Here is a 72,089-nt window from a genome sequence, read left to right on the forward strand (position 1 = left end):
TCGTATGCATGTGATGACCAGTAGGTAGTACAACATGAGTATCGGTACAATTCATCCACATGAAGCAGCTATGCATGAAATAGTGTGCAAAATGGCTAAGCAGTGATGGCTAGAGAACAAATTTAAAGATGTAGAGGCGCATATCACTAGGTGTAAGATTGCTACTGCATACAGGAAAATTAAAGAGACCTTTGGAGAAAAGGAACCACTTGCATGAATATTAAGAGCTTTGATGGAAACCCAGTTCTAAGCAAAGAAGAGAAAGCTGAAAGGTGGAAGGAGTTTATAGAGGGTCTATACAAGGGCGACGTACTTGAAGACAATATTCTGGAAATGGAAAAGAATGCAGATGAAGACGAAATGGGAGATACAATACTGCGTGAAGAGTTTGACAGAGCACTGAAAGACCTGAATCGAAACAAGGCCCCGGGAGTAGACAACATTCCATTAGAACTACTGACGGCCTTGGGAGAGCCAGTCCTGACAAAACTCTACCATCTGGTGAGCAAGATGTATGAGACAGGCGAAATACCCTCAGACTTCAAGAAGAATATAATAATTCCAATCCCAAAGAAAGCAAGAGTTGACAGATGTGAAAATTACCGAACTATCAGTTTAATAAGTCACAGCTGCAAAATACTAACGCAAATGCTTTACAGACGAATGGAAAAACTGGTAAAAGCCGACCTCGGGGAAGAACCGTTTGAATTCCGTAGAAATGTTGGAACACGTGAGGCAATACTGACCTTAAGACTTACCTTAGAAGAAAGATTAAGTGAAGGCAAACCTACGTTTCTAGCATTTGTAGACTTAGAGAAAGCTTTCGACAATGTTGACTGGAATACTCTCTTTCAAATTCTAAAGGTGGCAGGGGTAAAATACAGGGAGCGAAAGGCTATTTACAATTTGTACAGAAACCAGATGGCAGATATAAGAGTCGAGGGGCATGAAAGGGAAGCAGTGATTGGGAAGGGAGTGAGACAGGGTTGTAGCCTATCCCCGATGTTATTCAATCTGTATATTGAGCAATCAGTAAAGGAAACAAAAGAAAAAAATCGGAGTAGGAATTAAAATCCATGGAGAAGAAATAGAAAGTTTGAGGTTCAAAAAATGGTTCAAATGGCTCTGAGCACTCTGGGACTTAACAGCGTAGGCCATCAGTCCCCTAGAACTTAGAAATAATTAAACCTAACTAACCTAAGGACATCACACACATCCATGCCCGAGGCAGGATTCGAACCTGCGACCGTAGCGGTCGCGCGGTTCCAGACTGAAACTCCTAGAACTGCTCGGCCACTCCGGGCGGCGTTTGAGGTTCACCGATGACATTGTTATTCTATCAGAGACAGCAAAGGACCTGTAAGAGCAGCTGAATGAAATGGACAGTTTCTTGATAGGAGGATATAAGATGAACATCAACAAAATCAAAACGAGAATAATGGAATAAAGTTGATTTAAATCGGGTGACGCTGCAGGAATTAGATTAGTAAATGAGACACTTGAAGTAGTTAATGAGTTTCGCTATTTGGGGAGCAAAATAACTGATGATGGTCGAAGTAGAGAGGATATAAAAGTAGACTGGCAATGGAAAGGAAGCGTTTCTGTAGAAGAAAAATTTGTTAACATCGATTTTAGATTTAAGTGTCAGGAAGTCGTTTCTGAAAGTATTTGTATGGAGTGTAGCCATGTATGGAAGTAAAACATGGACGATAAATACTTTGGACAAGAAGAGAATAGAAGCTTTCGAAATGTGGTGCTACAGAATAATGCTGAAGATTAGATGGGTGGATCACACAACCAACAAGGAGGTACTGAATAGAAGAGAAAAGAAATTTGTGGCACAACTTGACTAGAAGAAGGGATAGGTTGGTAGGGCTTATTCTGAGGCATCAAGGGATCGCCAATTTACGATTGGAGGGCAACGTGGAGGGTAAAAATCGTAGAGGGAGACCAAGAGATGAATACACTAAGCAGATTCAGAAGGTTGTAGGTTGCAGTAGGTACTGGGAGATGAAGAAGCTTGCACGGGATAGAATAGCATAGGTGCACAGGTTTGCGTCCTTCCCTCAGAGGCCCTCTTCAGTTTCCCCCCCCCCCCCTCCTGTCGGCTCCTCCCATCCCTCCCTTCTTCCCTCCTCCTCCTCTCCTTCTGCCCTCTCTTCTGCCCTCATCCCTCGTCTGTATGCCCCTGACAGATCCTCTCTGTTTCATCCTTGTCAACAGTGTCCTGTGTCAGTATTGTGTTGGGTGCTGCTCTCCTGTGCATCAAGAACTGTAACTTTAATTGTGTGCTTCACTTGTAATAGTGTTATTGTCAGTGATTGTTATGTGCTACGCCGTCTGTCAACACTTTTATGATCCAGTGTGTGGTTTTGTTTTGTGTGTGCTCATTTTTTACAGTATTTATCAGCCTTTCACAGTTGCCCAATTTTTGTCTGTTCTCCGTACTGTTTCCTCCTTTTTTATGTATAGGTACACCATATTTTCTCCTTTCTGTTCTTTCAAATGTCTTCCTTTGTATAATTTATTTTTTTCAGCTGAAGAGCAGCGCATATGCTGCTGCCAGCCCACCCCACATGGGGCATTAAAATATAATTTTAAAAAAATAGAACTAGTGAACCAAACAGATATGTAAGATAACTGTATGGGTTTACTGTTGTAGGATTGCCGAATCCAATGATGCACACTATACCACCTGTAACAAGTACTATTTTATTACTCGGTAGCAAACATACACAGTTATACATTCTTGATTCTCTGTCCACGTGTTTACTCTTTTGCACGCGACCACAGACTACTGCAAAGAGCATGCCAAAAACAAATATATTATACGTGACTTGGTCGATAATCGCCACATTAGCCCCCCCCCCCTCTCCCCGTAGATTGTGGAGCACAAAACATAAATATTGGAGCATACAGGTGAAGGAAACATCCAGGGGGGAAAGAGAGGGTGTTTAAACCGAAACCATACCTTATATTACATTAGTAACTGAAGTCTCCGAGCGAGTGAGGGGGCGGATGGTCCTGCCTGACCGGGTGAATCCTCGTACAGCAGTTCAGGGATCATGGGAGGGGACAGTGGGTTGTGAGGAGCCAGGGTAGCGGACCTGAATTCCTGTTGCAGTGCGTAGTACCTTTACCATTGATGGGTCAGTCACGACAGGCAAGGGGACAGACTGGAGAAGATGAATGTGGGTTAAGTTGTCATCGGGGGAACTGGCTCGTTCGTAGAAGATACACACGCTATCCGACCGCATAACAAAAAACACTTTAGACCTGCAAATAAAATTTGTTTGACATTCGGTAGCACTTCCATATACGGGTTGACAGAATCTCCACAAGAGTCGTTGTTGGCGACATCACACATTCCAAGGCTGGCCCCTGATACATCACTGAATCCTAGCAGGAGAGAGGTGGTGGGCTGCGTGTAGGAGGGGAAGTCATCACACACATAACTCTGCATGGGAATGACACACGCACCTGTAGCACTGTCACATGACTGGGAGTGGGTAATGTCACGAGTGCGGGAATGGGCTCACTCATCCGCAGACTGTCGGTAGATGCCTTGTGCGAGGCAGATGTAGCAGGGAGTCGGGGCTGTCTGGGTGGGGTATCGGGCAGTTCTCCCAGAGACCACGCCGGTTTGAGGCGGCTGACAGGTACCATTTGATGTGTGCCATTAATGAGCACTTCGAACATGTCGGTACGCCATTATATAACTCTGTGTGGGCTGAGTATGGAGGTCTGAGGGCCAGTCGGGTGTTGTCATCCTACACCACGACGTGAGTGCAAGATGCCAAGTCCTTATGCAGACATACGGGAAGGAGTGAGTGCGGTCAAGGAGGAGGTACACGAATGTTAAGCGATTAGCTCCTTGACGTGCCCGATGAATGTCGAGTTGCAGATTTGTTCTGGAGGAAGTGAAGGCTCAACTAGCTCTGCTGGGAGTGTGAGGTGTTCTTTGTACAGTACTTCTGCCAGGAATGCGCCAAGATCGTATTTGTATGCGGCCCGAATGCCTAACTTTACCCCGGTAAGGCATCAGCCCACTCACCACTGTGGCACATCAGGGAAGCTTTAAGTGTTCGGTGCCAGGAATTGTCACAAGGGGTCACAATTCTGGTGACTGCATCATCAAAAAATTCGCACTGTTTTGATAAGTAGTTACATTTACATCAGATTTCATTACATTTATGAGAAACTTATTAAAACATTGAGCTATCTGAGCAGGGTTTCTAATAATACCGCTTTGATAAGTAGTCACATTTACATCAGGTTTTGTTACATTGATGAGAAACTTAGTAAAACACAGCGATCTGAGTGGGGTTTGTAATAATATCATTGTTTTGTTCAATTTTTAAATTTCCTGGTGGTTAACTGTTGTACCTAATTTGATTTAATAACAGACCATACTGCTGTAGTCTTATTCATATTTTCTAAACTGAACTTATTATTTGACATTCTTTTGGCAGATTTATAACGTCTCACATAGTTAACAAATTCAGGGATTTTATAGTGTTTCATTTCTTTATGTAGTTCTCGTTTTTGAGTACAAGATACCTTTGAGTTTGGAGTAATTCTTTTTAGTTTACTTTTAACTTTTTGGTGCCAGATCCTAGGTGGGAATGATTCATTAAATACTTCTACACAACTTCTTAGAAAATTATCAAAGTTCTCAATACTTGACACACAATTATTTATGGGCCATTTCACTGCATCTATCTTGTCACAGAATAGGTTCAAGTTATTTTTACTAAACTCTTTTCATGAGACCTTTCTTAAGATCTGGTTTACTGTTTTCCTGGCAACGGAATGAACAATGCAGAATGGTCAGAAAATTTTAATCTAAACAGGACTTGATTTCACAGTCGAACACATAATTTGTTAAGATGTTGTCTATACAAGTAGCAGAATTGGCATTTCTCTAGTGAATTCAAAAAAATTAGTTTAAAACCAGAGTTCTGAATTATGTCAACAAACTGTTTTGAGCCACTGTCTTCACTTATCACATTTACATTACAATCAGCTGCTATTATGATAATTTTCATCCTAACTTTCTTAAATTTATCAGTAAGACACTGGAATTTGGACAACAAAGTTTTAGTTACTGCACTTCCCAGAATCCTGTAAATTGAAGTGACTATTTTGTTCATGTCTTCTAGTTCAACACAACTACTTTCAAAGGAGCACTCCTAATGTAAACAATCAAAATCTGTTTGTATTTCATATGTTATGCAGGTATCGAGAAGTATGCAGTCAAAAGCAGAGGAAATTCATCATTAGGAACTGTTGCCTTATCTCATCATGCCTCTAACATTTTGGGTCAAGTAATTTTAAGAGTCTGAAAAAATGCCATGCCAAGTAGCTGTGTCAGGTGTGCTGAATTTGCTGGAAGAAATATAAATCTTATGTTGTCATCTTGACACATCTCAACTGATTTTTAGACAGGCGCAACAATAAATTGTCCCCAGTGAGAAGTTTCTTCACTTCCAGCTTTATCAGACATGGGACAGCAACTGTAAGGACCTAATCTGCGAAGCAGAACACAGCTAACCAGCCAGACTTCATCTGATTGTATCTTGCATCTTTTGGCCTACCTTTAGTCCGGCCTTGATATAAATGCAAAGCGTTATACACAACATAAGGGGATGGTATTGTGCTCTCTGCAGCAACTGGAAACATCATGGGGGTCAATACCTTTCTGGAGTCCATGACCCTTTTAGGATATTTAGTTCCCCTACATGTGATTGCATTTCATTTTCCTCAACTGCCTGTAAGGTCCGTCTCATCATAATTTATTATATTAGACAGCAGCAAATTCTCTATTTTGTTTGACAGTTCATCAGAGTAACTGTTGACGGTTTCTGGTGTCACCCTCTGTCAGGCACCTAAGTGTGATTAGCAGAGTTCCCATGTAGATGTAGAGGGACACTGGCTCTGGAGTGTTTTATGTTTTGGCACATTTGCTCTGTCAATTGATCTTTGTATCGTCTCATAAATGATTCCAAAAAATCATGACTGGGATATTATGGTTAAACCTTTTCACTTGAACCCCTTTTTGAGCAGAAAGTCCTTTAGTAGAAGTCGTAAAACTGTAGAGTCTATAGGATAGCCCCATTTGCTGCATATTTTCAATCTATCAACAGACAGCTTCCCTTCTTCAAAAGACAGAACAGTTTTCCCATCCTGATGTTTAATGTTGGGGATACCTTTTTGGAATCTGTGCAATTCACTATAATGAATCCCACGTTTTTCAGCTACTTTCTGCAGGCTAACACCAGATTCGATGTTAGAGAGGGCATTTTTTATATGATCAGGACAGTATTTCTTGTAACCGCCCCCAGTGCTGTGTTTGTATTTCCATGACATACTTGAACAGCAGCTCTGAAACAAGAAGAATATGTTAGTTATTCATATAACATAAGTAGAGAATGGATAATAGTTTTTTATACAGCATTAGCATGGCATACTAGATTTCTTTTTAATCTTGCTATAATCAGATGAATACAAACACCTAAATTGTTATGTTTCTATTCACTGCACAAACTTTAAAAACCAAATGTAAAAAATATAATTCTCAGGAGCTGATTCGTTTAATGTAAAACAGAACCCAATCTTTACTGTTTTATACAGATGTTATAAGTAGTATTTACAATGCCATTAACTATCACACATATAATACATATTTACTTTCCAGAGAAGTTCAAAGTAGGTAGGAAAACATCTTGAAAACTTTCGAGAAAGACAGTAGGATAAATTCAATGTACAGTGCTGCCAAACAAACAAAACATAATTTCCTTGTTGGTTTAAAGTGTTGCTGACCCAAAATCAATGGTAATTAAAAATAATGTCAAATACAAACTTACAGTTTTCAGAGTAATTATGTATATGAAGTTTGGTCTGTATTCACCCCCATTGTTTCTATTCACTCCATTTTACATTATATAAGGGGAGAACAGTTACTTAATAGCCAATAATAACAAAAATAAACACAAATACCTAATGAAAAAGAATCCTGAGCCCTTAGAAATTTTTAATTTGAAGGAATGGTTTTACAAGAAATTGGAAAGTGCACTTTTGAGTTTTTCGTGTTATTGCCGTCTAATGCACATGTTTGGATTCACGTCGTTCTATCCCACATGTGTCATGTAATTGGACAACGTAAACCGGTATGCACTTCCAAACACATGTGTTTGGTGTGCTGTGGTGCAGGTATGTGCCTCTGTGTAATACGGGCTTTCCTGTTTATATGTTATTGCATGACAGTACGAATACAGTGTTACTGAGTGCATGGCTTATGGTATTGAGTTGCTGTACCACTTTGCATAGCTGGAGAGTTTTTGTGGAGACGCGACAATAAAACCTGATGGCAAACTTGAGAACTATATTTAAAATTATTATGATATGCCTTGAAAATGTAAGTCTGATGTAGCGCATAGATCAAAGAAAGGTCAAGTTATTGACGCCACCAGAATGCAACAAACCTTGGAGCAATCTCAGATCTGCCCGACCTTGTAGGCAGAACATAATGCTGTCTTTAGACCTACAGAGACGGTGGAATAGACAGAAGCCAATTGCTGTTTTGATGCTGAGCATCATGCATCTCTTCTAGCTTTTGAGACCCTTGAATGTTCACAAAGACAGCAATATTTAAAGGCTGTGGGACAGACACAGAAGTTATGCCTTTACATTTCGAACATGGAAGGAAATCAGTGAGGCTACATTTAATTATGATCCATTAATTGACTGTAATCCTAGGGAGAATGCCATTATAACACATTTAAATGGAAGAAAGGCTTGGTTTGTGTTGCTCTGGTGGCAAAATCTCTCTTCCATAGCTAGGTGAGCCAAAAGACTCCCTAAAAACTATACTTCTGTGGAAATCCAATGAATCAAGGTGTTTTTACTTTTTTTTTTAAATATGATTACAAAATATAATGCTTGCTCTCAGATAAGTTCATTTGGTGGGGATGCAGAAATCAAAATGCCAGGTTTTTCACCAACTTTTATGATTCAAGGTCAAATTTACCATAGAATTGTCTCTTTGCTTTCACCAGACAATCATCACAGAAAGTTCCTACAGATTTATTTCAGGGGCGATGAAACCAATGAAGCACACTATAGGTTTAGTAATATCCAAGTAGGAAATACGAGGGCGATATATTGCAGCATTAATAAATGAAGTAACAACCTTCGTTATGGTTGAACAATTCGAAAGTCACAGAATCATTTTGTATGTTCATGATGGCAGGCTAACCAGGGTTTCCCATGCACAAAGATATTATGATGCATTCCAGTATCTGCTAATTTTTAGTAAGGGGCAAGAAAGTCGTCATTTCCAATTACCACAATATTACTATATTACAATATTACTGTATCTTCATCGTTTACCAACCATGGCTGGACAGACTGTATCACGAATACAATGTTTATCAAGTAACATTTATACAACACCATATAAAAAATTTATATTACAAACAAAAGAAAATATTTATGCAGTGCACAAAACACATAGAATATAGAGAAAATGAAATATAACTAAACAGGAAAGTAAAATTTCATAGCAGCAAATGAAAATACCATAAAGCAAAATGTTTACAAAACCATGTAGATCACACACACAAAGTTTTGTTTTGGCAAAATATGTACTTTAAGTAAAACACAAAGTTAAATGTGCAGTTAACTGAGAACATAAAAAGAAAATTGAATTTAGGCAAAATTATATGTAAAAAATAACAATATTTATTATTTTGTCCATTCACTAGAACCACTGTTGAAAAACTCTTCCAAGGAATATAGTGGATGTTGTTTCAAGTCCTGAGCGGTTTTTTTCCAAAATAATTCAGGTGGCAGGGATTTCACTTCTGGAGGCAGTTGATTGTACATTTTCAGGGTGACAGCTGGAAAGCTGTCTTGTGTACTTGATAGGCGACACCTTGCCACTTCAATGTTCCTCTTACAGCGAATGTCATGATTATGTATTTCTTGTCTTATGCTAAAATTCCTTTGGTTTTCTTTTATATAAATGAGGCAGAAAAACACATACTGGCTAAAAATAGTCATTATGCCTAGCCTGGTGAAAACAGGCTTACAGTGGTCCAGTCTTTTGCTAGAGTATATGATCCTGATGGCTTTTTTTGTAATAGCAACACATCTTTGCAGCCTGAGGAGTGTCCCCACAACAACAGTCCATAGCTAATGTGGCTGTGGAAGGGTGCATGGTAGACTATTGTGAGAAACTGGTCAGTTATTACCCTTTTCAGCTTCCTCAGGAGGTATGTGACACGAGAAAGTTTGGTGCATACATCTGCAGTGTGATCATTCATGGAGAGTTTGCTGTCAATCCTGAAGCCTAGCAGTCTGACAGTCTCCATGTTTTCTTTGTCTTCAATGTTGGTTAGACTTAATATCAAATGTTGGGTTTTTTCTTCATTGATCTTCATTTTGTTTATGATGAACCATTCTTTTATTTCTTCAAACATCAAATTTGACGCACCAAATGCTTCTGTGGCTGTATGTCCTTTGGCAATAAGGGTAGTGTCATCTGCAAACTGCAACATTTGAGTATTACAGCTGATATCAGTGACATATATGAGGAATAGGAGAGGTCCTAAGACTGATCCTTGGGGCACTCCATGTTCCAGTTTTTGTTCAAGAGAAGTTGCTTCATCCACTGATACTACCTGCTTTTGGTTTTCCAAATAAGATTGGGGTGTTGATAGAACAACACCTCCAACACCATAGCATCTTAACTTGGCTATTAGTGTTGTGTGTGAGATGCAGTCAAAGGCTTTGCTGAGGTCACAGAGTGTCAGTGCCACACTCTCTCTCTCTTCAAAACTCTGTCAAATCGTTTTTAATAAGTCCAGTGTGGCTGTCACTGTTGATCTCCCTTTGTGGAATCCGTGCTGTGTGTTTTGGAATAAGTTGTTTTCCTCAAAGTAATTCAGTACCTGGCAGTCCATGACAGACTCAGTAAATTTGGCTAGTACCGGTACCACTGAGATTGGTCTGAAGTTGGACACCTCGGATGGATCCCCCTTCTTATATATTGGTACTGTGCGCACCAGTTTGAGGAAGTCTGGGAAGACACCAGAAGATAGACACTTGTTTATTGCTATGGCTAGTGGCTGTGCTAATTCTGCAATAATTTTCTTTAGCAGTGTGCAGGACGTGCCATAGATGTCTACGCTTTCTGAGTGTTTGTAGGCGTTCACAATTTTTATCATGTCTTCAGGGTGTACTTCCAGTCCTTTAGCTGGAAAGTCTAAAGCTGGTTTCATTCGGTCCTTGCACATTGTTACAATACGCTTCAATTTATTGAGCTGGGGTGTGTACCATTGTTTCACATTCATAGCTTTCTGCCTGCCTTGTGAATTGTCCACAGGATTCTACACTGTTCTTACCGGAAACATGTCATCAAATATTGTTTTTAAGGTTTGGAACAGACATAAGAAAGAATCACTGCCTACCAACTCTGCAATTTTCTGCTGCCAGTTTACAAAAGTCAGAACTGCTTTGACATCATTTAATCTCTCTTCTTTAACAAATCTTCTTTTGAATGTGTAGTTTGAATACCATGTGCTTAACTGCAGTTTGCTCCTCATAGTGGTTTCCATTACTAGCGCACAGTGATCTGCAATCATAGGTTCAACTACAACATGCTTATCCTCCCAAAACAAAAAAGTATCATGTATTGACTGTTATGCACATCATATGATTATACAACAAAATGATTTTAATATGATATCACAATGCAAGCAACTGGCAAAGTAACATTTCTTAGAAATGTATGTTAAGGTGGAAAGTGATTGGCTGTGATACGTATCATTAAATAAAGCTTAATTGAGAGAAGGGAATTATATTCATCTGAAAGACAGTGTTGCTAATGATGCAATTATAAATCCTAATAATATGGGCAGGGTGGTAACCCTATCCTATTCATCTGTTAATAGTCCACAATACCTGCATGAGTATACTCAAGACAATATGTAACCCAGCATGAAAGGAAGTAGTTGAGTTATTACCAGGACATGTGGCTGTTCATAGACATGATATAGTAGCAAGAATTTTTAGGCTAAAAATAAAGAAGCTAATGTCAGTTATAATTAAGGGAAAAATATATGGAAAAATGCCGTGTTGTACGTATTCAGCTGGGTGGCAAAAGTGCAGCTTACAGCATGTACATATTTTACTTTGGTTAAAATATAGGTTGAGACCTCGTCAAAGTGCAAAAATACCCAATTCAAGTACTGACAAGACACTGCACAATATTACTGTCAAAGCGTGATCCATGGCTTACATGGATTTAACAATTCTCGATCTCCTTGCATCAAAGATGTACATTGCACAAAAAAGTTCCCATGTAGGTCTCAAAAGCAGACCATACACAGATATCCTCTGTACTGATGTAGAGCACCAGAACACGGCAGTCAGACATCAGTGGTAAAGCTTCGAAAAGGCGGTTATGTTAATGTCGATAATAGGTGGGTTGTAGTCTATTACCCAATATTGTCAATATTATTTAAAGTGCGTACCAATCTGGAGGCTTACAGTTCAGTGCATGCCATAAAATGTATCTGTAAATACATTAACAGAGGCAGTGAATAAGCTATTTTCAACTTCAGAAACAAAGATTTCACAAATCTGGTAAATCAAGTGCACAGGTATCAGTCCAGATGTTATTTCAGTAGCAAGAAGCTGTGTGGCATCTTTTAGGTTTTCTGCAATGCGGAGACATCCCACCATAGCACACATCAATGTCCATTTAGACAATAGTGAAAGAGTGTATTTTAATAAATAATTTTTGGTAGAGAATATTAAGCCCGCAAAAAACACCACTGATTGCATTTGTTGATCATTGTCCAACGATTTCACAAAACCCTTTGACATGTTGAGGTGACTAGATATAATACCTGGACTATATCAAGGACAGAATGGAAATGTCACATTCAAGGAACCCTTGTTCACAATTGGACTGGTGTTAAATCTGGCTGTGTTTTAGGCTGATTCTATACGGTTCACGTCAGCATCATGGAATGCTTTTGCTTGAAAAGATGCTGCACCATGTGTGAGGCCTAAACTGTTTCAAAGATCTTAAAAAATGCAAGGGTCAGGAATTATTAATATTCAGACAAGTGAGGCCTAGGAGTTGGTAGGAAGTGATAATCATTTTGCTCCAACACTGGAGGAGGCCGTATGGCACAGATCAGTGACAAAAGTGAGGCAGCTTTTTGCAATATTAATGGCAACCTCTGGGCTTTCAGATCCACAACAGGTGTGGGAAAACTACAAAACTGACATGGGAGAGGATATAATGCACACATTTAAATACCTTACTACTACATAGATTGATTTAAACTACAATGAAGCTCTCATGAAGGTGGAAGACCACATAATAATGATACCTGGCAAAGATTCATCATACTCCGTATTGAGTAGACCAATTCAAACCGAAGGGATTAGCAGTGATTTACTATGAGAAATGAGTTATGATGCTGTTCATTGCAACAGCAACCTTGTGTAAATGTTCCACAATAAATACACAACTGACAACAGTTTTCAACAATGTTATGCAAAAAACTGGCAATGATGAAGGTGGTTTGTTCTTTCCAGATGTTCTGGCAGGAAATGGCATGGCATGAACATCATCAACACCTGTGGAGTGATGAAGCCATGATTCATGCAAGGGAGAGGGGTTGTTTATCTTCATTATAGCGATTACTGGTCAAAAGGTGATCCCAAAGGCACTACTGAAAAAAGCAGGGAAAGCAAAAAGTGACAGTATGGTGTGGATTAACTTCTTCCAGTGTCATTGGATCCTGTCAATTGAGACACTGACAGATACCTGCAAATGTTAGAACATTTTCTACAGCCTACCATTTCTGAGTGCAACAAGTCACATGAACTGCTGTTTACCCAAGATGGAGCTCCTCCTCGTTACACCTACAATGGCTCTACAAACACTTCACAAGATGCTGAATAGGTCGCCAAGATCCCACAGAATGTGCAGCAAGAAGTCCAGACCTCACCCCATGTGGCTTCTTTTTATGGAAGTAGGCTAAGGAAGTGTATTGTAGCAATCAGCAAACTCTTGGCAAGCTTGAAAATAAGATCGGTGAGGTCATAAATGGTTTTTCCACCAAATTATTGAGGATTGTCAGAGCTAATTTTCCTGTTGATTTCAGAAACTGCCTAGAAAATACTGGAGTGCACACTGAATTTAAAATTAATGGTGTACAATAACTACATGAGTGCAAAAAATTGAATTTATGTATACAGTATTTTAGGAGGGAAAAATATTAAAAACAAGGAATTACTTTCCACCCACCCCATACTGTACTAACAATAAACCACCAGTACATTGCTTAATGCTATTAATACATATATCATCAAAAGGTAATTGAATATATTAGTAAGAAAGCTACTACTTTGGCAAGAGCTGGTGTCTCTGTAGCTTTACTGTATAGCTGCTGTTTATCTGCTGCCAGGTGCATAATGTGTACTTGATTGCAATGGCATTATTAAAGGTAAATATTCTTACATCTTTGACACCATGTAGATAGTCATCGTGATGACACCCACAGTGAGCACTATCACTGCTTAAAGACAGTTGTTGCCAGTACTTTTCTTAGACAATACGTGATGTAATTGTGCTCTGATCATATGTGCAAGGTGTTTCTGTAAGAGTGTGCATAAATGTAACAGGACATAGAGAATGCTCCACTAAACAATTTTAGCTTGGGAACCTGGGGTTGGAGAAACCAACTTAAGGAGATGCGGAGGTACACTTGTATACCACATTGTCTAGCGTTCCTATTTTCCAGCTTATTTACAACTAATGTTCATACAAGTTTACACGTCCTGTACTGTTTACTCACATTTACTTTCCTTATTTCCTGCAAGAAAACAAGGAGGACCAGCCTGATTACCAGGAAATCATGATGCAGGTTTTGTTTACTTTATCTGTCTGGAAGGTGGCCTTGCTGTACCATATTTGCATTGTGCCATGACAGAACACGCTATGGATCAGTGATAGAGCCATTCATTTTTCAGTGCTGTTCAGAGACGTGTAGTACAATATGATGGAGCAGTACAGGTACAGTTTCACAGAACTCACTGACATGACCTTGTGTATGGGGAAGTAAATTGCAATGGTCTTGCTGTTGAAAGGCTGTACAGGGTACAATTTCCTAACAGGCATCCTCCATCATGATGAGTGGTTATTTCTCTAGATTGACAAATGTGGTATTCTGGTTCATTGGACAGACGAAATGAGGGACATGGCAACGTCATGACCCCTAGCATGTTGGATTTTGAAGAAGAGGTGCTGGAACATGTTGCAGCAGACCCCACTACAAGTAGTCATTGTATTACATGTGAAACAGACACAGGACGCATTAGTGTGTGATGAGTACTCCATGAACAACAATTACACCCATATCAACCACAGTGAGTCCATGCACTGCTTGTGACTGACTTTGCACTAAGGATTGCATTGTGTCAGTGGTTTGTCCAACAGTGGATTAATAATAATGTCATGTGACGAGGGCCTCCCATCGGGTAGACCGCTCGCCTGGTGCAAGTCTTTCGATTTGACACCACTTTGGTGACTTGTATGTCGATGGGGGTGAAATGATGATGATTAGGACAGCACAACACCCAGTCCGTGAGCAGAGAAAATCTCCGACCCAGCCGGGAATCGAACCCGGGCCCTTAGGATTGACAATCTGTTGCGCTGACCGCTCAGCTACCGGGGGTGGTGGATTGATTGACCAGATTTCCTCCAAACTGTGCTGTTTACTGATTAGGCTTCATTTGATTGTGATGGTACTTCAAACAGCAGGAATAGCACTGTGTGGGATGAGGACAACTCTCACGCTGTAGTAGGGTCGCACCATCAAATATGTTTTGCTGTGAATGCTTGGGCCAGCATTGTAGGCAAAAATCTCATGGGGCCATATCTTCTATGTGACCATCTGAATGGCCACTTGTACTTGAGGTTTGTGCAAAGAGTTCTACCTGAGTTGTTGGAGAATGTACCCTCAGTTGTTTGTGAGAGGATGTGGATACGATATGTCGGTGCACCACCTCACTTCAGTGTGGATGTCTGTAACCATCTCAGTGTGGTATAGCTTGGTCGCTAGAGAGGAAGGGGACGTCTTATTCCATGGACTGCAAGGTCACCTGCCCTGAATCCCCTCGTTTATTTCCTTCGGGGTATCTCGTGTATGAGACCCCAGTGAATACGGAGATGAAATTCGTTGCCAGAATTGTAGGTTCCTGTTACATTATATGAAACACAGCAGGGATATTTGTTGGGGCACTGATTCTTGTGTATGGTATGAATCATTGGTTTTGTGCGATTGTCCATTTTTACCAATGAAACATAACAGGGTGTAAATATATTGGCATGTGATTGTCAGTATCCGTAATTTTCTGTAAACATTCCTATGTCTAGGCTGGACTCCGCTCATTATCCTAATAACTCTATTTTGGGCAATGAATATTTTTTTGGATAGTGGCTGATTACCCCAGAAAACCATCCCATACAGAAATAATGCATGGAAATAACTAAAGTAAGCAGTTTTTGAGGTGTCTCAGTCACATACAGTGGAAACAATACAAACAGCGAATGTTGCTGAGCTGAGTTTTTTGTGGAGGTGCAAAATACGTTCAGATCATTGTAGACTGTTGTCAATGTTTACACCCAGAAACCTGGTTGACTCAACTTGCAGTAACTCACTACCATTCAATGTAATACTTAATTGATCCTCAAATTTTTCCTTACTTGGAAATGCACAAACTGAATCTTATTAACATTTAGTGATAACCCATTATTTACGAACCAATTACATTCTTCACTAAAGGCAATGTTGGCCGATTCCTCAAGATTGAGATTGGGAGTTTTGTTGATGAGGATAGAGGCGTCATCAGAAAAAAAGAGTAAAGTGGGTTCTAAAGCTGGTATGCAAGGGATGGTCATTGATAAAGATGAGGAAAAGAAGGGGGCCTTTGACTGCCCCAGAAGGCTACACTGTTACATAACAGAGAATGAAATATGTGGAATAAAGCAACACCTGACCAAATTTCATCGTCTGTGTGGTTGATTCTACTTAAATGTTTTCTTTTGTGATAAATTTATGAGAATATAATCCCCTTGATCAAAAGGATCTGCACTGAAATGAAAGACTAAAACTTCACACTGCTTTTCTTACTCTGGATCTTTCTCTTGCACAGAAAGGAACAAAGTATGCAGCCATAAGCATATTCGACCATCTCCATTCTATATTAAAGCTTCTGGCAGATATCGAAAGTTTGTAAAACAAACTCCAGTTACATCTCCTCACCAATCCTTTTAGTCCATAGATGAGTTTCTGAGTGTGTAATATCAGGAGCAGTCAAAAAGTTTCTTTTCAAAGGCTGTACCATTCAAAATTGGTTTGCCACTCAGGAAAAACCGCTATGAGAATTGAGGTAATCAACCCACTAAAACACTAGGTTGAAGATACCCATTTGATAAAACACTGTGTTGTGCTGCGTGAAGTAGCCTGTAATGGCCTGCTAATGTCCTCATATGACAGGAATTGTCAAGCCTTCGAGGCCTTCTTTAAGGACCAAAGGCATGATAATCACATGGGGAGGGATCAGGATGGAATGGTGGATGCTCGAGTGTCTCCCACACGTGTTGGCATAACTTTGCACACCGACTGTAGTCTTGTGTCAAATTGTGACCATCACAGAACATTGCATACCATTCTACAGCTGCCCCATATACATTCGTAATTCTCTGATGGATGTCTACTTGTGTTTGTCCTTCAACAGTTAAGCAAAGAATATCAGCACATTGGTTCTGTTTGGGCACATGTGGTAACAACATCACCATACTTCACATTTCCGCATTTACTGTATATACGTTGAAAAGACACAAATGTCACACTTGTCCCTTACCCATATGTTGGGGGTTATATTGCTGCATTGGAGTTGCACTATGTTGCTTATACACTGCAGCAATGCCCTCGAATGGTAACTCATTGATCGTCCCTTGTTTGTAGTGCTTACTTGGTTAGGTTGCATTTATAAACTTGCATTGTAATTTAAGAGTAAAATAAAATATCCAGTTATGTAAATGGCCAGCAAGTAGCCACTTTTTCACAGAGAATGGCTGTCTTATTTGTAAACTATTGACACATTTAACAGGAGGTTAAATTGTCCTAATTATTAATCATGAAGTATGCAGAAAAACTAACCTGAACTGAACTGGCATCGCATTTCGCATTAGGCAAGTAACACTTTAGCCGTTTTATCAAATAAAACCTCAGTTTCCATCTCAGACTATCGACATCATATAAAAACAACTTTGTGATTTTCACTTCTCCAGCTTTTAATGTTGCTTTCCCAAGTGTTTCTGCTAGCGTTGTCCACTTCCCTCTGGGCCTACATTTTCGTGTTTCCTTTCACACCTGTGCTTTTGGGAAAAGTTGTACATCATCTTATACTATCAAGAATGTAGTCAACGGATTGATAAAACTAATTTCAGTATGTCTAACTAGAGAAACTTTTTTTTTTTTTTTTTTTTTTTGTAGTAGAAGGTGGTGTAGAATCAGCTTCTCCCACAACACAGGCTTATTAAGGGTAACATATTTATGATTAAAACACAGAAAGTAATTGTTCTGACTCTTCTATAAATACACAAAACAAATACTTGTGGAGGTGAGTAACTTGGGGTGTATACAGTTCAGTGAAAATTGGTCACATAACTGACACATTGGTGCTGAATAACAGTGTTTGTAGGTTGGACTGGAAAGCACTCAGAAACGAAGCACACACTGAGTGCACTCGTATGTCAACACTTTGTCCACTAAAATCACAACTGTCTGCCAAATGGTGAGCAAAGGCAGTCCCAGACTGAGTAGATGCATAATCTCATGCTCTAGACAAAATCAATGGTATGCTTCAACAGGGTCGAAATGACAGTCCGTGAGAAAATTTCATACCACAGAGGCATTGTCAATAGGCACACCAAAGAGCCTGCAGTAAACATCAGCAGGTTGTGACAAGTTAGAACGTGGAACTCCACAGAAGCCCTTAAATCTGACACATGTGTTTTTCCATGTGACCTGACACCAGCAGACGTATTCTGTTGTGCCATACCCAGCCAACTTGCCAGATTTATATGTAATTACATCAGTTGATCTGTCAGTACATATGGTGGGATTGTGAGAGGAAAGACTCATTTGCTTTCTCCAATCCCTCCATCATAGATCCTATGATAGCAAATAATGAAAGAAATTCTGGCTTGAGCTGCCGGAGTCAGCAGTAGTGTGTATGTGAGGCTGTGTAAGTGCCATTTAACTGTGCCTGTCTGCAACTTAGTGTGTTATCCTTACAGTAAATAACAATCTACCTTTTCCTATGTTGTTGACATCCCTACCTGGAGTTTCCATTGTTTGATATTCCCACCTGGTGGGATAAAACCTGCAGCGTGAAATCCTTAAATTTAGTTTTTGATTACATCACGGTCCTAGTATAGGAATCATTAGTAAACAGTGCCACATCTACATCTATACTCTGCAAAACATTGTGAAGTGCATGGCAGAGGGTACATCCCATTGTGCTACTTATTAGGGGTTTTTCCTATTACATTCATGAATGGAGAGTGGGAAAACTGATTTTTTTAAATACATCTGTACTGGCTGTAATTAATCCACTCTTTGTGGGCTCTTCAGCATTACCTGCAGTTAACATGAAGTTATTTGCAACCAAACGTCAAAAGTTTTAAATGGCAAAATAACACACAACATTACAGTACTCATTTTCCACAGAGTGTGGTCTCCAGGGTATGGTACACTTCTGTTACAAGGCTGCACTTTGCAGCTGGAGTGTGGAGGGAATGACATTATTCTTACACCATTTGCTTTTTCCAAGCTAATGATTGGTATCCTCAAACCGAGTTTCATGGTTGTCTGTGAGCTACAAAGTTAGCCTTTATGCACTTGGCATTAAATAGAGAACAAAGGACCAGAAAACCTGTGTGACAAATTGTTGGAATAAAATTAATTTAAGCATTATTATTAGAACTGATTATCATCGTCGGCTGGTACTCGTATCCGGGTTTTCATTCCTCTCCTGAGATTTCCTTTGTCACGGTTCAGGCGTGGAAGTGTCGTCGATGGCTTAGCAATCCAATCCTAGCGTGGAACAGGCAGCCACAGACATTACAGCTGATGGAAGGTGGAGGACGTGGCTGAGCCTGCAGGAGTTTACGTCTCCGGCGTTTGTCATCCTCCATTCTTCGACGTTCCAGCTCAAAGTTTTGAAGAGCATTTGAGGTAACTGAGCACCAGCAACTTTGGTCTTCTACTATTGTGGACCAGTTACTCGGATCGATGTTAAGGTTTTTCAGATTTTTCTTGTACTGATCCTTATAACGTTTGAGAGGGACACCTCGTGGCCTTTTACCTGCGCTCACTTCGCTGTACAGCATCTGGCATGGAAGTCTGTCATTTTTCATCCGCTGGACATGTCCGACCCATCTGAGTTGATGCCCAATGATAAGAGCTTCCATGCTATACATTTTTGCTTTCTAAAGAACAGCTGTGTTGGATATGAAGTCATTCCATTTCAGGTTCATGATATATCTTAGCTTCTGTTGGTTGAAGCGTTCTAGTTTCTTCAGATCACAGCGATATATTGTCCAGGTTTCGCAACCATATAGCAGGGTGGAAATGACTACAGCTTTGTACACCATCAGTTTGGTATACAGTGTTAGGTCCTTATTCAGGAAGACACGCTTTGTAAGACGTCCAAATGCTACATGGGCAGCACATAATCTATTCTCCACATCTTTTCCAGATGAGGAGTTAGATGACAGTATGCTTCCCAAGTACAGGAAATGGTCCACTTGTTCCAAGGGTGAATCATAAATGGATATGCTGAAGTCAGGAACTGATTATATAGCACTGGCATATCAATTGATGACAGAACACTTTTTAAATGTATTAGAATGTAAGACTCATAGTTAGTTTGTGTACTCATTATTACTACTACAATTTGTGTTGTTGTTTAAACACATGAACCTCATGTATCAGTTTATATATGATTTAGTTTGTAAGCCTCATGACCATTTAGATTTAGTCATTACTGTAATAATCTGACACATTCTGCATCCTAGCAAACCACTGCATCAAGGATCTATGGAACACGAAAATAAATAAATAAAAATAAATCTGTAGTTGGCCTTCTTCTCTTCCTCATCTTTATCAATGACCTTCAGATTGGAATAGAATAGAATAGAATATTTTAGAATAGAATAGAACATAATATTTTAGAATAGAATAGAATAGTGTAGTGTGTCTAAAACTAATTTTACTATTTTCACTGATGACACCTCCATCCTCATCAACAATACTCCCAACCACAATCTTGAGGAATTTGCCTACATTGTATTTAATGAGGTACTTACTTGGTTTAAAAGTAATGGGTTATTACTAAATGTTTACAAGACCCAGTCTGTTCATTTCCAAGTAAGTAAAACAGTGGAGGATCAATTAAGTATTAAATGTAATAGTAGTGACTTACTACAAGTTGAGTCTTCCAACTTCCTCAGTGTACACATTGACAGCCATCTAAAATGGTCTGAGCAGACTTTACAACTTCTCAAAAAACTCAGCTCAGCAACATTTGCTATTCACATTATTGCAACTGGGGTAATCAGCCACTATCCAAACACAAATTCACTGCCCGAAAGACAGTTATTAGGATAATAAACAGGGTCTAGCCTAGATATTCTTGTAGAAACCTTTCCAGAAAACTTGGGATACTGACAACTGCATGTCAATATGTCTACTCCCTATTATGTTTAATTGGAAAAAATGAGCAACTACACAAAACCAATGATTTATACCATACTCACAATACCAGGAGGAAGATGGACCTCCATTACGAATTAAAAAACCCTAGTATTGTACCAAAAGAGGTCCATTACAGGGGCTGCAAGGTGCTCAATCCTCTCCCACCATCAATGAAATCACTTGTGCATGAGCTTCACAATTTTAAACAACAGCTCAAACTCTATCTAACAGATAATTCCTTTTATTTGGTTGAACAATATTTCAATTGTGTCAACACTAATTGATTTTTTCTTTTAACTAAATCTGATGTACTCTTATGCATTACAATATTGAGAATCATTGTTAACATTTCTATGTCTTTTAAGCAGCTCTTAATGTCTACCTTCATTTTAACTTTCTTAAATGTAATTTAGTCTATATATCTTAATTTGTATTTTCTCTTACTCCTATGTCTCCTCTTGCAAGAGGAATTTTTTTTGTGTGTTCCTTTTGTATAATTTGTAAGAATCTGACTCGTCCTACATCCATGCGAATGTCTCACTGTATTGGATTTATGGGATCTAAATAAATAAATGATAAAAACTATTTACACAGTTCAGTACATACATAATGCTGATGAAATGCATACAATCCACCCCAACAATTCCCTCTGACATCCCCCTAAGCCTGAAGACATCAACCAGTTCCTGATCATCATCCTGCAGAACATCCACCCCTTCAGAAGTCCCTGCACAATCCATAAGATCTCCCTTGCCGCCTGCTCTGTCTTCCATTTGAATGCTTATGCCACCTACTCCCACAACCAGGCCCACTTTACATTCACCCACCAAGACACCATCGTTTAAGCCCCTCTCTCCTCCCCTGCCACTTCCTTTCCCCATCCCAACACCTGGTGCATCAATAAAATCGTCTCCTCTACCTAAACATTCGCTCCCTCCCTGCCAACAAATACCTCTTCATGCATACCCTGTCCCAGAACCAGGTCAACTCCTGCATCCTTCATGAATCCTTCCTCCACCCTCACTACATTGTTCGTACCTGCACCTATCTCCTTCACCGCACCAACAACTCCCTTCCCTTTACATGAGGCAGGGTTGCTATTGACCACCTCAAGCATCTCCCTGTCTGGCCACAACCCCTACTCAATGACCCAACCAAACATCTTCTCTTCAGCATTTTTTTTGCCTCCATCACCTCTGCCACTATACATATCCAGCCCACAGTACCTCTCCCCCTATGACTTCATTTCTCTTGTTGTCCATACCTTCTCCATTTATGTGATTGCTGCCAACCTCTATGTCCACAGCTGTGACCCTGCCACCCTCTGACAGCAGTATTCGTACCTTTGCACCCTCTATGGTGTCCTTGTTCCTCTCATACAGCACACCCGTCCTGAAAGTATCTCCACCATGGATGTCATCCTAACTACCCCCAACCTACTTGGTCGCATCATTGTAGGCACTCTCGATCCCATTGGTGGTGACCACCTCTCCATCCTTCTCACCATCTCCTCTGCCCTTTGCCCCCTTCTGCCCCCTCCCCCTACCCTGCTGCCCCTCAGAAGTCAGTCTGTGATTACTGCCATGCTGACTAGGATGACTATCAGGAATCCATTGCTTCACAGGTCGAAAGGCCTCCCCTTACCTTTCACCATCCTGCTGACATCACCCATGCTTCTTCCTTCCTCCAGAAGACCATCACTGACACTGTGGAGGCTCACTTTCCGACCAAACTCATCCACTATGACTGCCCTATGCTTCCTCCACAGGCCAACCTTCTCCGTGGGTCCCACAGGCTCTACTGCTCATTCCTCTCCTCCCGTGACTGGGATACACTCCTCCATAACCTGAAATTACAACACATCCGCAACCTACACATAGCAAAAAAATGCAGGACTGGTACCAGATATATACACACCTCAAGTCCATCCTCCCTGTCAGCTTCTTCAAGTACTGGTCTGCTTTCCACCACCTTACTGCTAACACTTGGGCCCAGCATTACTCCGTTCCTTATGGCAACCATGCCTTCCCTGACAACCTCAGTAAGGCTAACGATTTTGCTTCCCACCTCTCTGAGGTCTAATCCATTCCTGATGATCCCCATTTTGATTACTGCCACTTCTCCACCATCCTTGAACACTCTGATGCCACTGTCCCACCACACACCCCCGTTTCTAGTACTTGGATCAGTTACCCCCTTCCAACATAAACACTTCCATATGACACACCATAAAAACACATCCTCCATTCCAAACACTACACCATTCCTGGTCACGACAGTGTCACCTACCGCCTCCTCCAGGAATTCCCCCTATGCTTCCTGGCTGCCCTTGCTACCCTGTACAATGTCCTCCTCTCCACCAGTTTTTACCCTGAACTGTGGAAGACTTCCCATGTCCTGCTGTTCCCTAAACCTAACAAACCCCCCTCTGACACCTCTTGCTATTGTCCCATCTGTGTCACCTCCGTGTTCAGTAAGGTCTATGAGTCCTTCACCACCTTAACCAGAACCACCTTTTTCCAATTAACCAATGTGGCTTTTATCCCTCCCTGTCAGTCAAAGACCTGCTCCTTAACCTTACCAATCTCCTGTCCCTCCAACTTATCTCCTGTTGCTCTGCTGTCTTTATTTCCCTCAACTTCCAGAATGCCTACAACTGTGTCTGGCATTCCAGGCTCCTCTTCAAACTCCAGACCATTGCTCTCCCCATCACTTTTGTCCATCTTTTTACTCCCTTCCTCTCCCGTCGTCCCTCCTATGTCCCTATCCAATATTCCAACTCCTGTACTTTCTATCCCACTGCCAGCATGCTCCAAGGCTCCATCCTCTCCCCTCTCCTGTATACTGCTGATATGCCCAAACTTCTACCGCTTTTCATCTCCTCCAATTTACTGATGACACCTCCTTCTTAGCCCTTTATCCTACTCTTATATGGTCCCAATGTACCCTCCAAACCCACCTCTAACATTTCACCACCTGGTGCAACCAGTGCTCCTTCGCATCAACCCTTCCAAGACCCAGGCAATCGTCATATGTCACATGACCAGCTCTTTCCAGCTCCACGATTTTTACCTCATGATTTATGGTCATCCTACCTATCTCGCTCCTACTCTGAAATACCTTAACCTCACCATTGACCATCAACTCCCCTGGTCTCCTTATCTCTTTACAAGCCAACACAAAGCCCACAATAGACTCCGCCTCCTGAAACTCCTGTCTTGCTGAACATGGGGACTGAATCCTTCCATCATCCTTCACACCTACAAATCCTTGATATGCCTCATCCTTTTTTATGCCACCATCACTTGGATTTCCACCCTTCCCAGATTCTATAAAGCCCTCCAAATCCTAGAACACCATGCACTACACCCCCTCCCCCCTTCCATATTCGCCTTCTGTCACCCACGCACGTCCTCTATGACTTCATCCCCTTCCCCCACCCTCTTCTTTTCCTTGAACACGTCCACAACCTGTACATTGTCAGTCGACTCGATCCCCCACCACGCCCTTGTGTCCCCCTTCCTTTCCACCCCCATCCTGTTGCCACGCATTTACCATAGTGTCCTGACCTCTCTTCATCTCCACACACTCCACCTCCTTTACCAATGCAACATCCAGCACCTACCCCTCTAAAATGATGGGCTTCGCCCTGACATCTACACCTCCAGCCAACTGTTACCCCATCTTCCCCCTCCTCCTCCTCCTCCTCCTCAGGGCTCCCTCTGCCCTCCTCTTCCCTTTCCCTGAGTGGTTTTCCTCCCTCCTATACCCCCCTTTCCTGTGCACCCCATCTGTGTCTCCGTGTTCTCTCCTGCCTTGCCTGCCTTCTTCATATGCCAACCCGCACATCTCCTGCCTCTTGGTGCGCCCCCCACCACACCTTTTCTTTCCTTTTCTGGCACCCCCAACCCCCCAGCCCACTGATCTTCCTCTCCCCTCCTTTTCCCTCCTCTGAGGCCTACCATTCCTTGGCAAGTCCCTACCAACAGTTTTTATTCTTCATGTGTGCTCTGTCGTTTGCAGCGCTATTTTAAGTGTCTCTCACTCTGTGTGTTTTTATACTGTGGCTGACATTTAACTTGTGTGTGTGATTTCACTGTATTTTAAGTGCCTCACAAATTGCCGACTGTGTTATTTTAACTGTTTGTCACTTTTTAACTACCCCCCAATGAATGCCACTGTGTTTGTGTATATTTTCACCTCCATTGTTTCCAATGAATGCCACTGTGTTTGTGTATATTTTAACCTCCATTGTTTCCATTTACTGTGTTTTTATATCCCCCTTTTTCCTTCATTTTTTATGTATCGTTTTGCTCTTTTATTATTTGTATGCCACTCGGTTGAAGAGCAGCGGATTGTACCACTGCCAGCCCTCCCGTAACCATGAGGGGCAGGGGAATGAAATTGCAATAAAGAAAAAGAAAAAACAAAGCTGTTCAGCATCAGGATGGTTGTGTGGTACAACCAAATGTATTGTTAGGGCGAATCTCTTACTCACTCAAAATTTTTTTTTATGGAGGATGTCATTATCCTCTAGTATATTGAAATGTTAAATATAGTTATACACACTGATTGATGTCAAAATTCGAGCCTTCAGAAATGGTCCTACACTTGACTCACTCAGTGACATTCATGTGACTCAATTTTAACTATGCAGAATTATGTAACATGTCTGATGGCCATTTTCTGGACCGAGAAGCATACATGTCTGAGAAGTTGAGAACACTGAAGGTTGTACATTTTGGTAGCAATGGAGGGATCCACAGCTTATGCAAGACAAAAGGGATCGTGAAGCTTATGAGCAAGATGTAGGTGTCCACGGCTATGCTTCCTCTGTGAGAAGAGATGTGCATATTACCGCCAGTCACCTAAAGGCATTACAAAACATAAGAGAATTGATGCCTAATGTTTTTTATGCTAGAGATTTGATGCTACATAATTGCATACCAAAAATTATACAGTGGAAAATACAGGATGGAATGTGATAATACCAGGGAAGGATAGTTGCTACTGACCACATAGCAGAGATGCTGAATCACAATAGGTACAACAAAAAGATTCACACAATTATAGCTCTTGGCCATTAGGGCCTTTGTCAGCAGTAGACACACATACACACATGCACACACACACACACTTACAGAAACACATTTTGCACACACGTTTGCAGTCTCAGAGAAATGGAACCACACTGAGCAACAGCAACAGTGCATGATGGGAGTGGTGACTGGGTGGGGGTAAGTAGGAGGATGGGTTGAGGAGGGGGAGGGATAGTATGGTGGGAGTGGTGGACAGTTTAGATGGAAAGCAGGAGAGAAGGTCTCAGAATGAGATTTTCGCTCTGCAGCAGAGATTAGAACTGTGTACCGGACCAAGACTCGAACTCGGGACCTTTGCCTTTCACGGGCAAGTTCTCTACCAAGGCCTTGAGTTTGAGTGTCACTCTGGCACACATTTTTAATCTGCCAGGAAGTTTCAGGAGAGAAGATGAAGAGGGGGGAGGGGGTAAGTAGTGGAAAGGAGAGAAATAAAAAGAAATTAAAAGACTGGGTATGGCAGTGAAATGATGGCTGTGTAGTGCTGGAATGGGAACAGGGAAGGGGATGGATGGGTATGGAGAGTGACTAACAAAGGTTGAGGCCAGGAGGGTTACGGGAACATAGGATGTATTGCAGGGAAAGTTCCCACATGCGCAATTCAGAAAAGCTGGTGTTGGTGGAAAGGATCCATATGGCACAGGCTGTGAAGCAGTCATTGAGATGAAGGATATCATGTTTGGCAGCATGTTCAGCAACAGGGTAGTCCACTTGTTTTTTGGCCACAGTTTGTTGGTGGCCGTGCATGAAGACAGAAAGCTTGTTGGTTGTCATACCTACATATTCTAAGTGAACAGTACCTTATTTTAGGGATTCATTAAAAATGTGACGCAAGACTGCATTTATAAAGCCATGACAGTGATTGAGTATCTTGGTTGAAATATTATCAACTTGACAAGAGTTTTTTCACTTCATCTCTTTGATTGTTTTATTGATATCCCTAATTGCTATGCGGTTATCTGCATCTGGCAAACTCTGGAATTGTTAGCTATCACGTCAACCACTGAGCCTTCACAGCCAATTTCTTCTACAGCTGTTAAAAAATGTTTATTGAAGATATTGGCAACTTCCTCAGTATTTTTTACAACATTTCCACCCTGAATTAAGTCTAGGTCAGTCAAATACTCTACTTTTTTACCACTCTCCCTTTTTATAATTTGCCACTTGGTTTTTGATTTGTTGTTTGGGTTATCTATTTCAGATGTCATGTACATCGTTTTGGATATTTTTATTCCTCTTTTCAAAATATTATTGTACAATCTATGGGAACTACATTGGTAATCGGGATATAGGAAACTTAATTTCCATATATGTCATAGCTCATATCTAGACCCTTGACACTGCGTCCGTACAGAATGAAGTATAACAAAGAACTGACTAAAGTTAAGATGGAGGCTTGACAGAGCACTTAGAGTTCACAGATATTACGTTTCGTGGTCGATACGAACTACTGACATCGTACAGCACCCCTCCCACCCCCCCACCCCCCTCCCACAGTATGGAGTACTACAGATGTCCAAGGGTGAGGGCGTGTGGGCGTCGACATCAGTGGAAAATCGTGCGCGTAGGCAGGTGCACCACAGATACTTCCATCTAGAATGAGTTGGGTTGTGCAGGTGGAGTGACAAGAGGCAGGTCCACTTTGTAGTCAGTCAGCCACTGTGGCTGGATGAGACAGCGGCGAGCCCGGGAGTAAGTGGTCGGGGCGGTCGATGGCGTGGTGGACGCGTGCGTGGCCCTTAAGTGGATCGAGCCGTCCTTAGAAATGAAAGCACGTAGAGATGGGAGTGTGAGGTTGAGTGCAATGTTTACATGTAAGATACCGTCCGATGGGACCTCGGTGTCTGTCAAAAGAATGAGCACTCTGTCGTCGAATGTCACTATAGAAAAGTCTTTCACTCATTGCAGCTGCACACTGCAGGACAAACTGATAGTGGGTGTGTGTGTCTCCAATGTTGGAGGTGAGGGAGAGAATCCTGCACAGGGGGAAACGGGGCAAGGTCGGGAAACCAACAAACAGTGGTGAACAGTCTTCAGCAGAAGAGGTCGTGCGGTGGTGTTGATGGGAGCACATCTTTGTTCTCAAACAAGAAGGATGGATCGTCTGCAGAGTCTGACTGTGGTGGTGTGATACCATCAGGGAAAACGAGAATGTCGTCCAGATAAGCAAAGGAAAACTCGAACTGTCGCAAGATAGAGTCGATGAAATGGCGCCATGTTTGCACCGCATTCTTTAGGCCAAAAGGCATGAAGTGGTATTGGAATAAACCGCGTGGCGTTATAATAGCCGTGTTAGGAATGTCTTCTGGCGTGACGGGAATCTGGTTGTAGACGCATTTACAGTCAATAACACTGAAAATCATAGCGCACGATAACATATGAGTGAAGTCATTGATGTTGTCGCCGCACATTCGAAAAGATCCATCGTGTTTGGGCATGAGGTGGATTGGTGAAGACCAGTTGCTGTCTGAAGGTTGCAGAACACCTGCCACCAAAAGTTCATTAACCTGCTGCTGGGCCACACGCAACTTGATAGGGGTGAGGTGTCAGACCTTATGCCTAATAGGAGGGCCGGTAGTGGTAACTATCTTGTGTGTTGTTCCATCAGTGACGGAAGAAACTGGGAACTGCAAATAAGATTGGTTAACGTCCTGGCATCGAGTTTTCAGACAAGTAGGTTGTGACAAGGCGTAGCCATTAGCAAGATTGGGGAAAGGTAGCACGAAAGTCACATGTATCTTATGGGAGCAGGGTGTGAGCTTGTGTGGAGGGTGTGTGTGTGTGTGTGTGTGTGTGTGTGTGTGTGTGTGTGTGCAGTGCTGAGCAAAGGGGAACAGGTGGCGACTGTCCGCAGTTAACCTTGCACTGGACAACCGGCCACTGAGTCTTGTGGCCGGTGACTCAGGGAGGGGGAATGTTTATCAACACGCACGGTAGCTGTCCAAGAGTTGGGCATCATCGCAACGGGCAGGCGGCTGTCATTAGCAGCACTGTTTCAAACGCATGGCACTGGATGAGGCGAGGATGATGGTAGGGGAAGGGGGGGGTGGACATCACATGTAAGTAAAAGTTGTGGACTAACCTGGTGAGAGTTCAAGCTAGGCTTGGCCGAGAAATGTTTAGATGGCGATGCCATGGACTGCAGTTGCAGAAGCGAGGTACAAGCCGCGACGTGTTCACTGTAAGTGGATGTGATGCGTTGTTTCAGCTTCTCATTGTCCTGGCGGAGTTGTGTCGCCAAGTCATATTTTGACAGTTGGTCGGTAACACAGGTCACAATGTTTCCCGCTAGGGCGGAGCTCTTGCATATGATAACGTATGTTGCGGTGGAAACAGAGTGTTGGACATAGATGCAGGTGCACAGAATGTGAGCATTGCTAGGATGGTGGAGCACTGAAGCCTGTACGATCTTCTGTGATAGTTTGTAATGAGACAAAAAATCCATACCAAGGATCAGTTCATGGATGTCGGCAATGTAGAACATCCACGGAAAATGTAGCGAAGAAGATGGGTTCACTTGAACCTTTACTGAGCCTGGGGTAGGTAACGTTGTTGTGTTGACAGCTCATAGAAGAGACTTCATCTGTGAAGAAGTGGGTGGAACCATCTGTAACACCATAGCTCTTATACTCTACTAATTTATTTTGCTTTTGTTTTATTTAATGTTACATCGTTGAGATTCTGTAAATGTGTTTGTGTGAATCGATAACATAAAATTGTATACTCCTTTCTTTGTAAGAACTTTGATGTCATGATTTGATTCTATGCAATATAGTGTATCTGTCATTTAAACTCTTTGTCCCATTTGGAGGGAACAAAACTTGCTGTATATAATTGTAATTTCTGTGTGAACAATTTTTTGTAGATATGTCAATATGTGCAAATGTTCTGTTTTATTTAAAATGTTTGTTTGCTGTTGTGTAAACTGCTGACCTTCACTTAGGGTTCTTAGTTATTTTGTATGTAAAACATCTTGTGGTTCCCCTCGCGAACAGAACTGTGTAGTGCATGCAAATTGTGGTTGGCATAGCTAGAAAAGGTGGAAACAAGTGTCAGTCGGGGACGAGCTACCAAACTGTCCACTGCCATGTAAAAATTACATGTTGTGCTGGTTCATAGAGAGGCTTTTTCTGCTACTTTCCAATGCCTCGGATGGATGGATAAATAGCTGGAACGATTCTGGAAAAGGTAGTCATCATCGTCACCAAGAAGGGCCAGAGTCCAGCAATTCTGTCTGCAAATCCACCTACCAACATACAGTTGCCACCACATTGCGCAATCACTGTAAAGGAGTTCTATAATAATGTACAGTGAAGGATCAGCTTATTGGGCGATTTAGTGTGCACAAATATAAGGTAACTTATAACTAAATTTATGTAACTACCTTGATTTTTTCCCTATCACAACACCTCTCAGGTTCCTCTCCATTTGAATTATGATTACGAGTGTCCTATTTTGTGGAAAAAATGAAAACCTCAAAGTTAGACAGTTAATTACATAATATTGTTTGATCTTTGACGAGAAGGGAATATTCAGATTTACTGTGGATTTAGTGAAATTGTGGGAGGCAGTAAATGTAGTTTTGTGAAGTTTAAAGTCACCTATTGAATCATTTACTTGAAAGTAGAAGACTGTGGTAATAAAGACTATTTGCAGTTTCTTTTAAAGATTAAAAGCTCTTAAAACTGAGGCTTATAAAGTTTTGCTTAGTAGATGATCACATTGCTGTCTGTAGTAAATTCTAAAAGGTGAGTCAGTTTCTTGCAATTTTGTCAATATTGTGTTTCACTGTAGTAAAAGTGGAAAACTGCAATAGTAGAAAATTATATGTTCATGATTGCTAAGTGTTTGTCTCTCTTGTGTATTGGAAGTGCATATTAACAGTGTAACAGGATCCACAGTTTGCCTATTATGCTAATGCTAGGTAACAAGTAATGGGAAGACAACTATTTATGAAAACCATAATATCTTTATTCAAAAGATAGTGAGAAGCAACCTGTTAGGGGATTCCAATTAACTTTCATTTTAAATAGTAAAGTATTTAACTAAAAGAGACTTAATCTATGTCCAATTTATGATCCTGCAGTGAATGTTAATAGTAATGTTATAAAGACCATTCAGTTTGAACAAGACCTGAAAGTAATAGTGTGTTTTGGTATCTGTTATATTTTGCAAATAGTTTGTGCTGCTCTAGTTGTTAGCTTTAATCTTACTGTAAACATATGTATGTGTCAGAGTTCATTGCACTTGCGTGTGGCCAAGTCTAGGTTGTGTTTGTCCGTTGAAGTTAGTTCATACCTATTTTCTTAAATGAGAACGTTAATCTTTCTCTTGCCTAATTAGGCTGGCCACCATTTTCCTTATTCTTTAAACAGTATAGCTAGGCATAAATATTGTTTGTTACTGTCTGAATATTTACGTAATTCTGACTTTCATTTCCGATAAGCCATCTCCGTTAGGTACAACACGGTCAACCTAGCAAAATTCCTCTCAGAGGGTAACACTGCTCTGTTGCTTTATACCATAATTGCTTTAACAAGATAGTTTTATTTCACGACCTGCCTCCAACTTTAAGGTTATGGTATAGCAGTAACGGACAGGAGTGTTATACATCGAAGTAGGTATGATCAACACGTCAGCACCAGTGTCGACCAGAAAAGCTAGACCAACGCAATGTCACACACATAGAGACGACCACTCATCTGAGCAGACGAGTGAACATTGTGTAATGTAAGAGGACACCTGTTAGGTTCCCCACAGGATTCAGTGTCTCTTAATTCCAGCAGCCGGGATTTGGGTGTTGGCATGGCAACCTGCACTTCTTGGCATCGTCGCCAAACACTTTGTGGTACCAGCAGAAAGAGTGAGGAGGAGGTGGAGACTGCGACAGTGGTGGTGGCTTGTCCTAGTTGATTTGTTCCAGCAAATAGACCGGAACCTAAGGTGTGCGGGCGATCCTGGAGTGTTCAGACAACGGAGAGCGTGAGCCGACGCTGCCAGGAGAAAGAGACGAGGTGACAGTGGAGCGAGCCCTGCCTCTGCCGGCCGAAGGTCAGTATGCAGGGGCGGCTGTGCCAACAAACGGTGTGGAATGAACCAGCTGATGTTGCCGCAGCAGTGAATACAACTGGCGAGAGCCGATGGACTCAAATGAGTGTGGTAACTGGTGGATCTGTAGATTGGTAGGTAGTTTGGCAGACCACACAGTATATAGTATAGTGTCAGGCACGGTATGCTCGTTCACGAGCAACCAAAGGCGGTGCCAGAGCTGTGAGGGGCTGTGTTCCCCTAGGTGCACCTCATAGAGAACCTTGATTATTAACTCTTGTGGCAAACAGGCAAGTCGTTCCATTACAGTCTTCTTTGCATTTTGATGGAGGTGGCGGCGAAAGGAGCAGATCACAAATCAAATCCAAGTGGTCATGGAGGTGTGTGACAAGGCAGATAAACTTTGAGTTGTTGTCAGACACATGATGTAACTCGAACAGATGCTCAACGAGCGCGAACCACAATGCCGGGTTGTCCTCGTATAAGGGTGGTAGCTTCGGCAGGCTGCCAGGAGGATGTGATGATGGCGGCTTCAGTGTCTCCTATGGTAGCAGCTGAACTGAGGTTAAGTCAGAGGCCGGCACAGAAGGCCCGGATTTAAACAAGGCGAGTGAATCCATAGCAGAGGCAGCTGTCATAATTGACTGTGTGTCATGAAAACACAGCACGGCAGGCACAGATTGTACCACAGAAACAGGTGGATGGACGGCACATGAGGGGGGCCCAGAAACTGGACCGTGAGTGACGAGTGCTGGATGGAAGCAATCCACTTCCGGAACACTGCATCCGTACAGAATGAAGTATAACAAAGAACTGACTAAAGTAAATTTAAGATGGAGGCTCGATAGAGCACTTAGAGTTCACAGATATTAAGTTTCGTTGTCGATACGAACTATCGATGCCACAAATCTATCGTCCTCATTTGTGATGGGATCATCAGATACCTAGCCTTACAGATTCATATAAATTTCCTTTTCTTCTACAGGAAACTCTGATGCCTTCAGTAATCCAGGGTTTCCATTTTGCAGCCTGAGGATTATTTCTCAAGATAATTTTTGGAAATAGAGATTAAATTTTTCATTAATATTGCTCTCCATAAATACAGGGCTCCAGTCGATCTGCTGTAAGAGAAGGTAGAAAATTTCTAAGTTATTATTGGCTGGCCTGACAGTTTTAAATGAGTGTTTTGGTTTATCACACAGTTTACTGTAAGCAGCTGATCATGATGATCTGACAGACTATTGAGAATTTGACTTACAATAATACTGTTGCTTCTGTATCTGCCCAGTGATGTATTGTCAATAAGGCTCTTACAAGGACTAGTTACTCTAGTGGTAAAGTTAACAACTGAAATTAGGTTAAATGATTCCATCAGGTGCTCTAGTTCTCTTCGGCTGGTAGTTAAGAAGTTAATATTAAAACCATCCATGATAATTAAATCCTTGTGTTTTGAATATATCTGGTACAAAAGTTGTTCTATGTGGTTCAGAAAGATGCATATTTTCCTTGCAGGGGCCCTGAAAACTGAGAAAATTATAACTGACTTATTATTTATAGTAATGTCGGTTCCACAGGCTTCAAAGTGAGAATTTACACTGTAAGTTTGCACTATCAAAAACAGATAGCAGCCGTGAATTTGCTCACTACCTCAAAAAATACAAGTTAACTCTGAGTTGTGTATTAATGGAAGCAAAATTAAGGGAAAATGACAAACTTATTATGAAATCATCAAACAAAGCTAAGACAACATGGAGCTCGGTACAGAGACTTACTGGAAAGGTGGAAACACACAAAACTATTGTATTGTCACAGGCAGGCAACAAGATCACTGATCCAAAATTAATTGCTAACCACTTAAATACTTACTACACCAATATTACTGGTGAGCTAGTGAAGGAACAAATGGGAAAAACATCAAACAAAATATTACAGGAAATTTCTGGAATTAATGTAACAAATACATCCATGTTCCTTCGACCAATAAGTAGGGAAGAACTGTTAGGCCTAAACACCATAAATTCATTAAAAACAAATATTCAGCCGGAGTTGACAATGTGCCAGACTATATTATAAAAGTATTAGCTGAACAGATACTCGCACCACTGCTAGATATATGCAATTCTTCGCTATCAAGTGGTATTTTCCCACAACAGTAAAAACTGCAAAAGCTGTACCCCTTTACAAAAAGGTTGATCGGCAGCAGATGGTCAACTATAGGCCTGTGTCACTCCTCTCAGGTTTTTCAAAAATCATTGAAAAACTATTTCTGTCACAATTAACTGATTTCTTTAACAAAAAATAAAATATGATCTCAGGAAGTCAGCATGGTTTCAGGCCTCAGTGCAGCACTGAAACAGCCGCTTTTAGCCTCATAAATCGTATTTTAAAGTCAGTGGATAGTCACAAAAATGTTTTGGGGATTTTCCTGGATTTAACAAAAGCATTTGATTTAATAGACCATGAAATTGTCCTAAGAAACTTAGAGTGGTATGGTGTAAGAGGCCTGCCACACGAGTGGCTGAAATCCTACCTAGAAAATTGCTCTCACATAACAGAGGTAAAACACATGAGAAAACATGAACTACAAGCTTATCAATCGAAACCTTCCACATTAACCCACGGTGTACCACAAGGATCAATTTTAGGTCCCCTTCTCTTGTTAATTCTCATTAACGACTTCCCCCCACACATTCAACACTCCGAACCAGCGCTACTTGCAGATGTCCCGAGCATATTAATTGAAGGTAAAAACGAAATTGCTGTAAGTTTAAATGCTAAAGTCACAAATGAAAATGTCACAGAATGGTTTATGAGGAATAAATTACTGATAAACCATCAATAAACAGTCGTCGTACACTTCAATACACAACAAAATAAAAACCCATTAAAACAAAACATGTCCATGGAAAACCAAATAAGTAACAGTGTCACTAAAAACAAAATTCCTTGCCATCTACTTACAAGACAATCTTAAATGGAATTCCCACACCAAATCATTAAATTCTAAACTATCGAAAATGACTTATGCAATGAGGATTATATGGAACAACACAAGTCCTGAAACAGAGCAGTGTATTATGCTTGTGTACACTCCGTATTGAGATATGGCATCATATTCTGGGGAAATTCTATTCATAGCATAATAACATTCCAGAAAAAAAGGATTGTGAGGATAATGAAAAATGCTAACAGCCGAAAATCATGCAAACCATTCTTTAAAGAACTGGGGATTCTACCCCTAGCATGTATCTATATACTAGAAGTTGTCATATACCTAAAAAAAAGCATACTAAAAATGGAAATGTATTTATTCAAAATAAATCTGTACATGAACACCATACAAGGGCAAATAGTGACATACACAAACGTCATTGTTATACCACACTGTGCAAGAAAGTTGTATATCACTCAGGTTCACATTTGTTTAATAAGCTGCCAAGTAACTTAAAGGCCATAAACAAAATTCACAGCTTTAAAAAATCTGTAACTTCATATCTCTTGGAAAACTGTTTTTACTCCATAACACAATATCTAGAAAAATAAGTTAATTTCTGTTGTAACAATATGAAAATGTAATGTAACAATATAGCAATATAACAATGTAACAATTTATAAATGTAATGTATACAATCAATGTAACAGTATATTAATGTAATATCATTTTGTCAAACATCTAGGGTATAGTATATGTACCTCAAAGATTCAGGAAGTAAATAAATAAAATAAAGTACTTATGTCTAGGGATTTATATTTCACGTTAGTTTTAACATAGACTGCAGTTTCTCCTTTCTCCTTTATGGATAGCTTTCTATCAGTGAGTAACCATCAATTTGAGGCATTTCAGTTCCATTTGTCACATGGCGTTCTGTAAGACATGTTACTTGTGCATGGTTTACAGATTCAGCGTCAATAATGTCGAGATTTAGAAGCTCCAGTTTGTTTCTGAGACCACTGGTGTTTTGGTGGAACACACAGAGTTTACTGCTACTGGCATTTCTTGGTTCGTAACTACACTTTCATAGCTTAGCATTCCCCTATAAACTCGGACTCTTTATTACACCTCGGATTATCACCAGTCTTAACATTTAGCCTACAAAACCTTAGAAACAGATTGCTGATTTTCGTCTAACGATATTAACCGCGTGATTACCTCTTGAGGCTTATTTCCTATTTCACTCAGCACTTTATTCGCTACAAGTCATATTCCCAGGCCATTTAGATGCCGTTCATGGGCCGTGTGAAATCAGTGGTCAATATTGTTTATATTCAATACAGCAAAGTTTTTGAAGTATATACCAATTGATTCATATTGATCATTAGCAGCAGGTATTTCATGATTCAAGCATGACCATTGTGGCAGATCATGACAATGCGGGATCTTGGGAACAACAATGTTAGAATGCGTTAAGTGATTCAAACATTCCTTTTGTTCCTGATAGGCATTTGATGTTTCGTTTTTAATGATATCGTTCGATCCTCCAATTACCACATCATAATCATTTGTGGATAATTTACCGACTTCTCCTGAGTTTGCATGTTTCCTCAATTCAGTTAAACCTGCACCTGGTTTGATGTATCCCACAGCAGCAATCGTTGTAGATGCCTCATATAGTATCGGAGAGGCGATTCCGCGCCCATGGGTGTCGGTAATAAGCATAAGTTTCCTTCTTGATTTTTCTTCCTTGGAGCATTGAGATTGTGGGTGATGGTATTGGGGAACAGCTGCGTGTTGATCAGACTGATTAGCTTCAGCGCTGTTATTCACCTAAAGCACCACTTATTTGAGTGTCTAATGTACGTCGATTAAGTGTGCCTTCACTGATAAATTGTGATGAAAGGGTTTTGTTGGTGTAAACACTATAATCCTTAGAACTGTTTTCACTTGTATGACTGGCGAGCACTGTTGATAAGAACTGTGTACTATATCGTGCGCCTTCATTACTTTTAGCACAAACAATTAAATAAAGTTAATGTCCGAGTGGTGACTGATAGGAGTTGCAGTACAGTCATTTAACAAGTATGGTCGTTCACTTAAGCCACTGCCTCATATGTCAGTTTAGCTTGGACAGGTAGTATAAAGAGAGGTACCATAAGGAATTCGAGTGACTATGGAAATAACTGTCAGAGATCGGTATTTTCCTCTCACTTCTCCGGCGGTGCTCCGCAAGGATACCGCCCTTCGATTGTGCCATTCCAGCACTAATTGAAGTGCTAGGTTTTCAGGTGCCAGCCAGCCAGCCAGCCGAGCAGCAGCGGTCCAGCTGTACAGCAGCAGCAGCGGTCCCTGCACAGCAGCAGCGGTCCCGGCCAGCAGCCAGCCAGCCAGCCCGCCAGCAGCAGTGGTCCAGCCAGCCAGCGCTCCATTAGCAGCAGCAGCAGTAGCAGCAGCAGCAGCAGCAGCAGCAGCTGCGGCATTCCTGCCAGCTGTCGTCGGAGTCAGCGCCTGCGCCAGCAGTGTGGGACTCTGGTCTTTGTCCGTCTTCTTCTTCATCCGTCTTCGTCTTCATCCGTCTTCGTCTGTCCCCAGGTTTTTCTTTTCCTTTTTGTCCTGTGCATTTTTGTTTATCCCTGTCATCATGTCAGCCCCCACCACCACTACCACCACTACCGCCACAGCCATAGTTTATACTTCCCCCTCCGCCACCCCCACCACCATTACATGGTGTGCCCAGTCACACCCCCCTCTTTCCATCCCTCCTCTTCTCACTCTCCCTTCGCCCTCGCTCTTTGTCGCCCTCTCTCCAGCTTCTTCCTCCCGCTCCTCTCCCTCTGATCCTTTCTCCCCACTCCCCCAGCCTGTCACTGCCGCTCCAGCTGGGGTGGTGGCCCATCGGGCCACTGCCCATGCCCAACTCTCCCCATCCCCTTCGTCATCACCGGCGTCGGCGTCGCCGTCGCCTTCACCGTCACCATCTCTGGTGCAGTCTGCTGTGTCCACGGCGGGACCTGCCCCTACCCGCAACCTCCCTATAGCGCCCGTCCCTCATATCACCACCCACCCTTCTGCTGCCATTAAATGCCGTGGTGGCACCTCCACCTCTTCCGCTCCCAAAAAGGCCCTGCCCCATCCTCCTTCCCCCCCCCCCCCCCAGGATGCGATGGATGTCTCCTCGCCTGGCCATGCTCCCTCCGCCTCCTCCTCCTCCTCCTCCCCCCTCTTTATACAAATACCTCCTCTCCTGTCCCGATCCTACCCTTCTTGAGGCCCAGAATCTCTCCCTCCTCCTCCGCCAACACTTCCCTGGTGCCCTCATCTCTCTCCTCACTCCCAGACGGGATTCCGTTCTCCTCCCCCAGCCCCATCCTCCATACTGACATCCTCTCCCGCCTCCCCATCACCTGTTTTGGCCCCAATGCCTCCTTCACCCCTGCTCCTTCTCCATCTCCTACCCGCCAACCCCAACCCCCACATCGCCCGCCGACCCTGACCGCCGTGATCACTCGGCTCAGTCCGTCGATCACGGAGGAGGAGGTGTTGGCGGAGCTCAAGGCGCATCCCACACTGGAGGTGCGGGCGGTCCGCTGCATTTTTAACTCGGCCGGCCCCACCCGCCTTATGCAGGTTTTCTCCGAGGACGCCCCCTCCATAGACCGTCTCCTGAAGGAGGGTGCCCTCCTCTTCAACCAGCACTATAAGGTCGACCCCTCCCATTCCCCTCCTCAATCCCTGGGCTGCCGAGGTGTCTGTGCTATAACGCACACCCAACAGCTGAGTGCCGCGAGGCCCCCACCTGCCCGCATTGTAGGCAAGCGCACTTCCTCCGGCAGTGCCACAACCTGCAATCTCCCCCATCCCACCTACTCCCAAAAGTGTAAAGCCCGACCCCCTCCGATCACTCCTGAACTCACCGTCCCTGTCTGTCCTCTGGACGCCCCCACCCCTCCTGGCAATTCCCTTTGTCCCCCCCTCACCGCTGAGGCATCATCAGGTTCCTCGCCATTGTCCTACGGAACATCCACCCTTTCCAGCGCCCTCACACCCTCCAACAGGTCTCCCTCGCCGCCCGTTCCATTTTCCACTTAAAAATGTATGCCACCTACTCCAACAACCAGGCCCATTTCACCTTCTCCCGTCTTGACACCTTTGTCTAAATCCCTGTCATGGCGCGACAACACCGTATCCTTTTCAACAACATCCGCTCCCTTCCCGCCAACAAGAACCTCTTCTTGCACCCCCTTGCCACCCACCGTGTGGATGCCTTCCTTCTCAATGAAACTTTCCTCCAACCCCACCACACCGTCCACACGTTGCCCTACCTCCTTCACCGCTCCAGTAATCCCCTCCTGATTGCGCGTGGTGGAGTTGCCGTTGGTCACCACCGCCAGATCCTAGTTTGGCTCCAACCTCTCCTTCCCAACCCCACCGAACACCTGATCCTTAGCTACTTCTTCCCCGGCCTTGCCGTCACCTGCGCCACCATCTATGTCCGCCCTAACGTCCCTATTCCCTTCGCCTTCCTCTCCGGCATTGACCGTACCTGCTCTTCCTACGTGATCGCCGCCGACCTCAGCATCCATAGTCGTTCCACCGACCAGTTACAGCAGTGGCATCAGTTCCTCTCCTCCCTTCAAGGCGACCTCATCCCCATCCCCTAGCACACCCGTCCCGAATCCAACTCCACTTCCGATGTTATCCTTTCCTCCCCCAACCTCCTTGGCCGCATAACGGTGGATGTCCTGGAGCCTACTGGTAGCGACCATCTCCCTGTCCTCCTCACTGTTTCAGACGGTAGTCGCCCCCGCCCCGAGCCACACAATGACCCTCCCCCTAAGTACGTCCATGACTATTACCGTGCCAACTGGAATGCCTACTGGGATACCCTTTCCACCCAGGTCGATAGCCACCCCTTCACCTACCACCAACCTGATGATGTAACCCATGCCGCCTCCTTTCTCCAGCAGACCTTCTCTGAGGCCATGGAGGCCCACGTCCCTACTGTCGCCATCCACTCACACCGTCCTACCATACCCCCACAGGCCGTCCTCCTCCTCTGTGAATCCCGCCGTCTCTACCGTGCCTTCCTCCACACGCGTGACCCGGACACACTACAACACCACTGGCAACTCCAGTGACATGTTCGAAATTTGCTTGCAGCTACGAAACGCCGAGAGTGGCGACAGACATGCACCTGTTTAAATGCTACCCTACCTATAAACTCGTCCAAGTTCTGGTCAGCCTTCCGTCGCCTGACCAGAACTAAACCCTCCCCCTACTATCCTCTTCTCCATGATGATCACCTCTTTCCTGACACCCTTAGTAAGGCCAATCACTTTGCCTCTTGAATGAAATTTTTACTCTGCACCGGAGTGTGCGCCGATATGAAACTTCCTGGCAGATTAAAACTGTGTGCCCGACCGAGATTCGAACTCGGGACCTTTGCCTTTCGCGGGCAAGTGCTCTATCAACTGAGCTACCGAAGCACGACTCACGCCCGGTACTCACAGCTTTACTTCTGCCAGTACCTCGTCTCCTACCTTCCAAACTTTACAGAAGCTCTTGCCCGCGAAAGGGAAAGGTCCCGAGTTCGAATCTCGGTCGGGCACACAGTTTTAATCTGCCAGGAAATTTCACTTTGCCTCTTACCTCTCCGATGTCTAATCCATCCCCAATGATCCCCAGTTCGCTTACTCCCTCTTCCCGGATGTCTGATCGAACTGACACCTCTGTCCCTCATTGCTATACTCAGCACGAATCGCAACACCGCTCCTGGTAATGATCGTGTCACCTACCGTCACCTTCGTGAAGCTCCTGCCTCTTTCCTCTCAACTCTGACCAGGCTCTACAATGTAGTCCTGTCCACCAGTTACTACCCGGACCTGTGGAAAACTTCCTGTATCCTGATGTTCCTTAAACCTGGTAAACCGCCGTCTGCCATCTCCTCCTACCGTCCCATTAGCCTTACCTCGGTCTTCAGCAAGGTCCTGGAATCTATCCTCACCCGCCGCATCCACCAGCATCTCCGCCAGCACCGCCTCGTTCCCGTTAACCAGTGTGTGTTTTGGCCATCCTTCTCTTCCGACGACCTTCTCCTTCACCTCACTCATCTCCTTTCCAAACAGCTTAATTCCTGTCGCTCTGCAATCTTCCTCTCCCTGGACCTCGAACGTGCTTATTACCGCGTATGGCATTCCGGTCTCCTCTTCAAGCTCCAAACCTTCGCCCTTCCCATTAATTACTTCCGTCTGATCGGCTCCTTTCTCTCCCACCGTCCTTCCTACGTCACCATCCATAACACGGATTCCTACACCTTTTTCCCCTCCGCCGGTGTGCCCCTAGGCTCCGTCCTCTCTCCCCTTCTGTACCTTTTATATACAGCAGACATGCCGCCGCCGTCACCCCCCGTCCACCTTCTCCAGTTTGGCGATGACACCGCCTTCCTTGCCCTTGCCCCCACCCTGCAGCACTCCCAACACCTTCTCCAATCCCATCTTGACGGGTTCACTGCTTGGTGCAACCAGTGGTTGCTCAAGGTCAATCCCTCCAACACCCAGGCAATCATTGTAGGCAAAACCACCCTCTCCTTCCGCTTCCTTGATTTATATCTCACCATCTATGGCCGTCCTATCGCCCTCACCCCCCACCCTTAAGTAACATGGCGTCACCCTCGACCGTCGACTCTCCTGGACCCCCCATCTCCGGACAATCCAAGCCAAGGCACGCTCCCGACTCCGTCTCCTCAAGCTCCTTTCCGGCCGTACGTGGGGTCTGGAACCCTCCACCATACTCCACACCTATAAATCCCTCATCCGCCCTATCCTTTGTTATGCCCATCCAGCCTGGATCTCCGTCCGCCCTACCTTTTATAAATCCCTTCAAATCCTTGAACGCCATGCTCTCCGCCTCGCCTATCGCATCCATCTCCCCTCCCCCATGCGGATCCTGTACGATCTCATTCCATTCCCCCACCTCCTCCTTTTCCTTGAAAGGATACAGATCCTGTACACCGCTCGCAAACTCACCCGCTTGTCTCGCCCATCCTCTCCCGCCCCCACTTGCTGCCGTGCCTGTATTCCCCCGTCCCACCCGGTCTCCATCTCTCCACCCTACTTACCCTCTCCCAAGGTGGCTTCCACCAGCTCCCCCTCCCTGATGATGTCCTCCTCCCCTCCATATACCCCTCCTACCAACTTTGATCCTCCCTCCTTCTTCCTATGTCTGTTCCTTTGGGCACCCTCCCTCCCTCCTCCCTTTCTCCCCACTCCTCCACCGGCTTCCTCTCCCCTGCCCCTCTACTCCTCGTGCCATCTCCTCAGCCATTGGCATCTTTGTTCTCCTCTCTCCACCCTCTCCACCCCCCCCCCCCCCCCCCCTCACCCTTCTTCCCCTCTTAGCAGGTCCCCGGACTCGCACACGCTACGTGGACTTTCGCGCGCCAGAGATCATCGCCATCAGTGTCTCGTGTGTGTGAGCTCGTTTTGTGTTTTTAGTGTCCGCCGTCACACTTCTACGTTCACTTGTGCCGTCGGATTCTTCAGTGTTATGTGCGCCGTGTCAACGGGTTTTCAGTGTCGTCATCATCGAGTGTGAATGGCTCCGTGTTTTTTGTGTATCTGTGACCACTATTTTTTGCCCGTCACTATGTTCATTTTAATTCTCCATTATTGTACTGTTATTGTCAAAAGTATGGCTGAAGAGCGGCGTAGCATGCTGCTGCCAGCCTACCTGATTGTTCAGGTATTAAAATAACAATAAGGAAAAAAAAAAAAGTATTTTCCTCTGGCAGTTATCGTTAATGGCTCACAGTTCTTGCTCTATGGCAGTTATCGGCTACCATTACAGGTAACCTGGAAGTTGGTAAAGGAATAACCGTGTGTCTGTGTTCCTGCACAGTGACTCCAGTATTAGGCCCCGGTGATATTTCAGAGACGATAGTTACTGGAGCGAACAAATATTTACGTACTTCTTCAGAAATAGCCGCTGGCCATTGCTAATGACAAATAACATGTCAGAATGTATAACATAATACAGTTGAATATAATAATTATTGTCAGGAGATTGTCAAAATATGTGAATATATTACAGTAATTGCTAATATTTACATAATTGATACACTGTCAGAATAAAACACAGTTACGCACTTTTAATAAATTTATCATACACAGAATACCCGATCTTGACTGTTGCAACCAAGTGCTGTCAAAACTGAAATATAGCAGAATTTTTACCTAAGCTGGTCTATCAGTCTCTGTTACGATATTCATCTACAGGGTAGGAGGAGGGTTCAATGGAAGCGTCCGATTCCACCCGTCTGCTTCGAGGTAAAAAGGTGTTGTGGTGTGTGAATGTCATTATGGCACGGTGTTTATGAACTGGTTTTTGTGTGTGTGTGGGGGGGGGGGGGGGAAGAGGGTGGGGGGGCTGGCCCATCTAGTTTGCAGTGCCGGAATTTGCTGGTGGTAATTAATTTTTTTTTCTAGCTGTGATGTTTTGTGTATTTACGGAGTGTTGAATGTGATTTAATTTATGTAGGGATGATTGATTTGTCGACATTTGGGATTGTGGTTTTATTTTTCGCTGTTGTAGGTGTTGGTTTTTTGGCATCAGTAGCTGTGGTGGACCTATATAGCTCACCGGAAATGACTGATTGCCATTTTGATAGTTGTACGTGTTGATGTTTTGGTATCGTCATCTGAGGTTAACCTATGTGGCTCAAGGCAAATGTCCGATTCCAATTTTCGTGCTTTTAGTTGTGGGTATTGGTGTTTTGGTATGGTCACCTATGGTTGACCTATAGTGTTCAAGGGAAGTGTCCGATTCCTGCAGATTTTTGTTGGTGTTGCAGAATGCTGTATTTTTTTCTTTTTGTTCTTCATTTTGTGTTTTGAGATCATGGTGTGTTTTTTTTACTAGCTTGTCCTCACCCTAAAATCCCCAAATTCCCGCAGTTGTCTCGTTGGTTTGACTGTATTTTTGGTGGGAGATGTTATTGTATTATTTATATGTATCTTAGTGTTTGTTGCCATGTGTATGCAGTGATGTCATAGACACACTTAAAATAGCCATTTCCGGTATATTGATAATGGGTGGAATCAGACACTTCTGTATCATAAAGTCTTTCAAACACACTGTAAACCGTGCTCTATCCGAAACCAAGTTTTTAATGGTTGCTGACTTGCTGGCAGTTTATTGAAAATGCATGTTCCTGAATATTGGACCCCTTTTGGGTCAAGGTAAGTGATTTTAGGTCTTTATGTAGTTTGCTGTTCCCATTTCTAGTACTGATATTATGTATTGAACTATTGGTTGGAAATACTTGTAACAAATTTCATTAAGGAATAAATATACTAGGAAGCAGTGGTTAGAATACAAAGTCCCTTGAAGAGATTCCTACATGAATTTATACCACAAACGATTTTTATTACACGCTTTTACATGCTAAAAACTTTTTCTACGTTTGAGGAGTTACCACAGAATATGCTCCCTTATTAAATAATAGGGTGAATAAATGTGGTATGCCCTTCCCAACTGAATTTATTATCGAGTTGTAGTCCCAGAAATGTAACACTGTCAACCTTTTCGATCTGCATGTCTTCATATGTTATAAACATGCTGTAGCTGGAGAAATCGAGCAGTTTCCAAATCTCACATAAAACTTGGATTAGCGTACTCACATTTTCCCCAATAGGACTATCTTTTACAGCACAGGAGTAAACGAATCTGTCACATTACGTAGATTTTTTGTTGTATTACAAGGCTGTACACTTTATTCTATTATGTGAGCAGCACAAGAAATTAAGCTTCGAATTTAACCTACAGTACTCAGTTTACATATTACTTCATACTTAAAAATGCACGTTGTTAACATTTTACTTAAACAGTGCTGTGGCGAAGTTCCGCGTACTTTCTGTTGCAACTGCGAAGATAATATTTGTAATAGCGACCGATAACCTACAAACATATAATATGAAACACTAAATATCGTTCTAACATCAACTAAAATGTACCCAGAGTTAATAAGCTAAGGTTATGAGACGATTCCTACGACATTCCTGGCATTTCACACTACTCGCAGTTATACTGATAACTAAACTGATGGATTCCAACTATGTCGTTATTTAATTGTAGCCCCTCGGAGTATTCGGTATTCGCTAGCGAAAAATAACTTGGCGGTTATTTTATACAATATGAATGAAAAAACACACAACGAATTACTTCGTATAATCACAGTTGCTTCATGTACCTACTTAATCTCTCTAGTATATCTTATCTGTTTGTAATTTAGGACTGCTTACAAACAAGTTTATTTTTTTCAGCCACATCTTTGGGGTATGTCAGCAATGTCTACTGTTCAATTCATTTCCTTGTATGAACAACTGTTGTAATTTGTACATACTTCATTAGTCTTGTTTTAGTTAAAAGCCGAAAGTGCAGTATGATTTAATCAGTTTTGTAGGAACTGGAACTCAGCACCTTGGTTTATCTCTCTTCATGAGTGGTAAGCAGCTTTGATACGCTCACCCTTGAAGTAAAGCTTCGTGTTTAACATTCTTTCACGACCGGGGTGGTGAGGGGGAAGGCAAGGCTGGAGATTTGAATATTATTCAGTTTCCTAACAGATTTAGCAATAGCGAAGAATTGTCTCGTTCGCTACTTCGATGTGAACACGAAATGCACTCTGTAACTACACCGAATCTAGAATTGCGTCCCTCTGCAACAGTACACTCCTTCTGGTCTATAATGTAGTTTACAGTGGCTTGGTCGATATACACTAAAATATTTGTGTGTAGTGAATGTGATAAATTACCCATCACAGCTCTCAATGGAAAACATTGAAAGCCGCCGAACTCATGCAAGGAGTGTACGCGATGCCATCTATCGGCTACGTGGAAAAATAGATTAGAGGTTAACTTAAATGCCGCCAGATCGTCACATGAGCTACTATAATTTACTTCCGTATATAATTGTCAATCAGATTCACAGGTATGATAGATTGTCATACAATTGAAACAAAACTACAACTTTGTATTAAATACAACCTTTGGCAGGTTAAAAAGGTATTATTTCGATAAATAATTTAGAAATTATATGGCTGTTCTCACAATGAATACTGTCAATAATGTTTTTAAGTAAAACGTTGAGAAGCGTCGGTGCTCTCCCGACCACGTCGAACTCCAATTTTACGGACTCGATTCTAACCCGAACAATTTGTTTGGGCGAGTCGGTCTTTGTATAATTTTTGAAGAGAGATGTTAAAAGCATCTTCTCAAAATAATTGCTAATTAAACTCTGTAGGACTATGATTAGAGCTGGTGGGGGAGCGCAAGGTATGGAGGCGGACGTAGTTTGAAGCTGTTCAAGGTGCAATTCTTTGGTAGCTTCCACCAACCACCCAAAAATGTTACGGACTTACGAGAATTGGTTCGTAATTCTTTATGCTATGGACCTGTCATTACATACCGGTTGTTGCTATCCCCCTCCACTGCGTTGAAAATTTGTTTATTACGGTATATTGTTTGTTGTAAAGCTGATTTTCGCATTTTCTGGAACTACATATGTCTCGTATATATTAATCTCGACAAAACATAACGGTTTTCATTCTCAAATGATGTGATCTTTAAAAAACACACCAGTTTATAAACCGTGGCCACCACAAGTAAATGGGCAGAGAAAGGAATACGAGGTGAAGCATGCATTGCTTGTGTAGATAGCATCTGAGGTAGAGCACATCTGTGCCAAAGCATACGTAGCTGCAACAAAATGTAAGTACAAATCAATCACCCTGTGCATACATCCCATAAGATTAATGCAGTTTAACTATATAGCGTTGGTGAAACATAACTCTTTACTTGCAGTTAATGATTCCCATCTGATAATCCTCGTATGCATGTGATGGCTAGTAGGGAGTACAAAATGGGTATTGGTACAATTCATCCACATGAAGAAGCTATGCATGAAATAGTGTGTATTTAATTTAATTTAAATATGATAACAAACCAGCTGCACAGGTTCGCAGCCACTTGATAACAAACCAGTGGCCGAACACGATTGTTGTTTCAATTTTGATTTTAATAACTGATTCACAACTTGTACTTCTTCCACCTAACACCAGTTTTTCTAGCCTGTTCGGTACCTACTGCCCCTCGATCCTGACTTAAATAACTGTTGGTTTTGGCCGCGTCTCTCCCATCCACCCATCTTGCTTTACCAAAAACCTTAACTGTTTCAATTATCTTTCCATCCGACCTCTCATACAGATTCTTAATATCCCATCATTTGCTTCATTACACTATAATTAATGATTGTCAAATGGTAGTGTGGCTGCTGGGAAGACTCACTCTACATCTTTCACTTGTAACACAATGAGGAATGGAATTTTGTGTCTTCTGGGATAAAAGTGCTGAGATAACACTTGTCAGACAACAAAATGGTTCAAATGGCTCTGAGCACTATGAGACTTAACTTTTGAAGTCATCAGTATCCCTAGAACTTAGAAGTACTTAAACCTAACTAACCTAAGAACATCACACACATCCATGCCCGAGGCAGGATTCGAATGTGCGACTGTAGCGGTCGCGTGGTTCCAGACTGCAGCGGCTTGAACCACTCGGCCTCCCTGGCCGGCACTTATCAGACAGCTACACACATTTTGTTTGTGTCCTGAGAACAAAACTTTTTCCCTTAGGGTACATGACGTCTTGTCGTGTGTACAAATGGATTGAAATTGGTCGTTATTTGTATATGTGATTTCTCTGACTTATTTAGTTGGCCTACCTATTTGTATAAGCATAGCTGTGAGTATCTGATCAGACACTAGTTCTTAATATTATTGCTGCATTCATCATCATAAATATCTTTCCACACCCCTCCAGCTGCCCTCCTTTCTTACACTTTACCATTCCTCTCCTAACACTGAGGTGATGTCATGCCTAACATGCTCTGGTAGCAGTTGGGAGGATCAGTTATGGTTCTTGGTCCGGCAATCAAAATTTATGTTTTGTATTGTTCTCCAGATCTTACCAGTCAGGTGCTAAACCTAGTAGCATGTGATAGCCAGTAGGGACTACAAAATGAGTATCAGTACAGTTCACCCACATGAATCAACTATGAACGAAATACTGTGTATTTAATTTTATTTAAATATGATAACAAACCAATTGCAGATATGGTTCCTTCTGAAGTGCATAGCCACTTCTTTTCCCAAAAAGTCTGATCAGTACCTGTCTCTAAAGACCATGGCCATCAACAGGACATATAACACTGCACTTACTTCCATTACAAAAACAATAATGTAAATCTGTGACGATATTCTTATAAATTTGGTGGAGGAATATGCTAGTACGAAGATTTACCCCTAAGGACAGCCTTATGTGGGAGCAAGGCACCACCCCCTTCCTCTCCCAAGTCTCATCAAAAGGAAAAATATAGTATAATCAGGTGTTTTTCTTTCAAGAAAATGATTTAAAAGGTAGCATTACACAGATTTCTGATAGGGAGTGACCTGGAACTTTTTTATGGCTACTTAAAAGTCACCATTCGAAAAGTTTACTTCAGTAGCTCCGACATTTTCGCTGGCATACAAAAATGCAGAGGCATGACAGGTGCTTGGTAGAAATCATTTCACACACATACACACACACACACACACACACACTCAGTGTTTCATTGTTTCCAGTAATGAAATTTTAATCATACCTTCCGAGTTGGTAAAAGCCATAATGTTAAAGCTTGTTTTATAGATACACTAAACAATATAGGCAATGTATTGCTATGAGATCTTTGATTGTTTTTGTAGTTCCAAGACCATGTGCTAAGAACTGAACTACCGGCGGTACAAGTAACCTGCAAACCGGAATTGAAAACGTTGAAATTTGCATATTATGATAGGCAGCGTCCTAAATTATGCTGAAACACACTGAACCATTGTAGCAGATACTGAGAGTATTAAAAAGTAACACCTCACATTCAACATTTGCAGGCCATCTAATGGCAGAGAATCACCATTCAACAAAAATACAAAATGATTTAAAAGCTCTTAAAATTATCAGTAGCCTACATAGTGGAAGTTTCTGAATATAAATAAACGTTTTGAAATTCACGCGCCAGTGAACAAATAAAAGCACAACGAAACAAATAAACATTAAACAGTTGCACTAATGTGTTAGGTAAGAACAGAAACATTTTATGCATTCGCTATGTAGATAAAGTAAACATGTGTCAAACCATCAGAGCATCTCTTATAAAGAAAATAAGTCCCATAACACATCGTAAATAACAGAAATAGACTGGAAGAAGCAAAAATCGTATGTAACAGTATAAATAGTAATGCAAGAGGAAAAGAAACCGTTTGTTTATGTTGCAGGTGACAGATTGTAAGAAATTGTCTGGTAGTTAGAAATTTACCAACAAAAATGCAACTCATTAGCATATTGTAAAGTATGTACAGAACTATGTAAGTATTTGTTATCGAAACCTGTATTCTGTTACTAATATTCATGACAACAAAAACATTCAATGTGTCATGTGCAGGGTAAGCGCCATTGTGTAATTGTCTGCATCTATAAACCAACGCAAATTTCATGCCTGATGATCATTTCTTCAGGTGTACACGTATAACATTTTAAGTTGAAATTTGATTGTAACCAGAACATAATAATTTTCAGACTGGAAAATACAAACATCTCACTAATGAAGGCACAGAAAGAGCAGTAATTTGGGAAAAGTCATACAAACAGCATCTTGCATAAGGCGGAATTTTTATCAGCAAGCACGGAAAGAAGGAGAGCGACATGTAAAAGATGAGCTAACAACTAATTCCCACAGTATGCAAGAATTACATAAGTTAGATCTTCACTGTTCAAGGAGCAGGAAGTGTATGGAGGAGAAGTCTGTTGATGAAGAATTTTCATGAGGACTTGAGTTGTACACTATGTAACACAGTAAAATATCTGGGAGTACTGTAAGGATATTGTTTGCCTTAACAGATTCTTTCCATCATACAGGTTGCAGTAAACAACAGATGAGAATTTCAGACTTACTCTCATTGAAGATTGTAGGCAGTGTAGAAGATTTATTGGGTTTTACCATTGAAGATAATAGATAATTCGAGGGTTGGATCCCCACACTTCCTAATCGAGGAGTCACACTGCTACACTTGGGGTGTATCTTCGTCTTGGAAGAGCCCCTACCGTTTCTGTTGTATCGTTGCCTGTCTGCACGCGATCACTGCTGCCTGCCGTCCGGTCCTCACCACCGCCACTGCCAGGAGCCTGCCGCCACCGCTGCCACTGCCTCCCGGTGCTCGCTGCTGCTGCTGCTGCTGCTGCAACCGCCGCTGCCTCCCGCCACCTAGTGCTCGACGCTGCCCCCAGTTTTAATTCCTTTCATACTTCGGCGACTCCTGTCGCACGTGGGCACTGCCTGCAATCATGGACACTCCTACTACCACCATCATCTACACCTCTCCTTCACCCGCCCACACTGTAACAACGTGGAGTGCTTCCACAGGGATTAACCCGTCTCATCAACCTCCCCTACTCACAGTCTCCTCCCCTTCTATCTCCTCCTCATCAATGTATCCTCATCTGTATGTCACTCCTTCCTCTCTGCCCCTGCTCCTGCGCGTGCTTCTGCTCCCCTCCCACTCCTGTTGCCCGCCGAGTCGACTTTCCCCCCAACCTCCCCCCTGCAACTACCACTGCATCCTCTGCCTGAGTAACCACCCGCTGCACCACAGTCGCCACCATAGACCGCCCTAACCTCACGCCAGTGCCACTGCCACACAAGAGGGCCCTGCCTCCCACCACCTCCCCCTCCATCCAGTCCCTCATCCCTTCTCCCAGGCCACACCCACCAAAAAATCTTCCAAACGCCCCAGTGACGACCTCTCCTCCACCCCTTCATCCGAAAACCACTGCCCACCCCACTTCCCTCTGACCACGCCATGGATACCACCCCACCTACCTCCACTCTAGCCTCCTCCCTGTATATCTTTGTCCTTGCCAATCCTGATCCAAAATTCCTTGATTCCTGCACCCTCACCCTTGAAATCCAGAAGTACATCCCCAGTGCACCCATCACCCAACTTATACCTCGCAGAGATTCTGTTCTCATCAAGTCCCCCTCTCTTTCTTTCCATATTGATCTCCTCCGGCATCTTCCCCGCATCACCTTTGGCCCCCATGCATCCCTCACCCCTTTCCTTACATCCTCCTCTCCTCAGCAGCCCCAACCCCCCGCTGTACGCCAACCCTCACCACCGTCATCATAAAACTTAGCTGTGTGGTCAAGGAGGCAGAAGTGTTGATGAAACTGGACGCCCACCCCACCCTGTAAATCTGCTCGGCCCGCCGTATTTACAACTCCTCTAGCCCTACTTTCCTCATGCGTATATTTACGGAGTCCGCCTCCTCCATCGACCACCTCCTCACGCAGGGAGCCCAGATTTTCAACTGCCACCACTCTGTTGACCCGTCCCATTCCCCTCCTCAATCCTACTGCTGCCAGTGCTGTCTCCTGTACAACGACCACCTCACCCAAAAATGCAAGAACCACCCCCTCCCCCCACCTGCCTCCATTGTAAAGTCTCCCACTTCCTTAAACAGTGTCCCAAACCTGCCTCCCTTCCTTCCTGCAACACCTGCAACGAACCTCACCCCATCTATTCCTCCAAAAGCAAAGCCAAACCCCTCCCACCAACCCTGGGCTCACTGTCCCCATTCGCCCCATCTACCTGCCCATTCATCCCAACAACTCCATCCCCACACCACCTACAGCAGAAGACATCATCCGGTTCCTCACCATCGTCCTACAGAACATCCATCCCTTCCAGTGCCCCCACACACTCCAGCAGATTTCCCTTGCTGCCCTCTCTGTTTACCACTTAAACACTTACGCCATCTACTCCCAAAACCGGGTCCACTTAACCTTCACCCGCCTCAGCACCCTCATTTAAGCACCTCTTCCCGCTTCCTATCCACCTTCTGCCTCCTGGCACATCACCTGTATCATCTCCTCTACCTCAACATTCGCTCCCTCCCTGCCAACAAATACCTCTTCATGCATACCCTATCCCAGCACCAGGTTGACTCCTTCATCATTAATGAAACCTTCCTCCAACCCCACCCTGTTCCCCACACCCCCTCCTATCTCCTTCACCACACTGACAACCCCCTATCCCTCGCCCGAGGTGGGGTTACTATAGGCCACCTCAAGCATCTCCCTGTCTGGCCACAACCCCTACTCAATGACCTGACTGAACACCTTCTCCTCAGCATATTTTTTCCCCTCCCTCACCATCACCTGTGCCACTATCTATATCCGCCCTGCAGCTCCTCTCCCCTTCAACTTCATTTCCCATGTTGACCATACTTTCTCCACCTATGTGATCGCTGCTGACCTCAACATCCACAACCGTGACCCTGCCACCCTTCGGCGGTGGCATCAGTTCCTTGCCACCCTCCATGGCGACCATGTTCCTCTTCCATAGCACACGCATCCTGAAAGTAACTCCACCCACGATGTTATCCTCACTTCCCCCAAACTCCTTGGTCGCATAGCCATTTACGTCCTTGATCCCATTGGTAGTGACCATCTCCCTGTGATTCTCACCACCTCCTCTGCCTGTTCCACACCTGCCGCCACCTGCCCAGCTGCCCCTCCCAAGTCTGTCTATGACTACTGCCGTGCCAACTGGGATGCCCACCAGGAATCCATTGCCTTACAGGTCAAAAGCCACCCCCTCACCTTTCACCATCCTGCTGACATCACCCATGCCTCTTCCCTCCTTCAGAAGACCATCACCGATGCTGTGGAGGCTCATGTCCCTACCAATCTCATCTACCCTCACCGCCCTACGCTTCCTCCACTGGCCATTCTTCTTCTGCAGAATCCCGCAGGCTCTACAGCTCCTTCCTCTGCAATAGTGACCGGGATACACTCGTCTGCCACTGGCAATTACAGCGACACACCTGGATCCTCTTTACAGCAAAGAAACGCCGGGACTTGCGCCATCACAGCACATGACATCATGCTTCTCCTCCAATCCAAATGAAACACCACACCTGGTCATGATGGTGTCACCTACCGCGACCTCAAGGAATCGCCCCCCCCCCCCCCCCATCCTTTCTGACTGTCCTTGCTACCCAGTACAATATTCTCCTCTCCACTGGATTTTACCCCGGCCTGTGGAGGACTTCTCATGTCCTGCTGTTCCCTAAACCCAACAACCCTCCCCCCCTATCATACCTTTTCCTATCATGCCATCTGCCTCACCACCGTATTCAGTAAGGTATTTGAGACCACCCTCTCTCACCATATTCACCGCCACCTTAACCAGCACCACCTCCTTCCCCTTACCCAATATGACTTCTGGCCTTCACTCTCCACCGACGACCAGCTCCTTCACCTTCCCAATCTTCCTTCCTTCCCCTCGCTCCACTATCTTTGTTTCCCTTGACCTCCAGAATGCCTTTGACCATGTCTGCCATCTTGTCCGTCTTGTTGCTTCCTTCATCTCTCATCGTCCCTCCTATGTGACTATCCACAATTCCAACTCCTGTAATTTCTATCCCTCTGCCGGCGTGCCCCAAGGTTCAGTCCTTTCCCCTCTCCTCTATCTCCTGTTCTCTGCTGATATGCCCAAACCTCCCCCAGCTGTTCATCTTCTCCAGTTCACTGATGACACCGCCTTGCTAGCCCTTTATCCTACCCTTCAACAGTCCCAACGTACCCTCCAAACCCACCTTGACCAATTCACTGCTTGGTGCAACCAGTGGTTCCTCCGTATCAACTCCTCCAAGACCCAGGCGATCTCCATAGGCCACACCACCCGCTCCTTCCATCTCCATGATTTCTACCTCACCATTTATGGCTGTGCTATCCACCTCACGCCTACCCTCAAATAACTTGGACTCACCCTCGACCACCACCTCACCTGGACTCCCCATCTCCTTACCATCCAACACAAAGGTCACAACAGACTCCGCCTCCTGAAGTCCTGTCTGGCCAGACGTGGTGTCTGCATCCTTCCACCATCCTTCACACCTTCAAATCCTTGATCCGCCCCATCCTCTGTTATGCCAAGATAACTTTAATTTCTGCCCTTCTCAGGTTCTATAAATCCCTCAAAATCCTTGAATGCCATGTGCTCTGCCTCGCCTTCCGCATCTGCCTTCCGTTCCCCACACACATCCTCTACGACCTCATCCCCTTCACCCACCTTCTCCTTTTCCTTGAACACATCCACACATTATATATTGTCTGCCGCACCGATCTCCACCCCTTGGTGTCTCCCTTCGTCTCAACCCCCAGCCCGTTGCCTCGCCTTTACCATTGTGTCCCACCCTCTCTCAATCTCCACACCCTCTGCCTCCTTTCCCAACACACCTCCACCATCTACCCCTCCCAGATGATGAGCTTCACCCTGACATTTACCCTTCCTACCAATTCTAACCCAATCTTCCTCCTGCCTCCTCCTCAGAGCTCCCTCTCCTCCCCCTCCATTCTCCTGAGCAGCTTTCCCCTCCTACTCCCCCACCCTCTCTTGTGCTCCCCTTCAGTGTCTCTGCACTCCCTCCTACCTTGTCTTCCCTCTTCATCTCCTGCCCCACCAGTCTCCTACCTCTTATTGTACCTGCTGATGCCCCTACTCTCTTCATCCCACCCCCTCTCCTTGCTGCCCCTTGCTCTCCCCTCCTTTTCCATCCTCTCTGGCCTCTCCCTTGGCAGGTCCAATCTGGCAGTTTTATTATTCATCATGTGAGCTGCAAGTGGGTTTTAAGTTTGTTGTTCTGGAGTGTTTTTAATACTGTGGCTGACTTTTAACCTGTGCGTGTGCCTTCAGTGTCTTCTTTGTGTTTTAAGAATTGCCAATTGTGTTTTTTAACTTTAAGTCAACCTTTTTTAACTGTCCCCCCATGAACGTCTCCATGTCTGTGTATTTTTACCACCATTGTCTCCCCTTACTCTGTTTTATGACCCCTTTTTTTATCAAAAAATGGTTCAAATGGCTCTGAGCACTATGGGACTCAACTGCTGAGGTCATTAGTCCCCTAGAACTTAGAACTAGTTAAACCTAACTAACCTAAGGACATCACAAACATCCATGCCCGAGGCAGGATTCGAACCTGCGACCGTAGCGGTCTTGCGGTTCCAGACTGCAGCGGCTTTAACCGCACGGCTACTTCGGCCGGCTCTTTTTTTTATCCCCTTACATGTAAAATTTTATTCTTGTCCTAGTTGTCATATCACTCAGATGAAGAGCAGCGGATTGGCCGATGAGAAGCCCATCCCTGTCCATGTGGGGCAGGGGAATGAAATCACAATAAAGAAAAAAAATTGGAGATAATGAATACATAAATACTACTAAACACATGTTGTTTCCCATTTCCTGTGTACTTCGTGAAAAACAGTTTACTTCACCATTTACAGATACTGGAATTGTGTTCTCCCAGAGACCACGCTGGTTTGAGGTGGCAGACAGATGCTGTTTGAGGTGTGTCGTTAATTAGCGTGCGAATGTTAGCGATTAGCTCCTTGACGTGCCTGACAAATTTCGAGTTGCAGATTTGATCTGGAGGAACTGAAGGCTCAACTAGCTCGGCTGGGAGTGTGAGGAGTTCTCTTTACAGTACTTCTGCCAGGGATGCGCTGAGGTCCTCTATGTACGTGGACAGAACGCCTAACATTACCCACGGTAAGGTGTCAGCTCACTCACCACCGTGGCATATCAGGGAAGCTTTAAGGGTTTGGTGTTGGGAAATGTCATGAGGGGGTCACTATTGTGGTCCAGCACAAAAAATTCACACTGTTTTCATAAGTAGTCACATTTACATCAGATTTTGTTCCATTTATGAGAAACTTATTAAAACATTGACCTATCTGATCAGGGTTTGTAATAATATCGTTTTGATAAGTAGTCACATTTACATCAGGTTTTGTTACATTTATGAGAAACTTATTAAAAGACTGAGATATCTGAGCGGGGTTTGTAATAATATCATTGATTCGTTCAATTTTTAAATTTCCTGGTGGTTAACTGTTTTACCTAATTATGATTTAATAACAGACCATACTCCTTTAGTCATATTCATATTTTCTAAACTCAACTTATTATTTGACATTCTTTTGGCAGCTTTATAATGTCTCACATAGTTAACAAATTCAGGGTTTTTATTGTGTTTCATTTATTTCTGTAGTTCTCATTTTTGAGCCTTTGAGTCTGCAGTAATTCTTCTTAGTTTACTTTTAACTTTTTGGTGCCAGATCCTAGGTGGGAATGATTCATTAAATACTTCTAGACAACTTTTTAGAAAATTATCAAAGTTCTCAATACTTGACACACTATTATTTATGGGCCATTTTAACTGTATCTATCTTGTAATGGAATAGGTTCAAGTTATTTTGACTAAACTCTTTTCATGAGATCTGGTTTATTATTTTCCTGGCAGTGGAATGAACAATGCAGAATGATCAGAAATTCTTAAATATAAACAGGACTTGATTTCACTGTCGAACACATAATTTGTTAAGATGTTGTCTATACAAGTAGCAGAATTGGCATTTCTCTAGTGAATTCAAAAAAATTAGTTTAAAACCAGAGTTCTGAATTATGTCAACAAACTGTTTTGAGCCACTGCTTTGACTTATTACAATTACATTACAATCAGCTGCTATTATGATATTTTTCCTCCTTACTTTCTTAAGATTATCAAGAAGACACTGGAGTTCGGACAAGAAAGTTTTAGTTACTGTACTTCCCATAATTCTGTAAATTGAAGTGACTATTTTGTTCATGTCTTCTAGTTCAACACAACTACTTTCAAAGGAGCACTCCTCATGTAAACAATCAAAATCTGTTTGTATTTCATATGTTATGCAGGTATCGAGAAGTATGCAGTCAAAAGCAGAGGAAATTCATCATTAGGAACTGTTGCCTTATCTCATCATGCCTCTAATATTTTGGGTCAAGTAATTTTAAGAGTCTGAAAAAATGCCATGCCAAGTAGCTGTGTCAGGTGTGCTGAATTTGCTGGAAGAAATATAAATCTTACGTTGTCATCTTGACACATCTCAACTGATTCTTAGACAGGCGCAACAATAAATTGTCCCCAGTGAGAACTTTCTTCACTTCCAGCTTTATCAGACATGGGACAGCAACTGTAAGGACCTAATCTGCGAAGCAGAACACAGTTAACCAGCCAGACTTCATCTGATTGTATCTTGCATCTTTTGGCCTACCTTTAATCCGGCCTTGATATAAATGCAAAGCATTATACACAACATAAGGGGATGGTATTGTGCAGTCTGCAGCAACTGGTAACATCATGGGGGTCAATACCGTCCTGGAGTCCATGACCCTTTTATGATATTTAGTTCCCCTACATGCGATTACATTTCATTTTCCTCAACTGCCTGTAAGGTCCATCTCATCATAATTCATTATATTGGACAGCGGCAAATTCTCTATTTTGTTTGACAGTTCATCAAAGTAACTGTTGGCAGTTTCTGGTGTCACTCTTTGTCAGGCACCTAAGTGTTACTAGCAGAGTACCCATGTAGATGTAGATGGACACTGGCTCTGGAGTGTTTTATGTTTTGGCACATTTGCTCTGTCAGTTGATCTTTGTATTGTCTCATAAATGATTCCACAAAATCATGACTGGGAGATTACACTTAAACCTTTCCACCTGTACCCCTTTTTGTCCAGAAAGTCCTCTAGTAGAAGTTGTAAAACTGCAGAGTCGTTAGGATAGCCCCATTCGCTGCATATTTTCAATCTATCTACAGACAGCTTCAATTCTTCGAAAGACGGAACAGTTTTCCCAGCCTGAAGTTGAAAATTGAGGCTACCCTTTAGATGTCTGTGCAATTCACTATAATGAATCCCACATTTTTCAGCTACTTTCTGCAGCCTAACACCAAATTCGATGTTAGAGAGGGCATTTTTTATATGATCAGGACAGTATTTCTTGTAATCGCCTCCAACACTGTGTTTGTATTTCCATGACATACTTGAACAGCAGCTCTGAAACAAGAAGAATATGTTAGTTATTCATATAACATAAGTAGAGAATGGATAATAGCTTTTTATACAACATTAGCATGGCATACTAGATTTCTTTTTAATCTTGCTATAATCAGGTGAATAGAAACACCAAAATTGTTATGTTTCTATTCACTGCACAAACTATAAAAACCAAATGTAAAAAATATGATAATTCTCAAGAGCTGATTCGTTTAACGTAAAACAGAACCCAACCTTTACTGTTTTATACAGATGTTATAAGTAGTATTTACAATGCCATTAACTATCACACATATAATTCATATTTACTTTCCAGAGAAGTTCAAAGTAGGTAGGAAAACATCTTGAAAACTTTCGAGAAAGACACTAGGATAAATGTCAATGTACAGTGCTGCCAAAAAATAAAACATAATTTCCTTGTTGGTTTAAAGTGTTGCTGACCCAAAACCAATAGTAATTAAAAATAATGTCAAATACAAACTTACAGTTTTCAGAGTAATTATGTATATGGAGTTTGGTCTGTATTCACCCCCATTGTTTCTATTCACTCCATTTTACATTATATAAGGGAAGAAGAGTTACTTAATAGCCAATAATAACAAAAATAAACGCAAATACCTAATGAAAAAGAATCTTGAGCCCTTAGAAATTTTTAATTTGAAGGAAAGGTTTTACAAGAAATTGGAAAGTGCACTTTTGAGTTTTTCGTGTTATTGATGTCTAATGCAGAAGTTTGGATTCGCGTCATTCTATCCCACACGTGTCATGTAATTGGACAACGTAAACTGGTATGCACTTCCAAACACATGTGTTTGGTGTGCTGTGGTGCAGGTATAAGTCTTTGTGTAATACGGGCTTTCCTATTTATACGTTATTGCATGACAGTACGAATCCAGTGCTACTGAGTGCATGACTTATGGTATTGAGTTGCTGCACCACTTTGCATAGCTGGAGATTTTTTGTGGAGACACGACAATAAAACCTGATGGCAAACTTGAGAACTATATTTAAAATTATTATGATATGCCTTGAAAATGTAAGTCTGATTTAGCAAATCGATCAAAGAGAGGTCAAGTTACTGAAGCCACTAGAATGCAACAAACCTTGGAGCAATCTCAGATCTGCCCGACCTTGTAGGCAGAACATAATGCTGTCTTTAGACCTACAGATGGTGGAATAGACAGAAGCCAATTGCTGTTTTGATGCTGAGCATCATGCATCTCTTCTAGCTTTCGAGACCCCTGAATGTTCACAATGGCAGCATCATTTAAAGACTGTGGGACAGACACAGAAGTTATGCCTTTATATTTAGAACATGGAAGGAAATCAGTGAGGCTACATTTAATTATGATCCATTAATTGACTGTAATCCTAGGGAGAATGCCATTATAACCCGTTTAAATGGAAGAAAGACTTGGTTTGTGTTGCTCTGGTGGCAAAATCTCTCTTCCATAGCTAGGTGAGCCAAAAGAATCCCTAAAATACTCTACTTCTGTGGAAATCCAATGAATCAAGGTTCTTTTTTTATTTTATTTTTTTTATTTATTATTATTATCTTTTTTTCTTTTCTTTATGATAAGAAAATATAATGCGTGCTTTCAGATAACTTCATTTGGCGGGGATGCAGAAATCAAATGCCAGGTTTTTCACCAACTTTTATGATTCAAGGTCAAATTTACCATAGAATTGTCTCTTTGCTTTCACCAGACAATCATCACAGCAAGTTCCTACAGATTTATTTCAGCGGTGATGAAACCAATGAAACAGACTATAGGTTTAGTAATATCCAAGTAGGGAATATGTGGGTGATATATTGCAGCATTAATAAATGAAGTAGCAGCCTTGGGTATAGTTGAACAGTTTTAAAGTCGCAGAATCATTTTGTATGTTCATGATGGCAGACTAACCAAGGTGTCTCATTCAAAAATATATTATGATGCATTCCAGTATCCACAATTTGAGCCTACAACATGCTTATCCTTCCAAAACAAAAAAAGTGCCATGTATTGAAAAAAGTGCCACGTATTGACTGTTACGCACATCATATGATTATACAACAAAATGATTTTAATATGATATCACAATGCAAGCAACTCGCCAATCAATATTGCTTATAAATGTATGTTAAGGTGGAAAGTGAATGGCTGTGATACATATCATTTAATAAAGCTTAATTGAGAGAAGGGAATTATATTCATCTGAAAGACAGTGTTGCGAATGATACAAATATAAATCCTAATAATAGGGGCAGGGTGGTAACCCTATCCTATTCATCTGTTAATAGTCCACAATACCTGCATGAGTATACTCAAGACAACATGTAACCCAGCATGGAAGGAAGTAGTTGATTTATTACCAGGACATGTGGCTGTTCATAGACATGATATAGTAGCAAGAATTTTTAGGCTAAAAATAAAGAAGCTAATGTCAGTTATAACTAAGGGAAAAATATATGGAAAAATGCTATGTTTTATGTATACTGCTGGGTGACAAAAGTGAGCTTACAGCATGTACATATTTTACTTTGGTTAAAATATAGGTTGAGACCTTGTCAAAGTGCAAAAATACCCAATTCAAGTACTGACAAGACACTGCACAATATTATTGCAAAAGTGTGATCCATGGCTTACATGGATTTAACAATTCTCAATCTCCTTGCATCAAACATGTATATTGCACAAAAAAGTTCCCATGTAGGCCTCACAAGCAGACCATACACAATGCAAACAGATATCCTCTGTACTGATGTAGAGCACCAGAACACAACAGTCAGACAGCAGTGGTAAAGCTTCGAAAAGGTGGGTTTTCCTCTATTACCCAATATTGTCAATTATGTTTAAAGTGCGTACCAATTTGGAGGCTTGCAGTTCACTGCATGCCATAAAATGTATTTTGAAATACATTAACAGAGGCAGTAAATAAGCTATTTTCAACTTCAGAAACAAAGATCTCACAAATCTGGTAAATCAAGTGCACAGGTATCAGTCCAGCTGTTATTTCAGTAGCAACGAAGCTGTGTGGCGTCTTTTAGGTTTTCTGCAATTCGGAGACACCCCACCATTGCACACATCAATGTTCATTTAGAGAATGGTGAAAGAGTGTATTTTAATAAATAATTTTTGTTAGATAATATTAAGCCCGCAAAAAGCACCACTGATTGCATTTTTTGATCATTGTCCAAGCAACGATTTCACAAAAACCCTTTTATATGTTGAGGTGACTAGATATAATACCTGGATTGTATCAAGGACAGAATGGAAATGTCACATTCAAGGAATCCATGTTCACAATTGACCTGGTGTTAAATCTGGCTGTGTTTTAGGCAGAGTCTATATGGTGCATGTCAGCAACATGGAATGCTTTTGCTTGAAAATGATGCTGCACCATGTATGAGGCCCAATCTGTTTCAAAGATCTTAAAAAATGCAAGGGTCAGGAATTATTGATATTTAGACAGGTGAGGGCTAAGAGTTGGTAGGAAGAGATAACCATTTTGCTCCAACACTGGAGGAGGCCGTACGGCACAGATCAGTGACAAAAGTGAGGCAGCTTTTTGCAATATTAATGGCAACCTCTGGGCTTTCAGATCCACAACAGGTGTGGGAAAACTACAAAACTGACATGGGAGAGGATATAATGCACACATTTAAATACCTTACTACTACATAGATTGATTTAAACTACAATGAAGCTCTCATGAAGGTGGAAGACCACATAATAATGATACCTGGCAAAGATTCATCATACTCTGTATTGAGTAGACCAATTCAAACCGAAGGGATTAGGAGTGATTTACTATGAGAAATGAGTTATGATGCTGTTCATTGCAACAGCAAACTTGTGTAAATGTTCCACAATAAATACACAACTGACAACAGTTTTCAGCAATTCCACAATAAATACACAACTGACAACAGTTTTCAACAGTGTTATGCAAAAAACTGGCAATGATGAAGGTGGTTTGTTCTTTCTAGATGTTCTGACAGCAACTGGCATCGCATGAACATCATCAACACCTGTAGAGTGCTGAAGCCATGATTCATGCAAGGGAGGGGGGTTGTTTATCCTCATTATAGTGATTACTGGACAAAAGGTGATCCCAAAGGCACTACTGAAAAAATGCAGGGAAAGCAAAAAGTGCCAGTGTGTTGTAGATTAACTTCTTCCAGTGTCATTGGATCCTGTCAATTGAGACACTAACAGATACCTGCAAATGTTAGAACATTTTCTATGGCCTACCGTTTCTGAGTGCGACAATTCACATGAACTGCTGTTTACCCAAGATGGAGCTCCTCCTCATTACACCTACAATGGCTCTACAAACACTTCACAAGATGCTGAATAGGTCGCCGAGATCCCACAGAATGTGCTCAAGAAGTCCAGACCTCACCCCATGTGGCTACATTTTATGGGAGTAGGCTAAGGAAGAAGTGTATTGCAGCAAACAGCAAACACTTGGCAAGCATGAAAATAAGATCGGTGAGGTCATAAATGGTATTCCCACCAAATTATTGAGTATGGTCAGAGCTAATTTACCTGTTGATTTCAGAAACTGCCTAGAAAATATTGGAGTGCACACTGAATTAAACATTAATGGTGTACAATAACTACATGAGTGCAAAAAATAGAATTTATGCCTACAGTATTTTAGGAGGGAAAAATATTAAAAACAGGGAGTTGCTTTCCACCCATCCCATACTGTAATAACAATGAACCACCAGTACACTGCTTGATGCTATTCATACATATACCATCTAAAGGTAATTGAATATATTAGTAAGAAAGCTACTACTTTGGCAAGAGCTGGTGTCTGTGGCTTTACTGTACAGCTACTGTTTATCTGCTGTCAGATGCATAATGTGTACTTGATTGCAATGGCATTATCAAAGGCAAATATTCTTACATCTGTGACACCACATAGATAGTCATCGTGATGACACACACAGTGAGCATTATCGCTGCCTAAAGACAGTTGTTGCCAGTACTTTGCTTAGGCGACACGTAATGTAATTGTGCTCTGATCAAATATGCAAGGTGTTTCTGCGAGAGTGTGCATAAATGTAACAGGACATAGAAAACGCTCCACTAAACAATTTTAGCTTGGGAACCTGGGGTTGGAGAAACCAGCTTTGTCTAGCATTCCTATTTACTACTCACATGCATACAAGTATACACATATTGCACTGTTTACTTACATTTACGCCGGCCGTTGTGGCCGAGTGCTTCTAAGCGCTTCAATCTGGAACCGCGCGACCGCTACGGTCGCAGGTTCAAATCCTGCCTCGGGCATGGATGTGCGTGATGTCCTTAGGTTATTTAGGTTTAAGTAGCTCTAAGTTCTAGGGGACTGATGACCTCAGATGTTAAGTCCCATAGTGCTCAGAGCCATTTGAACCATTTTAACTTACATTTACATTTCTTATTTCCTGTGAGGAAACAAGGAGGACTAGCCTGATTACCAGGAAGTCATGATGGCGTTTTAGTTTACTTTATCTGTCTGGAAGGTGGCCTTGCTGTAACGTATTTGCATTGTGCCGTGACAAAACAGGCTATGAATCAGTGATAGAGCCATTCATTTTTCAGTGCTGTTCAGAGATGTGTAATACAATATGATGGAGCAGTACTGGAACAATTTCACAGAACTCACTGACATGTGTATGGGGAAGTAAATTTCAATGGTCATGCTGTTGAAAGGCTGTACAGGGTCCAATTTCCTAACAGGCATCCTCCATCATGATGAGTGGTTGTTTCTCTAGATTGACAAATGTGGGATTCTGGTTCATTGGACAGAAGAAATGAGGGACATGGCAACATCATGACCACTTGCATGTTGGATTTTGAATAAAAGGTGCTGGAACATGTTGCAGCAGACCCCACTACAAGTACTCATTGTATTGCACGTGAAACAGACACAGCACACATTAGTGTGTGGTGAATACTCCATCAACAACAATTACACCCATATCACCCGCAGTGAGTCCATGCACTACTTGTGACTGACTTTGCACTAAGGATTGCATTGTGTCAGTGGTTTGTCCAACAGTGGATTAATAATTATGGCATGTGATGAGGGCCTCCCGTCGGGTAGACCGCTTGCCTGGTTCAAGTCTTTCGATTTGACGCCACTTCGGCGACTTGCGCGTCAATGGGGATGAAATTATGATGATTAGGACAGCACAACACCTAGTCCCTGAGCAGAGAAAATCTCTGACCCAACCAGGAATCGAACCCGGGCCCTTAGGATTGACAGTCTGTTGCACTGACCACTCAGCTAACAGGGGCAGTGGATTGATTGACCAGATTTCCTCCAAATTGTTCTGTTTACTGATGAGGCTTCATTTGATTGTGATGGTACTTCAAACAGCAGGAATAGCCATGTGTGGGATGAGGAAAACTCTCACACTGTAGTAGGGTCATACCATCAAGTGTGTTCTGCTGTGAATATCTGGGCCAGCATTGTACGCAACTATCTCATGGGGCCAAATCTTCTATGTGGCCATCTGAATGGCCACTTGTACAGAATTATTACAAATAATACAAAAGGAATATATAAAAGTACCTCTTGCAAGAGGATATCTGGTATAACACAAAGTACACATTAATAGGTATAGAAAAATTACATTAAAAATATGGTAGATCTTAATAGCTAAATGAAAGACACAGTAATGTTAGCAGTGATTGTGAGTATCGTAATGCTCAATAGCATATCAAATTAGTAAATGAAAAAGTCAATTACATTTAACTCTATTCTACCGAATAGAAGGAATTACCTAATAAATACTGTTTCAGATGTTGTTTAAATTTGGAAGCTCGTGGATAAGTAATTTCAGTGATGGTGGGAGAGCATTGAACACCTTGCAGCTCATGTAATGGACTCCTTTATGTGCAATAGTAAGGTTTTTGATTAATAATGGAAGTCCATCTTCCTCCTGGTATTGTGTATATGGTATGAATCATTGGTTTTGTACGATTGTCCATTTTTACCAATGAAACATAACAGGGTGTAAATATATTGGCATGTGATTGTCAGTATCCGTAATTTTCTGAAAACATTCCTATGTCTAGGCTGGACTCCGCTCATTATCCTAATAACTCTCTTTTGGGCAATGAATATTTTTTTGGATAGTGGCTGATTACCCCAGAAAACCATACCATACAGCAATAATGCATGGAAATAACTAAAGTAAGCAGTTTTTGAGGTGTCTCAGTCACATACAGTGGAAACAATACAAACAGCGAATGTTGCTGAGCTGAGTTTTTTGTGGAGGTGCAAAATACATTCAGATCATTGTAGACTGTTGTCAATGTTTACACCCAGAAACCTGGTTGACTCAACTTGCAGTAACTCACTACCATTCAATGTAATACTTAATTGATCCTCAACTTTTTTCCTTACTTGGAAATGCACAAACTGAATCTTATTAACATTTAGTGATAACCCATTATTTACAAACCAATTACATACATCACTAAAGACAATGTTGGCCGATTCCTCAAGATTGAGATTGGGAGTTTTGTTGATGAGGATAGAGGCGTCATCAGAAAAAAGAATAAAGTGGGTTCTAAAGCTGGTATGCAAGGGATGGTCATTGATAAAGATGAGGAAAAGAAGGGGGCCTTTGACTGACCCAGAAGGCTACACTGTTACATAACAGAGAATGAAATATGTGGAATAAAGCAACACCTGACCAAATTTCATCGTCTGTGTGGTTGATTCTACTTAAATGTTTTCTTTTGTGTTAAATTTATGAGAATATAATCCCCTTGATCAAAAGGATCTGCACTGAAATGAAAGACTAAAACTTCACACTGCTTTTCTTACTCTGGATCTTTCTCTTGCACAGAAAGGAACAAAGTATGCAGCCATAAGCATATTCAACCATCTCCATTCTATATTAAAGCTTCTGACAGATATCGAAAGTTTGAAAAACAAACTCCAGTTACATCTCCTCACCAATCCTTTTAGTCCATAGATGAGTTTCTGAGTGTATAATATCAGGAGCAGTCAAAAAGTTTCTTTTCAAAGGCTGTACCATCCAAAATTGGTTTGCCACTCAGGAAAAACCACTATGAGAATTGAGGTAATCAACCCACTAAAACACTAGGTTGAAGATACCCATTTGATAAAACACTGTGTTGTGCTGCGTGAAGTAGCCTGTAATGGCCTGCTCATGTCCTCATATGACAGGAATTGTCAAGCCTTCGAGGCCTTCTTTAAGGACCAAAGGCATGATAATCATATGGGGAGGGATCAGGATGGAATGGTGGATGCTCGAGTGTCTCCCACACGTGTTGGCATAACTTTGCACACCGACTGTAGTCTTGTGTCAAATTGTGACCATCACAGAACATTGCATACCATTCTACAGCTGCCCCATATACATTCGTAATTCTCTGATGGATGTCTACTTGTGTTTGTCCTTCAACAGTTAAGCAAAGAATATCAGCACATTGGTTCTGTTTGGGCACATGTGGTAACAACATCACCATACTTCACATTTCCGCATTTACTGTATATACGTTGAAAAGACACAAATGTCACACTTGTCCCTTACCCATATGTTGGGGGTTATATTGCTGCATTGGAGTTGCACTATGTTGCTTATACACTGCAGCAATGCCCTCGAATGGTAACTCATTGATCGTCCCTTGTTTGTAGTGCTTACCTGGTTAGGTTGCATTTATAAACTTGCGTTTTAATTTAAGAGTAAAATAAAATATCCAGTTATGTAAATGGCCAGCAAGTAGCCACTTTTTCACAGAGGATGGCTGTCTTATTTGTAAACTATTGACACATTTAACAGGAGGTTAAATTGTCCTAATTATTAATCATGAAGCATGCAGAAAAACTAACCTGAACTGAACTGGCATCGTATTTCGCATTAGGCAAGTAACCCTTTAGCCATTTTATCAAATAAAACCTCAGTTTCCATCTCAGACTATCGACATCATATAAAAACAACTTTGTGATTTTCACTTCTCCAGCTTTTAATGTTGCTTTCCCAAGTGTTCTGCTAGCATTGTACACTTCCCTCTAAGCCTACACTTTCGTGTTTCCTTTCTCACCTGTGCTTTTGGGAAAAGTTGTACATCATCTTATACTATCAAGAATGTAGTCAACGGATTGATAAAACTAATTTCAGTATGTCTAACTAGAGAAACTTTTTTTTTTTTTTTTTTTTTTTTTTTTTGTAGTAGAAGGTGGTGTAGAATCAGCTTCTCCAACAACACAGGCTTATTAAGGGTAACATATTTACGATTAAAACACAGAAAGTAATAGTTCTGACTCTTCTATAAATACACAAAACAAATACTTGTGGAGGTGAGTAACTTGGGGTCTATACAGTTCAGTGAAAGTTGGTCACATAACTGACACATTGGTGCTGAATAACAGTGTTTGTAGGTTGGACTGGAAAGCACTCAGAAAGAAGCACACACTCAGTGCACTCATTTGTCAACACTTTGTCCACTAAAATCACAACTGTCTGCCAAATGGTGAGCAAAGGCAGTCCCAGACTGAGTAGATCCATAATCTCATGCTCTAGACAAAATCAATGGTATGCTTCAACAGGGTCGAAATGACAGTCCGTGAGAATATTTCATACCACAGAGGCATTGTCAATAGGCACACCAAAGAGCCTGCAGTAAACATCAGCAGGTTGTGACAAGTTAGAACGTGGAACTCCACATAAGCCCTTAAATCTGACACATGTGTTTTTCCATGTGACCTGACACCAGCAGACGTATTCTGTTGTGCTATACCCAGCCAACTTGCCAGATTTATATGTAATTACATCAGTTGATCTGTCAGTACATATGGTGGGATTGTGAGAGGAAAGACTCGTTTGCTTTCTCCAATCCCTCCATCATAGATCCTTTGATAGCAGATAATGAAAGAAATTCTGGCTTGAGCTACCGGAGTCGGCAGTCGTGTGTATGTGAGGCTGTGTAAGTGCCATTTAACTGTGCCTGTCTGCAACTTAGTGTGTTATCCTTACGGTAAATAACAATCTACCTTTTCCTATGTTGTTGACATCCCTACCTGGAGTTTCCATTGTTTGATATTCCCACCTGGTGGGATAAAACCTGCAGCGTGAAACCCTTAAATTTGGTTTTTGATTACGTCACAGTTCTAGTATAGGAATCATTAGTAAACAGTGACACATCTACATCTATACTCTGCAAAACATTGTGAAGTGCATGGCAGAGGGTACATCCCATTGTGCTACTTATTAGGGGTTTTTCCTATTACATTCATGTATGGAGAGTGTGAAAACTGATTTTTTTAAATACATCTGTACTGGCTGTAATTAATCCACTCTTTGTGGGCTCTTCAGCATTACCTGCAGTTAACATGAAGTTATTTGCAACCAAACGTCAAAAGTTTTAAATGGCAAAATAACACACAACATTACAGTACTCATTTTCCACAGAGTGTGGTCTCCAGGGTATGGTACACTTCTGTTACAAGGCTGCACTTTGCAGCTGGAGTGTGGAGGGAATGACATTATTCTTACACCATTTGCTTTTTCCAAGCTAATGATTGGTATCCTCAAACCGAGTTTCATGGTTGTCTGTGAGCTACAAAGTTAGCCTTTATGCACTTGGCATTAAATAGAGAACAAAGGACCAGAAAACCTGTGTGACAAATTGTTGGAATAAAATTAATTTAAGCATTATTATTAGAACTGATTATCATCATCGGCTGATACTCGTACCCGAGTTTTCATTTCTCTCCTGAGATTTCCTTTGTCACGGTTCAGGCGTGGAAGTGTCGTCGATGGCTTAGCAATCCAATCCTAGCATGGAACAGGCGGCCACAGACATTACAGCTGATGGAAGGTGGGGGATGTGGCTGAGCCTGGAGGAGTTTACGTCTCCGGCGTTTGTCATCCTCCATTCTTCGAAGTTCCAGCTCAAAGTTTTGAAGAGCATTTGAGGTAACTGAGCGCCAGCAACTTTGGTCTTCTACTATTGTGGACCAGTTACTCGGATCGATGTTCAAGTTTTTCAGATTTTTCTTGTACTGATCCTTATAACGTTTGAGAGGGGCACCTTGTAGCCTTTTACCTGTGCTCACTTTGCTGTACAGCATCTGGCATGGAAGTCTATCATTTTTCATCCGCTGGACATGTCCGACCCATCTGAGTTGATGCCCAATGATAAGAGCTTCCATGCTATACATTTTTGCTTTCTAAATAACAGCTGTGTTGGATATCAAGTCATCCCATTTCAGGTTCATGATATATCGTAGCTTCTGTTGGTTGAAGCGTTCTAGTTTCTTCAGATCACAGCGATATAACGTCCAGGTTTTGCAACCATATAGCAGGGTGGAAATGACTACAGCTTTGTACACCATCAGTTTGGTGTACAGTGTTAGGTCTTTATTCAGGAAGACACGCTTTGTAAGACGTCCAAATGCTACATGGGCAGCACATAATCTATTCTCCACATCTTTTCCAGATGAGCAGTTAGATGACAGTATGCTTCCCAAGTACAGAAATGGTCCACTTGTTCCAAGGGTGAATCATAAATGGATATGCTGAAGTCAGGAACTGATTATATAGCACTAGCATATCAATTGATGACAGAACACTTTTTAAATGTATTAGAATGTAAGACTCATAGTTAGTTTGTGTACTCATTATTACTACTATAATTTGTGTTGTTGTTTAAACACTTGAACCTCATGTATCAGTTTATATATGATTTAGTTTGTAAGCCTCATGACCATTTAGATTTAGTCATTACTGTAATAATCTGACACATTCTGCATCCTAGCAAACCACTGCATCAAGGATCTATGGAACACGAAAATAAATAAATAAAAATAAATCTGTAGTTGGCCTTCTTCTCTTCCTCATCTTTATCAATGACCTTCAGATTGGAATAGAATAGAATATAATATTTTAGAATAGGATAGAATAGAATATTTTAGAATAGAATAGAATAGTGTAGTGCGTCTAAAACTAATTTTACTATTTTCACTGATGACACCTCCATCCTCATCAACAATACTCCCAACCACAATCTTGAGGAATTTGCCTACATTGTATTTAATGAGGTACTTACATGGTTTAAAAGTAATGGGTTATTACTAAATGTTCACAAGACCCAGTCTGTTCATTTCCAAGTAAGTAAAACAGTGGAGGATCAATTAAGTATTAAATGTAATGGTAGTGACTTACTACAAGTTGAGTCTTCCAACTTCCTCAGTGTGCACATTGACAGCCATCTAAAATGGTCTGAACAGACTTTACACCTTCTCAAAAAACTCAGCTCAGCAACATTTGCTATTCACATTATTGCAACTGGGGTAATCAGCCACTATCCAAACACTAATTCACTGCCCGAAAGACAGTTATTAGGATAATAACCAGAGTCTAGCCTAGATATTCTTGTAGAAACCTTTCCAGAAAATTTGGGATACTGACAACTGCATGTCAATATGTCTACTCCCTATTATGTTTAATTGGAAAAAATGAGCAACTACACAAAACCAATGATTTATACCATACTCACAATACCAGGAGGAAGATGGACCTCCATTACAAATTAAAAAACCCTAGTATTGTACCAAAAGAGGTCCATTACAGGGGCTGCAAGGTGCTCAATCCTCTCCCACCATCAATGAAATCACTTGTGCATGAGCTTCACAATTTTAAACAACAGCTCAAACTCTATCTAACAGATAATTCCTTTTATTTGGTTGAACAATATTTCAATTGTGTCAACACGAATTGATTTTTTCTTTTAACTAAATCTGATGTACTCTTATGCATTACAATATTGAGAATCATTGTTAACATTTCTATGTCTTTTAAGCAGCTCTTAATGTCTACCTTCATTTTAACTTTTTTTAAATGTAATTTAGTCTATACATCTTAATTGGTATTTTCTCTTACTCCTATGTCTCCTCTTGCAAGAGGAATTTTTTTTGTGTGTTCCTTTTGTATAATTTGTAAGAATCTGACTCGTCCTACATCCATGCGAATGTCTCACTGTATTGGATTTATGGGATCTAAATAAATAAATGATAAAAACTATTTACACAGTTCTGTACATACATAATGCTGATGAAATGCATACAATCCACCCCAACAATTCCCTCTGACGTCCCCCTAAGCCTGAAGACATCAACCAGTTCCTGATCATCATCCTGCAGAACATCCACCCCTTCAGAAGTCCCTACACCATCCATAAGATCTCCCTTGCCGCCTGCTCTGTCTTCCATTTGAATGCTTATGCCACCTACTCCCACAACCAGGCCCACTTTACCTTCACCCACCAAGACACCATCGTTTAAGCCCCTCTCTCCTCCCCTGCCACTTCCTTTCCCCATCCCAACACCTGGTGCATCAATAAAATCGTCTCCTCTACCTAAACATTCGCTCCCTCCCTGCCAACAAATACCTCTTCATGCATACCCTGTCCCAGAACCAGGTCAACTCCTGCATCCTTCATGAATCCTTCCTCCAACCTCACTACATTGTCCGTACCTGCACCTATCTCCTTCACCGCACCAACAACTCCCTTCCCTTTACATGAGGCAGGGTTGCTATTGACCACCTCAAGCATCTCCCTGTCTGGCCACAACCCCTACTCAATGACCCAACCAAACATCTTCTCTTCAGCATTTTTTTTGCCTCCATCACCTCTGCCACTATACATATCCAGCCCACAGTACCTCTCCCCCTATGACTTCATTTCCCTTGTTGACCATACCTTCTCCATTTATGTGATTGCTGCCAACCTCTACGTCCACAGCTGTGACCCTGCCACCCTCTGACAGCAGTATTCGTACCTTTGCACCCTCTATGGTGACCTTGTTCCTCTCATACAGCACACCCGTCCTGAAAGTATCTCCACCATGGATGTCATCCTAACTACCCCCAACCTACTTGGTCGCATCATTGCAGGCACTCTCGATCCCATTGGTGGTGACCACCTCTCCATCCTTCTCACCATCTCCTCTGCCCTTCGCCCCCTTCTGCCCCCTCCCCCTACCCTGCTGCCCCTCAGAAGTCAGTCCACGATTACTGCCATGCTGACTAGGATGACTATCAGGAATCCATTGCTTCACAGGTCGAAAGGCATCCCCTTACCTTTCACCATCCTGCTGACATCACC

The sequence above is a fragment of the Schistocerca nitens genome, chromosome 11, assembly GCF_023898315.1.
Source record: "Schistocerca nitens isolate TAMUIC-IGC-003100 chromosome 11, iqSchNite1.1, whole genome shotgun sequence".
Classification (NCBI taxonomy): Eukaryota; Metazoa; Arthropoda; class Insecta; order Orthoptera; family Acrididae; genus Schistocerca; species Schistocerca nitens.